At 42.4% G+C, this 61210-nt stretch overlaps 1 protein-coding gene across 1 annotated transcript; it reads right to left on the bottom strand.

Moving 5' to 3' along the window:
- Nucleotides 1-1405: 1405 nt before the first annotated feature.
- On the bottom strand, nt 1406-58072 carry LOC308307544 (rho GTPase-activating protein 6; the record flags this gene model as incomplete). Its single annotated transcript, XM_080752810.1, has 14 exons — nt 1406-1539; nt 4424-4942; nt 5028-5099; nt 5902-6164; nt 8122-8219; nt 10517-10696; nt 12007-12155; nt 15322-15472; nt 18182-18237; nt 18603-18798; nt 20459-20715; nt 21755-21826; nt 25985-26144; nt 57929-58072. The coding sequence occupies 14 exons, from the start codon at nt 58070-58072 to the stop codon at nt 1406-1408; spliced, it is 2451 nt and encodes an 816-aa protein (XP_080608936.1).
- Between the last annotated feature and the right edge of the window lie 3138 nt (nt 58073-61210).

The raw sequence follows: 61210 nt of genomic DNA on the forward strand, positions 1-61210 counted from the left end.
TTGTACTTGGCCAGCTCCTTTTCCACTTTTTTTTACAAAAAATCTGCTGAAAATACCCATTCTACAAGCTTGTAGATCTACTTTTTTCACCAAATGTTTACCTATTTTTGCAGAATGTGTACGTATTATGGGTCATGTGGTTAAAACAGTCAGTATATTGGTTCAACCCTACTGATCTGTCATTTATTGGAGCATTTGGCAGGGATCTGAGCTGTGGTTATAACTGCAGGAGGTAGAATGAGGTCGACTACTAGGAAGTCAGACAGATACACATCCTGCATTTCATTAAGCTTTGAAACCACAGAGAGAAGTCTAAAAGCTTAACCATGTAAATCCTCTAGAGGGTTAGTACATATACATATACGTACATATATGCTCTCAACGCACCATGTGCATCCAAAACTAATATTGATTTGGAGGACTTTAATACATTTATGTTTCTCGAATTAGAAATATAGGGAGATTGTGCAAAATATCCTACAATTACTTGATTGCTTCCCCTCTTTTCTTTTAAAACAAAGCCAAAGCTTAACAAATAAATGCTGGTGTCACTGAGCTAAAGGAAATAAGATATCACAGAGTAATGTAATGATTATATTAAATATTCAAACAGTCTGTATCTGTGGAGGGCATCAAAGGCCCATATCATTGTTTATGAATAGCTTAAAAGCCACAGTCTGCCTCTGGAAGAAAATATGGCAGGAAATGATTACCGTCTTTGAAAAACCGTAACCATTCCTGCATGGCAAGCATACAAAGCAAATTAGGGGAATTCAAGCACAAAATGGGTGCCAAGGTAAAATAGTTGAGCCAATTTGGTCCCAATCATCGTTACATCTGGATGCAGTGTATTACACTGAATGTTGTGTACGGTAATTCATAACACTCAAGATGTATCTTCCAGTTTGCACTTTGAAAATGTTAACCAGCTATATTCTTGGTCATACAAAGTATAGCTATACTATAGCAGTGGTTCTCAGCCTTTTCAGACCGGGGCCCCCCAAAAATTATCATATTCGAACTGGGGACCCCCCACCCTGACAAGCACTTGCATTGTAGAGTTGAGGCATTCAATTTAGTTTGACTCGGTTCCACAGATAGCTATTGTGAAAATAGCAGATCTACAAGCTATATCTTTCTTGTATTATTGACAAGTTATAATAGCATCTTTTGTTGATTGCCTTTGATGCAATAATGGTCTTTTTCTTTTCTTTTGGAGGTATTAAAAAGGCCCTTAAATTGTCACTTCACTGTCATATGGGGACCCCACAGATTGAGAAAGACTATATATAGCACCGTGTTGCTCCGCGACACGTGAGCTTGTAGATCTGTTATTTCCTGTTGAAAGTGGTTAAAATGGCACAATGGACTCTGTTGAGGAGCCTACGTACTGAGACCAGCTGCTTCAAATCGTCTTCAAAAAGAAGTGGGGGCTTCGCAGACAGCGCATGGTGATCCTGAGCAGACTTCCGGACACACCAATCTCCACCTGTAACTCTTCCAAGTCGAGACCAGAGACGAGGGCGTGGCAGCGCGACCCTGAGTTGGACATGTGAGGGCGATGCACGAAAAAATAAGGTGGAAACATGGAGGGCAGCAATTGGAGCAGTGAGAAGGCAGAGAAGTCACATCCAGCTGCAATCTGAACCTCTCCCTCTGCTATGTAGCTCCGAGATGAGGTTCCACATGCTGTGCCATGTTTTCCCAATGCAACCTTAAGGATTATTGAATGCTTTAACCAGTGAAAAACAGCAGATATACAAGCTCACAGCGCGGCACCGAGTGCCGTGCTGCGAGCTTGTAGATCTGCTATTTTTGAAAAAGTCGTGAAAATGTGTGCAAATCTTTGAATATATGTATTTTCAAAGCGAACGTTTTTAACTCAAATATTGCTTCTGGGTGGTCCCTGGAACTAAATATTTTGAGATGGGGGTCCGTGGCCAAATCCATATCATTTTGGGGGTCCTTGACATGAAATAGTTTGAGAACCACTGACATAGTAGTCTCTCAAGAACAGACTAACTGAGCCCAGTTCAAGTGAAAAGGACCTTTTCTTTGACGATGGCTGGCCAGATTGCCGACATAGAAACAGAGGTTTTTCAAAAAACCTTAGAAGGATTCAAAAGACACTTATAGAATCGTGTCAAAATGCTAATTCTCACGATAAAAAAAAATAGCAGATCTACAAGCTCGCAGTGCTGCACTCGGTGCCGCGCTGTGAGCTTGTATATCTGCTATTTTTCAATAGTTAAAGCATAAAATAATGATACACAATAATGTGTACCCGTTCTAAATGGGTTAACGTGAGCAGTACAGCGCATGTGGACGGGGGTTGACTGGCCACAGGCTGACTAAAAAAGCGATTTAAAGGCTTGTTTCAACCCGTATGTAAAATGTTTTTCAGCGCTAAAATATAAAACATCTGAGAGCAGGGGGGCCTGCCTTTACGTTTTGGATACAATGTGCGGAAAAAGGTAAGAATCAAGCATATTGGCCAATGTTCCCCCGGTGTCATCAGCTGCCAGCACCCGAGAATGTGGAACCTCATCTCGAAGCTAAATAGCGAAGGGAGAGGTTCCAAAATGGTCTATGATGAAGTTTGTTAAATAGGTACGATAAGCCACTGCACCAAAATGCAACAAGATGTACTCTTTTGGCAATAGCTCGATCGAGGCTTCAAATTACACCATAAGTCTGATTATAATGTTTTATGTCTTTTGATCATCCAACATTACTTTCGGGGTACAGTATACAGTATATACAGTGAATAAGGGACAACATGAGGTTTTGTACCAATAACCTCTGTGTATACATTCAATTGTTCAACAAACCATAGACATTCAGTATGAAGCTTAAGGTATAAAATTACATATATATATATTCTAATGAAGGCTTATTGTTCCATCTTCTTTTGGGTACACAGTATGCAGTCCATAAAGTTAAATATATTTAACATTCAATGCAACATCATACTTTTTCTTATATACCTGGCTGTTGTTATGAAAGGTTGCTGTTATTCAGGAAACAGTAGGAGTAAAGTCCCATGGATAAGCTGTTGTACATGAACGAGATATAAACATTACCTGCATGAATACAGACAAAAAGGTAGCATCATGAATGGTACTGTAACTTGACAAGAGACATTCCCTTCTGTTGGCATATTTCGGATGCAGTTAAAATACCTGGTGGACTGGTATATTTAGCCCATTGACAATAAACCCATGGCATACTTGCCATTCTTTTCAAAGCATAATGTAGTTCATTTGATTTCCGAGGAAGCCAATGGATTCTATTCATCTCAATATGGTATCAAAAGTGAACCTGCCTGATGGGGTTGGCGATAGGGCCTTTCTGTGTGGAGTTTGCATGTTCTCCCCGTGTCTCCTAGGGTAGATACCCTCACAAAAACATGCAGTAATCCTGGTCTCTATAATGCCTCCCCCTGGCCAGCCGGGGTGCCTGATGGAGGGGAAAGGAAATGGTTGGAATAACGTGTTCCTTCCACGTGCTACGTCCAAACTGGGGAAATCCCCACTGTCAGGTGAAAAGAAGCAACTTGGACTACTCATGCATAGAAAGAAGCATGAGGTCAGTCCGTTGTCTCCCCAGGCACGGCAGAGTGAGAGCAGAGCCCAGGATTACATAGGCAATTGGCACTGGGTGAAAAGGGGTTACAAAATCGTGGGATAAACATTATATATATAAAAGAAAGGGAAAATGAACCTGCCCAGAAACCTGCTTATACACTCAATTGACTGTACTGTAGTTCCCCTCCCTGTAACATTTTCAGCACCTCTGCACAGGAAAAACAGGAGATCTACAGGCTCATAACACTTCAAAATGACTGGAAAATGTAAATTGGTTTGAGAATTTGTGTAACTGAAAATAGGCCATGGTGAAAGGATTGCTTTAGAAACCAAATTCAAACCACCGTGACTTCTTAACGGCCCTCCGGGGAAGCAGATTGCTTCAAGCTTAGTTTAAAACACAAGATGGGGTCTAAAAACGGTGTGGCTTTCCTGTGAATCACTGATGTCATATTGATGACGTTAGGCGACGGGACGGTAAATCTGAGATTATGAATTTAAAAAAAAAGTGAAACATATTCACACAAAAAGGAAATAAATTCACAATATGTGAAAAATATTCAGGGATTGACTTCCTTGGCCTACTGGCAGCACGCACAAGAAACTTTGACAAATACACAAACACAAAGACATTCTACACCATAAAAACCCTGGTAATTATTCCAAAATCTAACAAACTGCAGTTTGCTTTGGGAAAATGATCGGCAGTAACGTCAAAGCATACTGTTTAGTTGTGGTCGACAAGCCACACATGGTGCCGCGGGTAAGTCACACCAGAGTTTCCAGGGTATCTGCATTATCTCTTGATCTCAGTTGCCATATGTGCCATCTCTCACTCTGGCACTGATCAGTGTCAAGGCCATTCCTTTCTCCTGCTCCAGACACAGGGTCCACAGTGTAGGGAGCTGCGGGACTGCTCCTCTGAGGAGGTGGCCGCCCGGGGGCTTGTGGGGGCACACCTCCGGGCTGTTGGTGCGCGACAAGGGACGGGGTAGAGTTAGACATACGTCTCTCCCCGAGAGGCTCGGCGTGCTGAGGGTCCGTCCCGCCCTTGAGGGAGGCGCTGCCCGGGTGTCTCTCCCTCCCCGCTATGTCCTCCGAGCTGAAGGCTCCCCACAGGCTGTGCAGCCGCTGGAGCAGCGAGGAATCCGCCTTGCGCTGCCCTCCTCGCCGTTCCTGAGGGCTGCTGCTGCTGCGCGTCACCGGGGGGTGGGTCCGGCGCTCTGGCTCCACCGACGGCGACGTCCGGGTTCGCCGGAGAGACAGCTTGCCGTGAATTGGGTGACTGTTGTTGTTGTTGTTGAGCCCCTCTGACCGTCCATAGCACTGACTTTCCGACACATTGCCGTGGGAACCTGAGCGAGACCATTGGTTTTACTGTTCTACACACTGTATCTCTACATCACCATCTACAACAACATGAAAGGAGGGTTCTATTACCGGTGAAGCTGTGGTGGTCCACAAAGTCTTGGCTGACACGCCAGGACCCCCAGACACTGTCATTCAGGTCCTCTAACAGAGACAAGAGGGAAGAGGAGACGGAACAAGTGGTGCGTCAAAAACATATTTAGCAATATACATGTTTCAATACATTGTATCTTCTGTTTAAAGCAGGGGTCTTCAACAGGGGGTCCGGGACCCCTAGGGGGTCATTAGAGCTACTACTGGGTGGCCGCCAAATCCTTGTGTAATAGGATAATTATTTTAAATTAACAACTTGAACCCTCACATCCCTATTCCGAGGAGAACTTTAGCCAAAAATAGCAGATCTAAGCGAGGCGTTGAGAGCTTGTAGATCGGCTATTTTCAGCAAATAGGTTTGGCATAGAGGTAAAAAAAGAGCAGACCAAGTACATAGTACTAGGTCAAGTTTACAAAATATCGACGATTTAAGTGGTTAAATGTCTGAAAATACACATTAACATGAATCCAACATAGACTGATGATAGTGCTGTCAAACAAGTCTATGAATCTATCTATGAAATCGCTGAAAATCTGCATCACGCATTTATACCGTACAATATGTAGAGGGGTCCCTGCTTCATCTCTCTCTCAGCTAAGGGGTCCTTGGCCTGAAAACGTTGAAGACCCCTGGTTTAAAGGGATAGTTCACCCCCCAAAAATTATATCAATTACACACCCCATGGAGCCTAGAATGAATGGAGAGTTTTTTTTAAATGTTCTAGTTTTTGTCTCATTCCCGGGCTAATAATTTGATGACGAGCAGAGACTCCGATAGGAGACTAAATGGAGACTATTTTAGTTTTTTGGGGGTGAACTACCCCTTTAATGCAAAACCTGAGCTTACCCTTACCAATGGACGGTGAAGGGCACGTGTCTCCAGGTGTGTCTTTGGCGTGGCCGCTGTGTTTGTACTGCGCACGCAGTTTGAAGAGCCTGTCTGAGCTACTGTCAGGGCTACTGTCTCCTTGACTCTTGTACAGCAGGCGGTCTGACAGGACAGGAGAGTTGTTGTCATAGGGAGATACCTCTCCGCTCGAGACTTTGTTGGAGTCACTCGATAAGCGTCTGTCACTGAGAGAAAAGGACTCTTCTGTTTTCAGAGAGCCAGGGCTTCTGTAAAAGACAGACACACACGAAGGGTTTGCCACTCACTGTCACCTTCGATGATTGCGTATGCAGTGGTGTAAAATAACTAATACACAAGTACTGTTGGAAATACTAGTAGTACAATTACTAGTACAATTATGAGGTATTTGTACTTTACTTGAGTATTTACAATTTCCAATACTTTTACTTCTACTCCACTACATCTCGGTGACAAATATTGTACTTTTACTCCACTACAATTATTTGAAAATGTTAGTTAACAACTTACTTTCTAGATACGAAATATGATGAATTATAATATTGTAAAACATACACAAACCACTTTAGCCCTATTTTATACCTAGGCTGTTTGAAAATAGACGATCTACAAGCTCACAAACGCATCGCATCGTAGATCTGCTATTTTCAAACATTTTGTACTTTTACTTTTGGTACTTTAATTACATTTTGATGTCAAAACTTTTGTACGTTTACTCAAGTACATTTTGAATTCTGTACTTTTAAATACATAACATAATATTTCTATATTGCAGTATTGATATTTTTACTGAAGTAAGACATGTTAGTACTTGTTCCACCTCTGGGTGTACAGCATGTACAGCCAGACTAGCACAGCCAGACAATCCACCCATGTTAAAACAAGGTGGGGATATATACTGCAGTTAGATAGCTGCATTAGTATATAGTCTGGCCAAGCCAGGCTAGTATGTACTCCTATGGTTAGGGGGTTTGGAGCTGGTATTCTGTCTTACAAAAGCCTACCACAAGGGGGCAGTCACAAGGTATAAATAACATAACCACTGACTTCTTTTAGACCAGTGGTTCTCAAAGTGGGGGGCTCAAGGGGGTTGCCAGCAAAATGTGCTAATATAGCATGAGAATAACTTTAAGCACTTTAACCTTATTAACACTGGCTATTTGAAAATAGCAGCTCTATAAGCTCACAACAGGTCAAAATGCAAGGAGTTGTGATCTTGTAGATCTACTTTTTTGTATTATTATCATCTTGAAATATAGAATTTCCTATTTGAAACATTTTAACACAAATCTCGTGTGGGTGCTATCTAAGAAAACACAAAATTAAACTTATAGAGGTGGCACTTCCGAGTCTGTTCATTGCAAGATGGTTCTCAGAAATGAACAGTCCTCTTGACAAGATTACTTATCTTCTGAGAAATGGGTTTGACCCTTTTTTTGAAGCTTTGGCAACCTTATTTAGATTATATGGAAACACTGTCCCTACCTGTATACGAAAGGTTGTTACCTCCACTGATACGGTTAGGGACATAATGTTTTTCTACAGCCATCTCAGTCTAGAATCTGTTATTTCTTCAAACTACTTAACGTTTATAGTACAGCAGGGTTCCCCAATAGGCGGCCCGCGGGCCATTTGCGGCCCCGCGGGGGGCTACTGTCTGGCCCCCACCAACCCCAGTAATAATGGTGGTATAAGAGCAGCAACAACACTAGTATATCGTTGTTGTCGGGTGGAAACCTCGTATCTCCAAATTTGTATGTTCTTTCGCAAAGTAAAGCCCTGCTTCATCATACAAGGCCGTCGCACAAAAGTAGTGAAAACAGCAGATCTACAAGCACACAACGCCTCGCATGTGTGCTTGTAGATCGGCTGTTTTCAAGTTTAAATAATTTTTAAAATGATAAATGCAAAACAAACTGTTTTGGACATACAAGATTTTCACCCGACAACGACGATATCTGAACTGTCGCTGGAGTAGCGGGAACGCCACCGTCGCCCCCTGCAATGTTGTGGCCCTCGGCTTGGTACCCTAGACATAATTCGGCCCTTGGGGAAAACTAATTGGGGAACCCTGTACGGCCTGTAGTACAGTATACCTGTCTCTTCTTGTTGTTCCTTTTCTTTTCTATTTTGTACCACAGACGGACAGACAGACAGACAGACAGACAGACAGACAGACAGACAGACAGACAGAGCAAAACTCACGAGTACTGAGAGTCTTTCCTCCTCAGTAAGTAATCCACCACGTCAGGATCAGTCCCCAGCAAACTCATCAGAACCTCATTCTGCAGGTCAGCGGGCACCTGGGGAGGCCAAGAAGAGAAACACGTCCTTTCTACTGAACCTCGTAACAAGGACAGGCAGCGGGGAAGTTTGATTCTGTGCCTTAACCCATTTAAGGCGGGTACACATTATAGTGTATCATTAATTTATGCTTTAACTATTAAAAAATAGCCACGGACCCCCATCTCAAAATATTTAGTTCCAGGGACCCCCCAGAAGCAAAATCTGAGGTACAAACGTTCGCATTAAAAATACATATATTCAAAGATTTGCACACATGTTCACGACTTAAAAAAAAAATAGCAGATCTACAAGCTTGCAGCGCGGCACTCGGTGCCGCGCTGTGAGCTTGTAGATCTAATGTCTTGTACACCTAATGTCTTGTACACAGTGGTGCAGTATCAAGTACCAATACTGCAATGTAGATCTGTTACAAGTAAAAGTCTGGAATTGAAACCTTTACTAGAGTAGAAGTACAAAAGCATTGGTCTGAAAATGTACCTAAAGTAACAAAAGTAGAATGTACTCATTGTGCAGAATGTCCCATTCCAGGCCAAACATTTTCAAATGTATAAAAATCCATTGAAAATAGCAGATCTCCAAGCTTGTGAGCTTGCAGATCTTCTATTTTCAAATGGCTGAAATGTATGTTAGGGTTTGTCAAAGGGTCAAAATTCTAATTTTCACGATTTTTCTAAAATAGCAGATCTACAAGCTCGCAGCGCGGCACTCGGTGCCGCGCTGTGAGCTTGTATATCTGCTATTTTTCAATGGTTAAAGCATAAAATAATTACCCACAATACTGTGTACTGTGCATGTTTTGTAATAATAATCTAAATCTATTAAGTAAGTAGTAATTAAAGTTTTCAAATAATTGTAGTGGAATAAAAGTACAATATTGAAGAGGAGTAGAAGTATACTCCAATACTCCAGAAAAGTAAAAATAGCTCAAGAATTGTACTTATATGTACAGTACTTGAGTAAATGTACTTAGTTACTTTACACCACTGCTCAGTGCTCATACAAGTACAGTACCTCCGTATTGCAACAGAGGCAAAAGGGTAAATTATTGCTCTGTGCCAATGCTGAGTGTCACGAAGCACATCATGATCTCTGTAAGTCATTTTTGGCAACAACAATTTCTACCTCAGCAACTGCTCTGGATTTTCTGGCGAAGAACAGAAAACACGTTTAGGGTAGTGGTTCTCAACCTTTTCAGGCCGCGACCCCCAAAATAATCATATTTTAACTGGGGACCCCCACCCTGACGAGCACTAAGAGTTGAGGCATTACATTTTTTATAACACGGTTCTATTGTGAAAATAGCAGGTCTACATGCTCACAACGCTGTTTTTACTCTTATCTATTTTTTCCTACTTCTCTGTAACTTTGTAAATAACTGTATACTGCTGTGCTACAACTGGACAACTAAATTTCCCCCTTGGGATAATAAAGGTATCTATCTATCTATCTATCTATCTATCTATCTATCTATCTAACGCCTCGCAACGCAATTTTTGCCTCTAATATTTGACAATTGTTTGCCAGTTCTCAATTTGTCATTTTAGAGGTATTAAATTGTCACTTTTGAAATATGCAGATACCTTCTATACAATTAAAACTGTATGTTGGTTTGTTTACTGTTGAGTGAGAAAACAATGTTGCAATGCACATTAAATTAATCATCTTGGGACCCCCCAAAATAATTTGGGGACCCCCAGGTTGAGAACCACTGGTTTAGGGCACGGTCACCTATGAGGGCGCATTCTGCCAATGCATTTCAATGGTAATGGAGTGTTTTTTTGGAAGAAATCCGAAAATGGCAGCAAACTGCTCCATTCTCATTGAAATGCATTAGCAGAATCCACACTCATGGGTAGAATAAGAGTGCAGTGTGACTGTGCCCATAGAGCCCTAGCTAGGGTCATAGACAGAAATGTCTCAGACAGAAAAGAAAGTGACTCACTATTCATCTGCCATTGGCCTGGAAGGCAGCGAGGCACATTCACTGAGCTCAACCTCGCACGGCTCAGCAGTGAAAAACAAATTGTGGGGATTTATTAGCTTTACTGTAATGGAGCTTTGCATTACGGGAGACTATCTGAATGAGCTTAGTCCTTCTCGAAACGTATAAAGCCAATGTTGACATTTCATTAGGTGGCTCCACTCCATTAAGCTCGAGAATTCCCCATAAACGCTTTGTGAGGATTTTACGCGGGGAGAGGAGCAATGGCTATGGAATGCCCGTGTTCTTCTGTGATGTTAATTCAGACGCAATTCGTTTGGCACACCACAGCGCTCATTAAAGATAGCTTACCATAAAGAGTGTCTCGTGGGTGGATATCATCCTTTGGACGACGCTGATAATGGCTGTGCTCTCCTCCGCGCGGGCAAAACTCTGGACCACAAACTCTTTGTCTGAGTTCTTTTGCTTGCGTAAAAGGTTGGGCCCAAAGATGGTGGCCAGGTTGAGAGACGTCATCTTGTTTCCGGAGTTCTAAACACGACAGGGGGAAGAATTTGAAGATGTTTGCTATGCCCATGTTCACACAAACGTTCACAAACGGAGGCACAAACATTTTTCCTGGATGTTTTGATATGGAAGAACGATGGCATGAAAATGCCACACTATGCAGTTTGTGTGTTGTGATAGAATGTCATAAAGGCACCCCAGGTCTTATAAAATGTCTACTCTGAACCGGCAATCGAGAACCTCAGCATAGATATGTGAGCCCTGAGAACTACCGGTACTTTGAACTGTATTAAACAATGTCGGGCACAGAGAGAAGATTTATGTATAGAGGAAAGAATTGAGTCCCATTTTTCTTCCGACATTGCAAGCCCCAAATCCCGTTCCCAGTCAGACTTTAGTTTATCCAAGGGTGCGGATTTCAAATTGGAAATGATGTTGTAAAGTATTGATATAGCCCCCTTGGTCGGTAGCATGTGTTTTGTATTGTTTGTCACCAAATACTTTTTCTATCAATTACTCACGCCACAAAGCATTACATTCATGGATATTTGTTTTGTTTTCGTCACAAGCCAATCATTTAATGATAATAATAAAGACTCGTGGGAGACACAAAGAGTCTCCTTTTTGTCTCCTACCGAATCCATGCGGGTCTTTATTATTATCATCATCAAATAATTGGCTTAGGAATGCGACAAAAACATTGTTAGGAAATCAAATAAGTAATTTTTTGGGTGAACTACTCCTTTAAATCAGGCTCATGCACAGCATCTAGAAACTAAGCTAACAGCCATTTAATGGTCATTATTACGCTTGAATTTAGATTAGAGTAAACATTTCTGTGGTTACCCTCAAACTAAGTTGCAGGACAATAAATAGGAAGCTTACTAAAGGTGGCTTTGGACAAAAGATAATAAAGGATGCTCTATTCGTCCTTCATTTTGAACAAATAGCATAAACACTGAAATGCTACACAAAAAAAAAACTCCACAGGTATAGAGTAATAGCGGTATTAACCAATAAACATTATATTCTTAAATGTCACATACTGAAAATATCTATCTCATCTACAAGCCCACATAAATCTGCCAGATCTACTTTGGTAAGAGTCTGTGAGCGATCAAAGAGTCATTGACACTAGGGCTGCAACGATATCTTCTTAGCGAATATTCTATTGATTACTTTATCAATGCATCTAATAATGGGGAAGTGCGTTTAGTTGGATAATTTCAAAAGATGAATATCAACTAATCAACACTAACAAATTCAAATTGATCCAATTAACCGCTTTTATGCTTCGTGTTACAGCGGTGTGTTTTTGAAAAACGCTTGCACACCTCTTGCCCGTCGTCGTCAAAGCTGTCCTCGGCGTGCGCGGCCACGGTGGACAGGAAGTGCATGAGACGCTGCAGCGTGTCGCTGTTGCACGGGGGAAGCAGGTACATCAGCAGCTGGAGCGCCGTCTCCTGATCGGTCCAATCTAACACTGCAGAGGAGGAAGACAATCGATACCGAGCCAATGTCAGTTCATATTATGTGTGTGTTTCTTTGTTTGTTCGTTTGTGTTTGAGAGTGTGTGCAATGTAAAGAAACATTTTTAAACAAATTAAAAAACATATATATTAAACTGCAATATATATATATGTCACGGTTTGTTAGAGAAACAGAACGGTCGAGAAACGGAGCACTCGTCGTGCAGCACGGGGCGGAACGGAGCCGCTCGATTGTCCACGACATTGCAAGCGGCGCGCAGGCCAGCGGACCTTGGTCCTGCTCTTCGCCCCCGAGCACCGCAGGTGCGAGTGGCCGCGAAGAGCGGGCCAGGGCCGCGCGGCCGGCGGAGCGCCGCGCGAGTTACGAAGCCGTGGTGAATGCAATCGTTATATTTATGCCCAGGCCGTAAGGCCTGGGCAAGCCCACGATAAACGCCCTGTCCAAGTGACTACAATGGAGCTAATGGCTAAGCTAGGCTAGGCTAGTAAATAAAGTCGCAAATAGAGTCGCAAACGAGTGACGTCAGGCCTTCACTAGTGAATGGCTGTCGTCGCCACCTGGTGGTGATTGGTGTGTGGTGAACGACAAAACAAGCGCTCTTACATAGAACGTCCTGAGTTACCCAAACATCCGGTAACATATATATATATACATATATATATATATATTTTTTTTTAAAATTTTTTTTTTTTACTTTAAATCATATCAGCGCAAAATCGATAAGAGAAGATATAGTTGGTTATCATTTTTAATTTGGAGGAAGTCACAGAAAACGAGGTGACAAACATTGTCAGATCACTGAAAGCATCCAAAGCTAAAGATGCACATGGGCTTGACACAAACTTTCTTAAAACAAATATTGACTCTCTGGTGGCACCAATCACACATCTGGTAAATCTGTCCATAAGAAAATGCACTGTCCCAACTCAGTGGAAAGTTGCTGTTATAACACCTATATTCAAATCTGGCTCAAAAACGGACATATCAAACTATAGACCCATAAGCATCTTACCTGTTATATCAAAAGTGGCTGAAAAGTGGATTGTAAAGTCTATTGTTAAACATCTAGACAAAGGCTACACCCCTCTGCATCCTATGCAGTTTGGGTTTCGAGCCTTCCACTCCACTGAGTCAGCAAATTGCTTATTCATTGAAAAGTTAAAGTGTGCTTTGAACAAGGCCCCATGCGCAATGGCAGTATTTTTGGATTTCAAGAAAGCATTTGACTCTGTCAGCCATCAGGTCCTCTTGTCCAAACTAACACATTTCAACTTGTCCCCAGAGGCCATCAAATGGTTTACATCATACCTATCAAATAGAGAACAGTGTGTAAGTATAAATGGCATCAAGTCTCCTTATCACACTTGCTCGGTTGGTGTCCCCCCAGGGATCAATAGTAGGACCAATTCTGTTTTCTCTGTTTATAAACGATCTACCTGATGTATGTAAAGATGTACATATTCAGATGTACGCAGATGATGCTGTTATACTGACTCATGGAAAGAGCTATGCAGAGGTGTCAACGGTTTTAACTTCTGTTCTGACCAGCGTTCAGGACTGGCTTACAGACTCATGCCTGCTCCTGAATGCAAAAAAGACGGTCTGCATGGCTTTTTCCAAAAGACCAGTTGTGATGGAATCATCAAATGTGTTTCTGGGTGGAGAGGAACTTGAACTTGTGTCAGAGTTCAAGTACCTCGGGGTCATGTTAGACTCAACCCTAACCTTTAAAAAACATGTAAAAAAGGTTACAAACACAATCAAGTTCAACCTTCAGAACTTTAAACAAATCAGACCTTTTTTGGCAGTTAGTGCTGCTAAATCGTATCTCCAATGCATGATCCTATCACACATTGAGTACTGTTTCACAAACTGGTCTTGCACAGGTATAACGACTCTCAAACCCATTGAACAGCTATATAAGAGTGCGCTTAAGGTATTCGATAGGAAACCCCACTCATATCACCATTGTAATATTCTTCAGAGGTACCGTTTTTTGAGTTTCGCTAATTTTAAGGTATTTAAACAGGTCAGTATCATATATAAGACCCTAAATGGTCTATGCCCACCTCCCCTAAAGGAATTCATAAAAAGGAAGCCTGATAGAGGACTCAATACTAGAGCAATCACTAGAGGGGATTGCGAAGTACCGTACCGGGTAACCGCTTTTGGAAAAAACACCCTTTCAGTGCAGGGATGTTCAATCTGGAATGACCTACCTCTAACAATAAGAGACTGTTTGTCATTTCCATCCTTCAAGTTCAATCTAAAAAAATGGTTAGTTGACAATCAAACCTGTGACCATGTATAGTTCTAAGAGTACAGCTCATGCCATGTACGTATATTTTTAACTATCCTTTTTTAATGTAGGGTACTGTTAGTAATATGTGTTGTTTTGTTTTTGTTTTTTTCTTGGTTCAGGAAAAATAGTATTTGTATGTATGTTCTTAGGCGCCCTCTCCTAATGTAGGGTTACTGTTTGTTGGTATGTATTGTTTTGTCTTCATGTGGGGACTACGGATGAAATTTAGCATTCTTGCTAATTCCGGCTTATTTACATTGCATTCATGTAGTGTTCATTAATATGCATTGTCCCGTCTAAATAAACAAATAAAGTAAAGTAAAGTAAAGTTAAAATTATCGCAATATTTTATTTGGTCTTATTACACGGCTTGGTTGAATGCTTGATTCTGATTGGTCAATCACTGAATTCAGCGGTGTGTTATTTCTGCATAATGACCGGTGTCTAATCAAAGACTCAGAGCACCTGGCTGCACTGCTTGATTTTGTGCCGTATTCAACATGACAGCCATGTTTTGGAAAACATTTGAAATAAGAAATTGACAATGCACTAACCAAAAATGGATTCTGGTTGATCAACACTTCCTTGTTTTCCGAGGCGAACATTTCCACCCAGCACAACGCTTATGGAATTACCATAACGTAAGCAAGGAAATACATTGTTTTATTGTTACTTATTTCTCAACAACGTCCGGCGCGCGCCGTAAATTATTTCTTGCGTATCACCCAGCCTTGTGTGTGTGTGTGTGTGTGTGTGTGTGTGTGTGTGTGTGTGTGTGTGTGTGTGTGTGTGTGTGTGTGTGTGTGTGTGTGTGTGTGAATGTGTGCGTGCGAGTGTGTCTGCACGAGCTGCTCACACATGGTGTTGATGAAGGGTGTATACAGCTCTCTAGTCAGCAGTGGCTCTGGCATGTCCCTGAGGAACTCTTTGAGTAGCGCGGCCACATCGTGGACACTGTGCTCCTCGTCCAGATGGACATCCAATCCCTGGTCAAACTCGTCACGAAGCTGTGATGAACACAATCACAAAATGGTTAAATACACAACTGGTATGATCCCTTTAAATACTGTATACAGTTTACCTACTGAATGCAACACAGGGGAGGACAACCTTACAATAAGCAATGCATTTAAAGTGAATAACATGACAAATCTGTAATGCAAAAGAACATTTTTAAATGCTGATGACAGCATTTGATCCTGTTACATATAGGGTAAACACATACATAATAATGTTGTATTGTCTCATCTTGTTAACTGTGGTTGAAAAGTAGTAGTAGCCTAGTACAGTGCTTCTCAAAGTGGGTACTGTGGCACCCTTGGGTGCCGTGACCCACGTCCAGGGGTTCCACCGAATACCTTGTTAATATTTGTAATTTATCAATATCACTTCAGTTTAACCGATCTACTGTACAAGCTCACAACGCGTCACGTTTAGACGCCTTGTGAGCTTATAAATCTGGTATTTTTGGTGAATGTTCTCCAAGAATAGGGATGCTGGGTTCAAGCGGTTAAATGTCAATTTTGAAGTTATTTTCTATCTGTCGTAATTGAAACTATTTTCTCTCGTCTTCCTCATCATGACACATACTTTCGTAATTGAAACTATTTTCTCTCGTCTTCCTCATCATGACACATACTGTCGTAATTGAAACTATTTTCTCTCGTCTTCCTCATCATGACACATACTGTCGTAATTGAAACTATTTTCTCTTGTCTTCCTCATGACACATACTGTATCTTGGGGGAAAGATTTACAGTACATATGTACGTACCTTAACATGACATAAATGTAAGGTTCTATAAAGTAACAATGTAATTCAGCTGTGCCTGTGGATTAAAAAGCTATTAACAGAGGTGACCTGAGACAAAAAGGTTTGAGAACCACTGCTCTAGTGCTATACAGGTAATGCACCTGGATCATTGATATGATGCCATGGTCATTGATTCCTGTTAATTCATGCTGCTCCGCTTCCACTGATCATTCATTGGGGTTCACTTTCAAGTCAGCAAACCCTGGGCAGACAGCAGATTCAAATTGCAACGCGATCAACCAAAAAGCCCCTCGCTATCGACCAACTGATCTTAACGCCTGGTTGCCCATCACTGGAGTGGCCAACCAGAAAATTAATCAGTTCATTCAGAAAAGTAATCAGAAAAGTCAACCAAAGAACATGTTTTCTATTCAGGATCTCCTCGTGGTCAGTAGGAACACACTGAGGAAACTAGCTGGAGCACTCATCCAATGGCATTTCAACTATGCATGCACCTTGTGGTACTTTAGCATCTCAAAGGCAGTGTAAAGTAACAAAGTACATTTACTTAAGTACGGTACTTAAGCACAATGTTGAGGTATTTGTAAGTTACTTGGGTATTTCCAATATTTTTACTTCTACTCCACTACATCTCAGAGGCAGATATTGTACTTTTACTCCACTACATTTATTTGAAAACTTTAGTTAATAGTTACTTTGAAGATTTTAATTATTATAAGAAAACATACTTCAGCCCTATATACATGTCGGCCATTTGAAAATAGCAGACCTACAAGCTCACAATGCGTCGCAGTGCGACACATTGAGAGCTTGTAGATCTGCTATTTTCAATCGATCTTTATATTTGAAATGGGATATTATGCATAATGAGTACTTTTACTTTTGGTACTTTAAGTACATTTTGATGCCAATACTTTTGTACTTTTACTCAAGCACACTTTGAATTACGGTCTTTTACTTGTAACTGAGTAATTCTACATTGCACTACTGATACTTTTACTTAAGTAAAACATGCGAGTCCTTTTTCCACCACTGCTCAAAGGCATTCAAAACTAAACTGCAGACCTCTCAAAACAAACTGGTCAGGTTACTACTAGGCCTTGCACCCAGAACTCACCACTAACCCCTGCTCATTATTCTAGGGTGGGGTAGCTCAGGGTAGAGCGGACAGAGTAAAGCAACTCGCAATGGGCCTGGTCTTCATGATACGCGAGTAAACAGAGATACCCATGTACCTGTCCCACTACTTCAATGGCCTAAAAGACACTCACACACAGGCACAACACCTGAAGGAGCCCCATTGATTTCACTGAACCCAGTTTCGGCACAAAAATGGGGTCAAATTTGTTCTACTGCTATGCCCCTAGAATGTGGAATGCCCTGCCAACATTCATAAAAAGGCGTGACTCCTTACCCTGCTTCAAAACCACTCTAAAAGAGCACCTACAGGTGGCTGCAAATTTTAACTGGCCCCAGTAAAAAGTCTAAGCGTATCACCGGAAATGACCTCCCTCAACTGTTTGCTGTGTATATTATCTTTCTTTTTGTATTACTACTTGAATTTATGATGTTTTTGCATATTACTGCATATTATTGTCAGTCTTTAAATGTCTTGATGAACTGAATACACAGGACCTCCATGGAAACAAACAAGCCCAGAGGGCTTATTTGGGTTAAGCACAAAGGGTTTCCACCGTGCCTCAAGCTAAGTTTAGGCTGGTCCGGTGCATCTCAGGAACGGGACTGGAATATGCAGAAGGAAGGCAACTGGAGCAAACTCGGACTGTTAAAAAACCTTTACAGGGTGCAGGCAAATAAAGTGACAACATTTCGATGTCAATACGTCAGGTCAGGTTAGCTCAGGATTAGCACCCTCACTCTGCCTTTTTTTTTGCAGTTAAATAAGGTATTCAATACAAATCAAAAGGTAAGGGTGACCTACCTGTCGCACTCTCTTCTTAGAACTCCCAACACGGAAAATGCCAACCGTCTGCAGGCCTAAGGACAGTGTACAGTATACAGTTTACTTTCAAGATGCTTATGATGTACAACACCACACCCATTCACATTTGGCACGTCATTATAGGCAAAATTCAAGAATGTTCAGTTTTTAAGCAAAATAGCACATCTACTGGGAGCATTTTAAAAATGAGTTGGTAGATTGTCAGTTCAACACCATCGTACAACAAAGTCCTAATCAGGCTTTAAGTGTTACACTTTTAACATACAAACTACACATTTGCTATTGAATTATATGTTGTTTTGCTACAGCAGCAATGGAAGGTAGGCCAGACATCATAAACGGGTACTTCTTAGTGTTCTCACAGACTGTTAGTCACTTTCCACACTTTGATGATGCGTACCGTATTTCTCCAGGTGCTGACAGCAGTTGTCCAGCGCGCGGGGCACCTGCCTATAAATGGGGTTGAGGCTGAGCTTCTTGTCGCTGCGCTTGCTCCGGTTGCTGGGCGTCTCGACGGGCAGCGACAGCTGGAGGGCTTCCAGGAGCCGAGACTGGTTATCATCCAGGTCGGTGATGCAATCCACAGACACTCCACCCTGCCAGGGAACAGACGGGCCAAGGCGGTACAGTCACGCAGGCCTGGTAAACAGTCATGCAGGCTGATACCAGGCTGCATGTGATAACACATTGCCGCGACGGTTGTGTGTGTGTGAGACGGCTGAGTGAGCTTCCAGTAACAGGCTGAATATGGTGTGTGCCAACGTCACAAAATGATCCCAGGGAAGCCAGCAATGTTGTTTTTGACGGCAAATTTTGATTTAGTTTTAGTCATAGTCTTTTGAATAAAATGTCATTTAGTTTTAGTCATAATTTAGTCACCTGAAAAGTTTTAGTTTTAGTCTAATTTTAGTCGACTAAATAGGCCTATCATACGTTTTTAGGCGACTAAATCTTCAGTTGATTTAGTCAACTGAAATGTATTTTGGCAGGCCTTGATGGCATCGTAATGACTGCTTTTAAACTTGGTTGCGTGCTGCTGCGACGCGTTGTGAGCTTGTAGATCGGCTATTTTCAGCACACAACACCTGAGAGCAACCAAACAAAAATGACTCTTTTCTCCACTAGTCCCTCCCTAACGTTTTAGTCTAGTTTTTATTTTGTTGACGAAATTGTCAATATATTTAGTCTTAGTTTTAGTTATCACAGCTTAGTTTTTATTTCGTTTACTTTTTATTTTGTTTTTGTCAGTGAAAAAAACGCAGTCGACAAACATTTTTCGTCATAGTTTTAGTCGATGAAAACAACACTGGAAGCCAGTAGCCTCTTTCTCACCTGGATCCCTGGAGCTGCTTTTGCAGCTCAATCCAGAAAGCATCCGTGTCGCTTTCGATTTTAACCTCTTTAACCATTATTTTATAGTTCAGCTATTCAAAAATAGCAGATATACAAGCTTGTAGATCTGCTACTTTTGAATAATCATGAAAATGTGTGCAAATCTTTGAATATATTTTTTAAAGCGAACCTTTGTAACTGAAATCTTTGCTTCTGGGGGTCCCTGGCTGGCACAACATATTTTGGTCCGCGGCCAAATACATGTAGTTTTGGGGGTCCTTGACAACCACAAGGATTTAGAATTTAGGTCTAAACGAGGTAAGTCTAATTTAACCCATTAACCCAATAGCAGATATACAAGCTCACAGCGCGGCACCGAGTGCCGCGCTGCGAGCTTGTAGATCTGCTATTTTTTTTAAATCGTGAAAATTTGAATTTTTACCCGATTCTATAAGTGTCATTTGAATCCTTCTAAAGTTTTTTGAAAAACCTATGTTTCTATGTCAGCAATCTGGCTAGCCATCGTCAAAGATAAGGTCCTTTTCACATAACTGGAGCTCAGTTAGTCTGTTCTTGAGAGACTACTATTTCAGTGGTTCTCAAATCTTTTCATGTGAAGGACCCCCAAAATGATATGTATTTGGCCACGGACCCCCATCTCAAAATATTTATTTCCAGGGACCCCGCAGAAGCAAAATTTGAGTTAGAAACGTTTGCTTTAAAAATACATACAGTATGTTCAAAGATTTGCACACATTTTCACGACTTTTTCAAAAATAGCAGTCTACAATCTACAAGCTTGCAGCGCGGCACTCGGTGCCGTGCTGCGAGCTTGTATATCTGCTATTTTTCACTGGTTAAAGCATTCAATAATTCTAGGCCTAAATGGGTTAAGTCTAATTTAAAAGGCCCACAGTACGTTACCCTTCTGCGGGTCCTTGGCGCTGCCTCCGGCGTGCTGGGCAGAGGCGACCCGTTGGGGGTCTCGGAGGTGGAGCTGAGGGAGGAGTTGCTGCTGGAGAGGTCCTTGTTGGCCCTCTTGGAGGTGAGGTGGAGGAAGGACAGCATCAGGTCGCTGGGGTCCCGGTGGCCCTCCCGCTGCGGGTCGTGGCGCTGCTTGTGCGCGCGGTCATTGGATATGACCTGCGAGAGCGGTATTCCAAACGCCTGAGGCAGAGTCTCTGTGGGAGCGTGCAGGGGAGACAAGAGTTCACATCACCACATCTACTGGCCGCGTTCACGCTGTGAATGTGGTCGATGCCAACTTAGATTAATAAAAATATGTTTTGCTGGTTGCGGGTGCTTGTGCTATTATAGGTGTTATTTACGTGTTCTCCAATGCTTGTGCTGTTGGCTTGGGAGAACCCTAATGTGCAACGAATGCAACGATATGCCCTTGGAACGTCGCCGGCGACAACTGCACAGCCGAACAAAAACAATATGCTCCGACCAGCGCAGATCCAATTTCCAGCGTTCAGGGAACACACATACTTTCTGATGTGTCTCTGTAAACACAAGGAGAAGAGGAAGGGGGCTGGCCATGCCTTGAGGACAGGACTGTGACGACTGGGCCACCTCTCAAGACTGTTTTTGTTATTCCCTTGACCGCCCCCGCTGACAGAGAAGCCCACATTCCTGCCAGCAGCATTGCATTGTTGCAAGGGGGGGGGGGGGGGGGGGGGGGGGGAGCAGCGCGGTAGCTCCAGCAGGCTAGCTAGGCCTCGTTTTCTGGAGGATACTCGACTGTATATTTTCACTCTGTAGGGTATAAACAGCAGAGTGCGTCTGCTGCAGTTGAGCGCCACACACAGTTCCGGCCAGACGGATCAAAGAGCGCCTTTTCCACTGTCAACGGGCTGACCAGGCGGAGTGTGTGAGAAAACAAGACCCAGCTGGACGGGGGACAAGGGGGGGGGGGGGATGAGGGGGGGGGGGGATGAGGGGGGGGACAAGGGTCCGGCAGGACCATGCGTATAGCTATCCCACAATCCTAAAAGCGGCTGTGTTTATCTTCACTGGGTTGGAAAGACTAACAATAATATTATCAGGGTCTGCGTGCAGGCCCGCAGTCTTATCGTTTTTTGCAGGGAAAAGAGCACAAAAGATTTCTCATCGCTGCCATTACATCATGGCGTAGACATGACGATGATGAATGTCATATTGAGACGCACTGTGGCGGGCATTACTGTACAGAAGGAGTCACACCCAGATTCCCCGTACCTTTGTCCTTGCTCTTCTCTTTGGATAACGAGTCCAGCTTTCTCCGGAGGGACTTCTTGCGCTTGTGGCAATCTGAAAAGAGGCCGAACAGCGTTAATAAAACATACACACAGCTGTAGACCAGTGGTTCTCAACCTGTGGGTCAGGACCCCCAGGGGGGTCCCCAAATTATTTTGGGGGGGTCCCCAGATGATTAACTTAATGTGCAACATTGTTTTCTCACTCAACAGTAAACAAACCAACATAAAGTTTAAGTGTCTAGAGGGTATCTGTACATTTCTAAAGTGTCAATTTATTGACTTTTTAATACCTCTAAAATGGCAAATTAAACATTGGCCAAATGGACAAATTTAGCAGATCTACATGCTCACAACGCCTCGCGTTGCGAGGCATTGTGAGCATGTAGATCTGCTATTTTCACAATAGAACCGTATTATACAAAATGTAATGCCTCAACTCTTAGTGCTCGTCAAGGTGGGGGGTCCCCAGTTAAAATATGATAATTTTTCAGATCGCGGCTGCTGTAGACAACTACACCAGGGGTCTTTCAACGTTTTTCACGCCAGGGACCACCTAGCTGAGAGAGAGATGAAGCAGAGACCCCCCACCCCCACTACATATTGTATAAAATTGCGTTGCAGATTATACTTTTTCATAGATTTCATAGACTTGTTTGACACCACGATCATCAGTTGGATTCATGTTAATGTGTATTATTAATCAATAATTAATAAACCTGACCTTTAACTCCACACCAAACTTCTTTACCGAAAACAGCCATAGGCTAAAAATTCCCCTCAGAATACGGATGCTAGGGTTCAAGTGGTTAATGTAAAGGAAAACTCTGAGGACCCCCTAGGGGTCCTGGACCCCATGTTGAAGACCCCTGAACTACACTATATTCTTGTCCTACTTTCCCAAACACAATAACATAATTCAAGAAAGCAAGGCAAAAAGTAGGCAACGCCTCCCCAATGTAATTTATGTCAAGAGATGAAGACCTGGAATGTGAATGCTAATTTATAGTCTATACAATGTTAGTACCTGAATAAAGGCATGCCCGTGCATACCTTGACCTAGATAGATATCTAGATATTCATGGTAAGTGGTTACGTTATGAAACCTACAACTGCTGTTTCAAAAGACACTGGAAGGGAAACTACACCCCACACCCCTACCCACCAACCCAGACACACCCACCCTCCCAGACCACACAAGCACACACATACACGCAAAAGTGGCTTGCTCGATAATCACTTGCGGTGTCGCATGCCCAAAAAGCTTGCAACGAGCTCATAGATTGGCTAGTTTGGGCACGCAACGCCATCGTACGACGAATAGCGGACCAGGCTTAACCCATTTAGACTTGAGGCCGATTCTAAAAACGCCTTCTAAATCCTGAAAAATAACTAATGGAATATTTAATCAAAGAGTTAAAAAAAATGTTATGTTGGGTTAGACGGGGTTTGGTGCATCATGGGAGCAGCAGAAAGCCAGGCTCTCGTCGACCAGATGAGGAAACGTGATGTATGACACAGGAAAAAGGGCTGACGTGAAACAGATCAGAGGGGGTGAAGAGAGACAACCTCACTCCATGAAAACAAGGCTTCACCGCTAGCAATCTATCGTCTATCGCCCTGCTGCATATCAAAAGCAAACGTTGTGTCTTTCAAGTTGGGAAAAAAAAGAAAAGAAAAAAGAAAATGGAAAATGGAAAATCCTTTTGCAAATTTCACAATAAAACCAGCAGGACTGGAAGAGTTTCACTCAGGGTTTGTCAAGGCGTGCTGTGACAAGCTCGTGAAACACTGACATGCACTAAATGGAGAACGGTTGGATAGGGAAGGGGACAAGTGACAAGTGCTTTGTTTGTATGTGTTAGCATGTGTGTGTGTGTGTGTGTGTGTGTGTGTGTGTGTGTGTGTGTGTGTGTGTGTGTGTGTGTGTGTGTGTGTGTGTGTGTGTGTGTGTGTGTAAGAATGGGCCCAAATGGGTCTATTGCAGTGGTTCCCAAACTCTTTAGCTTGAGACTCAAAAGAGAAATTAGACGTTTGCCCACTTTGCCTGGGACCCAAACTAGAGAAAAGTAAGCCATTTACCATGAGAGGGAGTGGGTTGTTGGCTGATTTACCACTGTTTCAGGGTTGTGGCCCGAGGCAAAGTACGCAAAGTGCTCCCATCCCATAGAAAACAATGGATTTTCAGATCTTAAGAGTTTTTAGAGAAAAAGAAAATACTTTTGATGCCAAGGATGGCATGGCGTTCTCGCTAAACTAGCACAACCATGATAACATAGATCCTCCTTCCTTGTTTACCATCTGAACCGGAACTAACGGTGGGTCAATCGTGAAGGTCGTCAATTGGGAATTGTGAGCTCGATCTACTTCCAGCCTTCAAAATAAGAGAGTGGCCGCGAATGGAGAAACTGGCCGGCACTTTTTGGGAGGCGCAGGGTAAAAGCAGAAATCCTATTACGTCCTACCAGGATATCCAACCGAGGTCTCCCGAATAACAGAACACATTTCTACCCCTCAGCCAAGACACAGTCCCTGCTTGGCCAGAGGCAGTGCTGCTTAGGGCATTCACGAATAGTTTTTAGTATTCGAATTATTCAACCTCAAAGTATTTGAATAGTCGAATATTCGACAGGACTGGCCAAACTGTCAAATATTAAGTAAGCAAGAGGCGAACATTGTGAAAATAGCTTACAATACCTACAATTCCAAGTGCTTGTCAGGGTGGGAGTCCCCAGTTCAAATATGTTTATTTTGGGGGTCACGGCCTAAAAAGGTTTGAGTACCCCTGGTATAGAGCATTATAAACTATATATTTTTTAAAGAGAAAACAATAATAAATATAAAAAATAAGCGAATATTCGACTTCGGTGAACAACGTCAAATAGTGACTTTGCTATTCGAATATTAGTGCTGCCTAGTGCTGCTTGAAAATCAGTAGGTATCCTATCCGTCAGCAGGGTCTAAAGATTTCAATTGGAAGAGTAAGGAGACCACCTCCAACCACTGCAGATGTGCTAGTTGTATTAACATACTCTACTGTACAGATTGCTTAAAATAAGAGTTTAATCATCAAGATAAGCTCTAAAAATGATCGAAAATAACAAGAATAACAGATCTGCAAGCTGTTCATGTTATGTATTGTGGTGATGCAATGTATTGTGAACTTGTGGATTTGCTATTTGTGACAGCTTTTGAAAAATACATGAAAGTTTTTTACAGTTGGCTACAGCAGGGGTCTTCAACGTTTTCAGGCCAAGGACCCCTCAGAGAGAGATGAAGCAGGGACCCCCAGATTCCATATACTGTAGTTTCATCGTTTGACAGCACAATCATCAGTGTATTTTGGATTCATGTCAATATGTAACAACTTGAACCGTCAATACTTAATAAACTTGACCTTTCACTCTGTACTTAGTGTGCTCTTTTTTCCCCTCTACACCGAATCTCTTTGACGAAAATATCCGGCTCTGAGCTTGTAGATCTGCTATTTTTGGCTATAAGTTCTCAGAATATGGACGTTAGGGTTCAAGTGGTTAATATAAAAAAGAGAAAAAAGGTTTCTATCACACAAAGATTTGAAGGACCCCCTGTAGTAACTCTGAGGACCCCCTAGGGGTCCCAGACCCCCTGTTGAAGACCCCTGGGCTACAGAATATGTGAATGTTTGTGCGCGCACACTAGAGCAGGAATTTCATGAAGGCCATGGCTGCCGTTGCCCCTCAGTTTGGCCTTGTGCCCCTCAAACCATGACCTGAGGCCACAGTGGCCTTAATACCCCAGCTGACTATACCACTTTCTCCTCTGTCTCCTTCTTTTCAATATGTAGACAGTAGACGCCAGTGTCTCTTTCTTGTCATGTAGACACCAGTGTCCTTTGTTGAGATTCTGAAATCTTAACTCCCCTGTGACTCCCCAGGATTGGTTTAAAGATGGTTTAAACCAATCCAGTGACTTTGATTGGTGCAGGGCTGAGCATGGATCAGATTGTAAATACCATAATTTATCTATTTCACTGCAGATAAGATCATCATTCCTAACCCTTAAATTCAATCAAATTCTTTCAATGGACTAAAATCTTGTTTTATTTGATGGCCTTCGTGCCCTGGCATTTGGCCGTTGTGCCCTCAAAAAATGGACAACACCAAAGGCCAAGTGGCCTTGCCCCTAAAATGACGAGATTCCAGGCCTGGCACACACACACACACACACACACCTTTAGGAAAGGTGATCTGGCAGCCCAGGTCACAGTCCTGGAGCAGGCGGCTGAAGGCGACGTCCTGGAGGCGAACTCGTTCCAGCTCTGAGAGGCTCTGCAGAGGCACCGGCTTCAGGCCCACGGTACGTCCTGATACACTGTTCCATGTGAAATCACCCTGAGGACAACATCACATACATGCGCACACACACACACGAGCACGAGCACGCACGCGTACACACGCACACACACACACACACACACACACACACACACACACACATGTACGTTAATTTTGCATTCTGGGGGCAATGCAGTGGCTTACATACTCCCTTCTACATAACCAGTCTAGCTCTAACCCTTACCCTATCTTAATCCTTGCAGGTATAAATGCCTTTTAAAGGATCACTGAAAAAAAGAAGAAGGGAAAAAAAATATATATATATATATATATATATATATATATATATATATATATACACACTGTATGTATGCCTGAATGCCTGAATACAAAATAGAAAATGTAAAACACCTTAGAAACAGGTCATCTTTTACTCAAAGGGGGACAATGCCCTTCACACGTTGATGATGTCATTTGTCTATTTCTAAAATAAATACAATATTTAAGGTGTTCTTAATTTTACATTTTAGTTGTAGAGGACAATTATAATGTATTAAAGCATATTTAGCTTATTAGCCAGGGATCCTTTTAGCCCTATAAAACGGGAATAAAAATCTAATTGCGACGAACAATTTTGGCACCACCCAAAAATGGTGCAAGAGCCGTAAACGGCTGCGTCCTCTCCAAAAATGTGGCACACGTTAGGTGGAACAGACACGTGTGCACGCACAAGTATGCGCACACACACACACAAACTTTGAAGACTTCAGCGACTTTCAGACGGACGGTGGAGACTCGCTCTGCGAGTTAACACAGGGCGATATTTACAAAGATGACCACAATCCAGCTCTTTCCACCCGAATTTCACAGGGCCGTGCCCGCTGCCCTCTCCACCCCTCAACCTTGCGCGTCCCAAATAATCACCCGCCTCTCATTGAAAATTAATGACCAGGGCGCGTCACCCCTCCCCCCGTCTGAAAAAGGCGCTATACAGTAAGCACTGACAAAGCATGGGAGAACACAGATACACAGATCCCAAGACAAGGACTATGAAGTATGAACGGACAAGGTAGTTGGTTTGAGGCTGTTTGCTGTCTAGATTAAGGAAAAGCAGAAATAGTTTCTAACTCTTGGGGCCTAATCTTCCACCCGGTACAAGATTGTGCAAAATGGGCAGCACAGTTATCATTGTTATCTTCCCACCGACGCAGTTGTCATTTTTACACAGCGCCTACGTTGTCTAAATACCAAATAATCTTGCACCCATTTAGCACCAAAGGGCGTGCTGGTCTTGAACTCAGGTGTGGTCTGGGGCTATTAGGGCACACTGCTATCTTAAGCACAGATTTAGCGCTTGGCGTTTACACTAGCTTTTAGTTAATCTTAACTCTGGCGCAGTGACAGTGCATACATTTCCTTACAGACAGCGCATTATTGGGATTAAAAGATGCGCCGCCTACGTGGTTCACAATGCGCGTGCATATTGGTTTAATTAATGTGAAGTCCAAAACACACCCGCCATGACTAATTCAGAGGCTTTAATCCATTTAGAACAGGTGCACATATTGTGTATCATTATTTTGTGCTTTAACTATTGAAAAATAGCAGATATACAAGCTCACAGCGCGGCACAGAGTGCCGCGCTGCGTGCTCGTAGATCTGCTATTTTTTTTAAATCGTGAAAATTAGAATTTTGACCCGATTTTAAAAGTGTCTTTTGAATCCTTCTAAGGTTTTTTGAAAAACCTATGTTTCTATGTCCGCAATCTGGCCAGCCATCGTCAAAGAAAAGGTCCTTTTCACTTAACTGGAGCTCAGTTAGTCTGTTCTTGAGAGACTACAATGTCAGTGGTTCTCAAACTTTTTCATGTGAAGGACCCCCAAAATGACATGTATTTGGCTACGGACCCCCATCTCAAAATATTTAGTTCCAGGGACCCCCCAGAAGCAAAATTTTAGATACAAACGTTCGCTTTAAAAATACATATGTTCAAAGATTTGCACACATTTTCACAACTTTTTCAAAAAATAGCAGATCTACAAGCTCGCAGCGCGCTTGTATATCTGCTATTTTTCACTGGTTAAAGCATTCAATAAATCTTAATTAATGTGAAGTCCAAAACACACCCATGACTAATTCAGAGGCTTTAATACCACCTGTTAGCGCCGTTCGCTGGTGATAACATGCCGCATAACAGCAGTGGTCTATCTGGACACACCCCAGACGCAGTTTGCGCCTTGCGTTCTGCTCCGATCACCATAGATGGTCTAACTCAGTGGTTCTCAACCTGTGGGCCGGGGACCCCTGGGGGGTCACCAGATGAAGTGATAATTTAACTTTTATTTTTTTTTTGGGGGGGGGAACTATCTTGTTTTTTTTTTTATACCTAAAAACTGAAAAAGGAGAGTAAAAAATACCATTATTCATCAAACATAACCAACAAACTATACTATAAAAACTGGTCAAACATTGGCCAAATTATCATTGAATATAAGAAAGAGGCAAACATTTTGACAATAGCAGAAAATAGCAATACAAGAGACATTGTGAGCTTGTAGATCTACTATTAAACAATATGTATCTGTGGAACCAAGTCAAACAGAATTGAAAGCCTTAACTCCAACAATTTCAAGTGCTCGTCAGGGTGGGGGGTTCCCAGTTCAAATATGATTATTTAGGGGGGTCCCCAGTTCAAATATGATTATTTTGGGGAGTCACAGCCTGAAGAGGTAGAAAACCACCGATCTAAATAGATCCCCTTGATGTTAGCCTGCCACCTTTAGTTTATATGACATCTTGTTTATGTAATATAACAAATGTTTTGTGTTTCTGAAAGTGTAAAACGTGTATTATTGGTTTGAATGATTTTCCATGGCATTGTTTCTTGTGTGTGGAAGTTATACAGTAACGCAACCGAAATGCAGAATCTGTCCAGATTGTTTGTGGGAGAACTGAGCTCATATCGCCATTCTTCCAATGTAGCAAACAGATGGATGCAATATGCAACAAATGGAATACACCATTGCAAAGAGAGCAACAAAAAAAAAACAGAAAAAGCCGAATGAGTAATGTATTTACTTATTATTATCTGAAATAAATCTTTTAGCTAAAGTTCTTTGGCAGAACTGGATACAAAAATGTCAGATTGTGTTGCCATCTTAAGTACCAATCTGTTTCAATGTCCCTTTTTCAGTCACAGGGTATTTTTCCAAAACACCACCAATAAAAACCCAGTTGTTGGCAACTCTGTCACTGTGGAGGAACTTGGAGAAATTCACAGCTGGATAAACTTATCTCCCACTGTTCAAGCTGAAGCACCAACCACGCTGAATGAAGCTCACAACACGTCGCAGCACAAGCTTGTAGATCAGCTATTTTCGGAGCATGCATGCGTTTTACAGGATCTCTTCTCCACTAGTCCCTCCCAAACATTTCTGTCTAATTTCTATTTGTCATCAATATATTTAGTTGTAGTTTTAGTCATCTTTGCTTAGTTTTTATTTAGTTAGGTAGTCGACAAACTTTTTTCGCAATAGCTTCAGTCGACAAGATATACCAGCAATCAGATGGATTTGTAATTTTTTTGAGAAAAAAAATTTCTTTGAGAAAAAAAAAGTTTTTTGAAAAAAAAAGTTTTTTGAATAAAAAAAGTTTTTTGAAAAAAAAAAAAGTTTTGGCCTAATTGTGTTATTATTATTACTATAATAGGCCTGCCAATGTTTTATTTTCATTATTTCAATGTTTTCATTTTAGCAACACACACACACACACACACACCCCTACACACACACACACACACACACACACACACACACACACACACACACACACACACACACACACACACACACACACACACACACACACACACACACAGACAGTATGTTGCTGTGAAGAGGTGAGTGGGCCGAACTCTAGATGTGAGTGGCCCGAAGGGCCGCCAACTTCTTGGGCTCTCGGCGCGGCCGTCACTGCAGAAGCAAACTGTAACCTGATACTTTGCTGACGAAAATTGCGTAGGAGACACTCTGGGGAAAGATTTGCATAGCAAACCCACACATTACTTTTCTACAAAGTGTACATCGTGCGAATACAATAGCTTCAGGAGAAGCTGCTAGGAACATTGGGGTAAAAATGCGCGATTTTTGTGCAAAAGGTGGAGTCTTTAGATGCAGTGTAAATGTGATTCTATCGCGGAGTTGCCTAAAAGTAATCGAAAAATAATCGCTGTCAATTAGTTGTAGGGATAAAACATATATTGACTTACTCATTACTGTTACTATATTCAATTGCACACAGAATATCCAACAAATTGTGGTTGCAAAATGCTGCGGCTAAAAAAGGTTAATTCTCTGTTTGAACTCTATTGTCTCTTGAATGATTGATCCCTCTGGCTAATTGGAGAAGTTAAGAGTCAAGACAAACAAACCTTCGAGGTAGACTAGAGTGCAAACATCTTAGGAACAAGTTCTGCAGCATTACTAAGGATGATTCAATCAGAGGGGTGGGGGGGTCAGGATCAGTGGTTCTTAAAAGTGGGGTCCAAGGACCCCCAGAGGTCCAAATACAAATAGGCCTAGAATTATTGAATGCTTTAACCAGTGAAAAATAGCAGATATACAAGCTCACAGCGCGGCACCGAGTGCCGCGCTGCGAGCTTGTAGATCTGCTATTTTTGAAAAAGTCGTGAAAATGTGAGCAGTTTTGAAAAAGTTGTGAAAATGTGTGCAAATCTTTGAATATATCTATTTTCAAAGCGAACGTTTGTATCTCAAATTTTGCTTCTGGGTGGTCCCTGGAACTAGATATTTTGAGATGCGGGTCCGTGGCCAAATAGATATCATTTTGGGGGTCCTTCACATGAAAATGTTTGAGAACCACTGACATAGTAGTCTCTCAAGAACAGACTAACTGAGCTCCAGTTAAGTGACGATGGCTAACCAGATTGCTGACAGAGGTCCAAATAGAAATGAATTTGGTCGTCCTGGACATGAAAAAAGATTGAGAAACACTGGTCTCTAGAGGCAACAGAATCTGATCTGAGATCCTTGAACTATGAGCATCTCCCTTTAAAATACACGCAAGAGATTAAAGGGCCTTTGATCCAGCATAGTCATGCCAATCATTTGAGCCACGCAAAGAGGCTTACTGTACCAGATCAGTAACTGGATATGTCTTAGCGTAAGGTCACTTTACCCATTAAGAAAGTATTAGGCCTGTTGCTACAGTAGCAAAACTTCTGTATGGAACGAATATGTGCACATATTTTACAGGACTATTTGACCATTTCGACCTAGAAAGTAAAAAGTACTGTATTTCTGTGTCACTTTAGATTTGAACCACTTTAACCATTATTTTATACTTTAGCTATTCAAAAATAGCAGATCATATCTAAGAAGCTCATGGCATGAGCTTGTAGATCTATTTTTGAAAAATCATGAAAATGTTTGCGAATCTTTATCCACAACTTTCCAACATCCCATCGTGCATTGCGCAGAATGTGCAGGCAGCTTCCGGTGCCGCAGCCGAGAGTGATCTACAAGCTCACAACGGTTGCATCTGTGACGCGACGTGAGCTTGTATGTCTGCTGTTAACCGGAGGTGTCCTGCAAATAATGCTACAGTAAATTCTCGCGGAAACAGGTGAATAAATATATATTTTGTATAATTATGAATCGCATTCGCCCTTCAACAGCACCACCAGTGAACCGCCCTTGAACAGGGCAATAATCTGTTACGTATCTGCCCAGTGGTAAAAAAAAAAGCTGTGATGTACTGTGTGCCAATATACAGTAATCTTCTTTCACACACAATTACTCCCACAGTGTACGCACTTGGCTGATTTTCCCAGATTAAAGAAATAATATCTTCATTAATTAGTATCCAAAAGCGCCATCGAGATAATCCAGCTCAGGGCCTGCCTAGGTCCAGTAATGACCTCGTACACAGAGCAAAATCCACAGTGTTGGTTTAACTCTGCACAGCAAATGGCACCTTTCATCATTCAAAACCCAGTAGTTCCATTTGGTTCCATTTGTACACTCCCAGAGTTAAATGAACACAGAGGATTTCACAGTGTAGGAGGATTAGTAGTAATGATGACCTAATAGTATTAGTTATTGTAGTGCAGAACATGGTAGAACACTGATGATTTTACTGCATAGGTTCCACAGTCACACACTGAGCCAACACACCAATTCATCAATTAATATATTGCAAAAGGGCATATTAAAACAAAATGATTAAAGCTCCAATCCAGAACTTATTTTATATAATTTGATATAAAATATAATCTAAATGGAATCAAATGCACCCGCAAGGGCCCATCAAATGCACCACTGGTTCCATTTGTAGTACTCACAGACTTACATATCAATAAGGGTCCATTTAGTTCCTAAATGTCAATCATTTATGTGAGGATCCCCAGGAACTCCTTGAAGGACCCCTCTGGGTCTCCGGACCCCATGTTGAGAATCGGTGTGGTAATATATCAATGCAATATTACTAGTACATCTGTTGTAGTTGGAGGTGGTCTCCCTAATTTTACATTGAGAAATATTGACCACGGGGGTCGACTCGCCACCTGATGGTTGACAAGTAGTACTGCCTCAAGCTCATAAAAGCAATATCTCCCTTGGCCATGCGAGCAGGGATAACATCTTGGATGATGTTTGGTTTGATGTGAGACCTGGGTTTTAAAAGATAATATACACAATCATACCAGAAAACATACAGTATAACTATAACCAATGCGTAAAAGGGTAAAGGAGTGAGCATGAGTCTGGATGGGTCTGGTCGAGCTTTACATCCCGTTTACGCATCAACATCCATTGTGATAGGTTCTCTTCCAGTTCACTACTTCATGTTCACATGAGCCATAACGCTTCAACATCCAATATGCTACTGGTTCTCTTCCAATTCCCTTCACTTCCAGTGGAGCCCAGTCCTCCTCTGCAGCTGAAAAATGTACTGTTAATCTCCTTGCATGCCAGCCAATAAAGGCCAAATAACACCAGCTTGGGTGTTGTCCACGTGTGCAGCTGTGAGCCATCAACACTGGACAACCTCAAGGAGCTTTATAAAAGTAAATTTTTAAAACACAGAAATGATGGAAACTATCAAACATATGTAGTAGGCATTCAGCAAACAGTGCCGATCAATCTCGTTATCTTGTGTGTGTGTGTGTGTGTGTGTGTGTGTGTGTGTGTGTGTGTGTGTGTGTGTGTGTGTGTGTGCCCAGGTGAAGAAGTTTAAAACTATGGCTACACAGTAAAACGCAATGTTAATGCAATCAAGCCACAATGTGGATAAGAAAAAAAAAAGAAGATTAAGGAATGGATCAGGGAAGAAAGTGTGGCCACTGGCCAACCACAACCAGTCCCAAGAGACAACATAATGGATGTTTTGGGGCCAAATGTGTACACAGAAGTACAGCATTTATCATATCAGCTCATCAACATGAAAAAGAAAGTCACACTGAAATAACCAATGGAAGCAGTCTGTCATACTGGTTAGTTTTTCATTATGCTGAGACAAGCAAGTGGAGGAAAGGAGGTGAGGTGGTTTCTGCTTTGCCTTCTATTTATTTCTGCTTAAGAGCCAAAGGAAAAGCTTCAGGAAAGATGCCAAATCCTTTAAATTAACTTAATGCTACCAGCAGTATACACTGTACTCTCACTAGCATGAATATAGATAAACAATACAGTTTAGCTGCTTTTGAGATGTATTGATTGCCATATTGGCTAATCTGTAACTTAAGTCACAGCCACTTAAAACAGTTCATTACAGATGTGTGCTTATTGGGGACCTGCTTTAAATTAAGCCAATTGGAAGTTAATTTACACTCAATACTTTTTGACATACAGCTATGAAGTTTATCAGACTGCTGCCTCTTGTGTCAAAGCCGGGATGCCATTTCAAACAGAATCAGACTTGCCATTTGTAGCCATATGTGATGTCAAAATAATATATATATTATCCAGTGAATGAAGACAATTAATCAACAATGTGATTTCCCTTGTACACAGTTATTAGGTGAAATGAAAAGTGGCTGTTATAATAAGCCATTTAGTAAATCTATTCAGACATTCCACTTGTGTGAGTACATATGGGAGTGGAGAGTTTCATCATATCAGATATGATATCCACCAGGGTCTCCTTCAGTTGATGAAGTGGGATCCACTGAATAAGACCTTAGCTTGTAGTAAATACACTACACTATTATAGTACAATGTAAGTGATTTTCTGTTTGTTTTGTATTCCATTTTAGTAGTGGCACAGTTCAGGCCACTACCGGTAATTGTTAATAAATAGCTTAAATTAAAAAAAAAAAGTTTCATTTGGATACAAGCTCATGTTGTGAGATATGGTATTTTTGGCAGAGAGATTCGGTGTGGGTTGGGGGGGGAAAGTGTGACTCAGGTCCATTTTACTAAGCATTTACTACTAACCATTACAAGTCATAATCACGATGTGCACCGTCTACTCAGGTTGGTAATGGTTGGTGACCTCATGTGTGAAGTAATGATGAACATGTCATGTGTCATATCACTCACCCAGAAAGTTTATTGGGTAGGCCTATGGCACTTCTGTTGAGCCTAAACATGTCTGATAAATCTCCGCCAGTGTTACTTTGTCGACTAAAATCTGGGCGAATGATCAATCAATTGATTGTGTTACGGATTGGATCAACAGAACCAACAGCTATCAACAGACTTAAGCCACCATCTCATTTTCTTGATTTCGTTTAATATGGCTTCTACAACATCATATAATTGGTCACATTCATTCACAAACTTGCAAATAATGCCAAATTTTAGACACAAACACAGCACAAGGAATGTTGAGACCAACCACTGTAGAAATTGTTGACATTTGATGTAAGAAGATCAAGTGAGGATGTATAATGAAAGATTGACCCACTTTTATTCTGCTGTTGTAAGTGCAATTTCAGTTGCACTTTAGAAATATTTTTAAGCTGTTGCAACTTGCAGCACAGCTTTAGCAGAAGAAAATGTTACCACTGGAATAAATTATGTCTCATTTAAAGACCCAAAGTGGAATGGAATACAATATACATGGTGAGCACAACTGATATACCAGTTGTTACACTTTCTTCCTTTGCTTATTGGATTGAAGCTTCAAGGGGAACTTGATGATGCAATCTATTTAGAGTTGCTCATCTACAGTATGTCATGAAATGTCTATGACATATCTATAATTTAATATATATAATAATAATATAATTTAACTCCTATTGTTGGGCAATGTTTCAGCCTGATCACAGCCTCATTGACATAAATATCTTAAATCGTATATGTGGGGAAAAGGAGTGAAGGCACAGCGGTTTGAGATTAGCTCCAGACAGACAAACAGACTCTCTCATAAATATTGCAGTCACACAAAAACATGTAATAATCACACCTAGTGTAAAGTAAGCGGTGCTATTCGTGAGTTAATTTTATTTAGCGTCCCGCGAAGCTTGGCCAATGTGACCTTGGGCGTACAACATTTTGAGTTCTTTGTGCCAAGATGTAGGCCTTAGGCCAAGCTTCAGAGACCGGACTCTGGGCGTACAACAAACTTTGAGCGATTTGTGTCAAGATGTAGGCCAGAAGTAGGCCACACTTCAGAGCCCCTACAAAGCCATTTGTTGGAGCTTAGCTCCTTCCAGGAACACCGCTCACAAATCTACACTGATTATCTATTAATATAACTACGCAAAACAAACATGCAGTATTCCGCCAATGCACTATTCACCCACTGGAACTGCTAATCCACACCTTCAAGTGGTAGTAGCCTACCTTACTTTGATTCATCGAGGTCTGACATGCAACACTCTGGCTGTCATTCAGTGAACCACAATGAGCGGAAAGGTGAAAGGTACTTTATAGAATATAGTGAGATAGACAGCCCAGATTACGGTGATCAACCACACTTGTCTCTGCAAAGGAAGCTATTGAGTGGAATGTTTTGGGGGAGAATTTTCCAATGGAGAACGATGTAAACACTTTGACTGCATAATGTATTATGATTTTGTCATTCCTTCCTTGTACTAACCAAGCCCAACAACAGCAGATGAAATAATGCTCTCCCCCTCTGTTCTGCAACATGTTCAATTCCAGACATAAGACTTCACTTATAGGCTATTAAGGAGGTCACCTGGAAGGTTATGTCAACACTGAATCTTGACAACGTCCTGATAACCCAGATTCTTTACTTTAAGTCAAGGAATACATCACTGGTGGATAATTTGTTGACAGGTTCACATTAGCTCAGTTAAGTCATCAATCTCAAAGTCAAACATTCAAGAAAAGGACAAAAGTGACACTGTGGCCGTGCACATTATTATGGTAACATCACATTTTGTCATTTCCAAGAAATAATGCCAGCACTGAAAAAAGTTGGCCTTCAATGACTCATATCCTTTCACCCTGCTACAGTATATACAAATGCATTATTGTCTAAACTTCAGTCCATTTCACTTCCTGACAAGGCCTGGCGGCAAAGTGTTTACCATTGTTTTATTTGCCTTCAAGGTGCTTCTGGGCCACTGAGTAGGAAGTCACAAACACAAGCAATAACAAAGCCAGGGTCCCAAGAAAACTTGTAAAGTGAGTGGTGGTCAAACAGGTCTAAAATGAGGAGGTGCTAAGTGAGAGGTAGCCTAATTACAGTGGTGTCCATAAAAGAATATAGCTACTAATTACAGGAAGCTCGAGGGCAGGCTAGCTCTGGTCCATAGAAGGAGAACTTCTAACGCCATGGACCAGAGCTAAGTAAAGGGCAGGCCAGGCATGTATCTGACTGACATTATTGAAAACCAGTAGCCTTTGAAACAATGATTTCCCCATTCCCTAAGCTACATAAAGGGTCCAGTGGTTATAGGCTACTTATTAAGTTCTCTGACTACCTGTACCACCATACAAAGCTACCAGAAGCAAGGATAATGTCTTAAATCCATTCCTCATGCGCTCCCAAAGCGCGCCCGATGGCCCGCGACACCGTCGTACGATGGACGGAGTATAAAATAAATCAGGCTACTTTAGAACGAGAAAGAAAATTCCCCTGGTGACTGCGCGAGGTTTACGCACAAAGTTACACTTAAACTCATGACACCAGTCAGAAATACAATTTAGTGGGTCCTACTCACAAGATAAGCGATGCGCCTGTCAAGATCATGGGGGTCCCCCATGGCCAGATGACATCGATAGGTTCACCCAACGGACGCGCACTTTAAATAAATGAAGACAAACGCGCTCTCGCTCTCTCTTCTCTGCAAAGTGCAAAGACCACGATCCGAACGGCGGGTTTTCTGAAGAGATGTCAAAGCCTGGCGCTACATGCTTTTACAAAATGTTGTCTGTGTCATCAACATCCTAATGTGCCCAGGAGGAGGACTGACTGAGGAGTCGTACACACGTTCCTTCACCACCACAGATCTGCTAAAGAGTAGACGAAATGCAATCACCACCATGGGATGGGCGGGGCGCATGTCATGGGAGATAGAGTAGATGATTCCAGTCTGTTTAGTCACATCGTCGATAAATATCTAAATAAAACAGTCAGACCAAAAGTCTGGGAAACGGTTAATAAAACTATTTATGCTATAGTATTACAATACTGCCATAAACCATTAATTGCTGACCACGTTTTTATCCTCTTAGGTTACTTATTGACTATGTGTCTTAAGACAAGTGATTTGGCACTGTAATAAAATGTAGCTGAATTGAATTGACTGGGCTGTTAATTGTTAAAAGGACAGAACAGGTTGATGATTTGGCTATGATGAATCAAGAAGGTTCCATACATTACACATGATGATGTTTTCCATTCACAAATCAAACCTAATGTATTCAAACAGTTCCCAAATTTGACTTTAAATACAATAATTGTGTTAATTACTGTAACTAAATGTACAGAACAAATCACGATGGCACATGTGGCTGATTGAATAATTGATTTATTGAAAAAGGAAAGTACAGTTAAATACAAGGTCTGCTACAAGCATTGTAAACCCAAGAAAGCCTATGGCTTGTTTCCATTGCGGTCCTTTGTACTCTTTTCATCAAATTATGATAATTATGCACTGTAGGCCTATACTGTACATCCTATTGCTTTCAACTGAAGCAGGGTCCATCTCAGGATGAACAAGCTGCAAGTACATTTCATGCAGTTTTATTATGTACTATAGCAATTGCTATGGCGTATGCTATAAAACAGTGGTTCTCAAAGTGGACTCCAGGGACTCTGTGGATTCTTTCAGGGGGGGTCTAAATTGACCCATATACGTCTGTAACTCTGACAGTACAAATGACACCAAATGAACCCGTTGAACATGTTGGGTTCATTTGGTTCCATTTGTACACTGTCAGAGTTAAGGGGAGACCTTGAAATCTGAACGTTTGAGAAACTGCTATAAAACATGTTGAGTATTATAATGTTCACCCAAGTCAAAATCTATAGCTCCACTGGGAGCAGTGTGTGGGATGCATTTTTGCCTCCTGGAGTGCTGGAATGAGCTAGTTTGTTATCACAGTGCAGTGTGCTGATATATTCAGCAAGCCCTTGCCTTATAAACAGGAAGCAATCTGTTAGACAATAACAAACCAACTGGAAGGCGATGTCAGGTATAGAGGAATCATGACCCCGTTTTTGCAGTCTTACTGCACTGTTCATTTAACCACTGGAACCCCAGCATCCTGTGTGCAACATCATCCTCGCTCATCTCAGCAATCATTGCAGGGTCTAGATTACTTGAGCAATAGTTTAAACTCTGGTCTTAACTAATAGTTCAATAAATTCAAATACATAAATTGACAAACACTTCACCACTTTCACCCTGGCTTCCCTATGTTTGGCAGGTCATAATAGGAATATATATATATATATATATATATATATATATATATATATCTACAAGCTCATGGTCACGATGAGACAAGTTGTGAGCTTGTAGATCGTCTATTTCTAATACACTTTGAAGAGGCAAGAAATGGGCACACTTCAATTTGTCTGAAAGATTGCTATGTAAAGTATAAAATAACATGAAGCATACTGTTAACTGCATAAATAAATCCAAACCCAAAGAGATTAGGAACCATCCGTGTATTTTCATTGACCACTGCGGGCAAATTCCATGAACACCAGAGAAAGCCGGGTGTTGCAAATAGTGGTCAGGGCAGGTGTTGCCCTGATCCCCCTGCACAAGCCTAGCTAATCTAAGTAGTTTAACAACAGCTGGAGTTGAACAGCTGCTGCAGCAGCCAGGAAAGCAACCCTTTTCATATCAAGGTCCATTATTTATTCGGCATTTGAGCCACGGACCACCATTTGATGAGATTTGGCCTCTCAGATCCAAAATAAACGAACATAACAAATATTTTGTTGTCTTTGGATAAGATTTTGGCTAAATTACCACTCCTGAATAGAGAGCCTCTCTCATTTTTGAATGGCTCTCAGAGCATTTCAGCTGCAGTACCACCTTTGGCCTGAACTGCGCCACCCCCCTCAAAATCTTTTTTTTTGAGCGGTGGTCACACCGTCTCCTATACGTGGCCGTGTGTGTATGCGTCCGTCCGGCCGTCCGTCCAGCCGTCCGTCCGTGTATGTAGCCTCAAGCCTGCAGTACCTTTTCTGACCACACATGTTAAGGGAGGGGCGCTGTTGTTCTCTCTCTCACACACACACACACACACACACACACACACACACACACACACACACACACACACACACACACACACACACACACACACACACACACACACACACACACAGGGGGGAAGGGTGGGTCAGCATGTGTGGTCAAGTTATTATTATTATTAACAAACTGAATGTTTTAGGGTCAAATAAATTAGAGTGTGTGAAGAAACTACAGCATTGTAAAGCAACTGCACACTAACCCCGCTGCACCCACCCAGTAGTGCTGTTGCACAGCCTCCACGACCACCGCTCAGTTCACACGGGTGTGATTTTTTTTAAATTCTTTTAGATTTTTTTTGATGATGACGTCACAATCGGCAGATGACGTCACAATCGGCAGCAAATCTGGATAGCCTGTTTTGAGAACCCGTGGGATAGGCCTACTTTTAACCTTCGCCTTCAGTCAGAAATGGGACTTTGTGAGGATAGAAGGTGCTAGTGGGACCCCAAAAAAAGGTTTTAAAATAGGAAAAGTGAAATATCATGGTGTGTCACCTTTAATGCATTTTGCCTTTGTAAGAGCTTAGCTGCCATGAACAGAGAGCAGCTTGCAGTTTCTGCAAGCTAACCCTCCTCCAGGCCGTCTCTCTCTATCTCTCTCTCTCTCTCTCTCTCTCTCCCTTGCTCACTCTTTACTCTCCTCCTAGAGCTCTGAGGAATGCAGATGACATTCCATCCTAACACTCCAGGAGTTACACACAGTCCTAAAAAGAAAACCTCCTCTATCTCTATATCAGTGGTTCTCAAACCTTTTTGGCTGTAAATAACCTTTTCATCAACGGCACTCCTGAATTACTTTGTTACTTTATAGCACATAACATTGATTTATTGTGGTAATTGTGTAGAGAGAACTTGTGTAGAAATTGTGTAAATATTTCCGCCTAAGATACAGTATATCCGAGGGAAAACTTGACAGAACATCACGTTCCGGAGGCACGGTGGCGCAGTCGGTAGCGCTGTCACCTCACAGCTAGAAGGTCCTGGGTTCGATTCCCGCTGGGGACGCTGTGGGCGATGGGTGCGTGTTCTCTCCTCCGCGTCATCAGTGCCCGCCTAAGTGGGGTTGGCAAAAGAGCCTTTCTGTGTGGAGTTTGCATGTTTTCCCTGTGTCTCCTAGGGTAGGTACCCCAACAAAAAACATGCAGTAATCCTGGTCTCTATACTGGCCAGCTGGGGCACCTGATGGAGGGGAAAGGAACTGGTTGGAACAACGTGCTACGTCCAGCCAGGGAATCTCTCCCCTGTCAGGTGAAAAGAAGCGGCTTGGACTACTCATGCATAGAAGGAAGCAGATAGAGATCAGCTATTTTGGGTGAATTCTGGTGAGATATTGGGTGTAGAATAGATCGAAAAAGAACACACCAAGAGCAGTGCAACTCAGTTCTGTTGTATTAAGTATAGAGGGACTGAGTTATCTGCGGCACCCCAAAACTTGTGTCGGGAACACATTTGAGAAACCCTGCTCTATATCATGAAAAGGTGCCTGCGTTTCATGAAAGGGCAGTACACTCATTACCAGAGAAGGGTCTATCTACCATTATGTGTAACAACTGTTGTAGCAATTGCAAAAACAAATCGTTTTCAGACACATTTGGAGTGTCTCTAGCCTTGCTTAGTGCCTCTAATACATCTTGTGACCTACATTTCATTGTGAATGATGTAGAACCAGCAGAATGAGACAGATAGATATTCAGTGGGTTAAGCAAGTTTCTGAGCCCCAAATGCCCCAGAGATATGAACTAAAGGTCAGAAAGATACCGTATAGTGACCCAGAATTGTAATTCATTTCAGCTGCCTATAAGGGGGCCACTATATTTCCACCTTCACTCCAGAAGGCCACATTGCATATTGCTACGTCCTACTTTGTCATTGTACTATCTCATACAAAAGAAGCAAACATAGCAGATCTACAAGCTCAAAACGCAATGCGCTGCGATGCGTTTTGAGCTTGTAGATCAGCAATTATTTCTTCTTTTGAATTGGAATCCTGAATTATTTTTTGTTATTTTTTAATTGGAATCCTGAAATGTAACATTTTGATTTAATTTCAAACGCATTTAGTTATATACTCATGTTAACTTTATGAACTTAAATACAAATACTACTATACTAGTCATTAAGCTAATTAGGCGCAGGAAGAATGACGTAGCCAGTTCAGGGGGGAGATCTAAGAGGTTGGCGGCGCGCCCCCAGGTGGGCGGAGTATTATATTCCGCCCCCCACTCAGAGTATATCTAGGGTACTAACCCTACAGTGCTTCAGTTGCTAAACTCAGCGCTGCAGGACACACACAGGTGCCACACCTGTTGCTGCTGGAAGCGTACTGCTGCCCATGCACCGCTCCGAGAGGGTGCCTAACTTGGCTGAGTATTTCTGGCTGTTTCTGCTATCTACTATTGCTTATTTCATGTTCTTAGCTGCCAAACTAACCTAGTTAAGAAGCTGTGTTCTGGCCAGGTTGTATGGGAAGGTTGAGGTTGTTATTCTGGTAATCACTGAATGCTAGAAGTTGTGTTCTTGGCCAAGTCGCATGGGTAGTTTTGAGATTGTTATTCGGGTAATCGCTGATTCTAAAGTTTCAAGGTCCATATTGTCTTGCTAAAGTTGCTGGTGCCCCAGCTGAATTCTGTACTTCAGTCATGTTGCTAAAGCTAATCTAAAGGTGCTACGGGCTTGCTAACATGGCTAAATGTATACTAAGGAGGATCATAGAAAGTGGGCTGTGGCTACGGGCTAAATGCTAACTTATTGTGCCCCGGTGGGCCTTTACTGGGCTACCATGAGTTAAGGTAATCTCAGTCGTTGGGTTTGTCGATGATAGCCACAGTGGTTTTGCGACTGCGCGGGCCGTATCGGCTAGCATGGAGCAACAGGTTCAATGTATAGTCAGCCAGGAGCTAGCCGGTGGCTATTGCTAGCCGGCTACTCCGGTAAAGATGCTGTTAGCTGGTAAAACAACGTGCTAGCCATGTCAATGCATAGAGCATTCACCTAGCATCCGAGCTAGCCGAGTTCATGTCAAGCGGTGGTTTACGGCATGACGTCGTCAGCGCATACTAAACGCTGGGGATGGGATATGTAGTTCGCTAGCATGTCAAGCCCAGCCGGATTCCGTGCTACAGTCTAATGTGGCAGTCGTTTGTTGCTAATGCTAATTTAAGGTGCTTATGGGTTTCGCTAACGTTGCTAAAGATTAGCGGCTGTCCAGGCTGGGTTCAAGGCAAGGATTATGGCATAAAGGTTGGGTTAGCTGTTGTGGTAAACACGGCCGAGGTCTACTTCTAACTACTGCTTCATCAAGGTAATGGTGCTCTTTCCAGCTGAGTTTGCATACTACAGATCGAGACGGGAGCAGTTGCGGCTCCTGGCTAACGCTAAAATAACTTCTTTGTGCTTGGCTTGCTTGCGACCGTTCGCTAGGTTAACTCAGTTGCTTGTGCTTATCGGGAACAGTGGTGTATTTGTCGGGATCAGTGGCGTATTGGTGTATTTTGTCAGCCGTATATGCTACTGTTGAGCGTTCCTTCCTTGCAGTCAGCCAGGGGCTAGCTTTGCTTGTTAGCCGGCTAGCTTTAACTAATGTAAGGATAGCTGCTAGTTGGTAAAACAGCTTGCTAGCCATGTTCTAGGCGCAAGTATGGCCCCGTCTGAAAACGTTGCTCTATAAACAGCTGCTGCTTATGAGGTGCTAGTTGCTATCAGAGCAGTATAATCAGAGAGTGGTGTCACCGCGGGGTCAGAAACAGCGCTGGTCACGTGGTTCATTGTCACTTTACACCTCATAGACTTCAATGCATTTTGTAAACTTCCGGTTCGCCGTTTGTCACTATACGCCAATAGATGTGTGCGTAGAAGACCTGGCCCATGAAGTGAACGGGAGTGACGCAACTCTCTATTCTAGGGCTCCGGTTGCTATACCTTAGCAGCTTCTAAATGGTTCCTGTCGCTTGTATGTTTGCGCGGGCTCCTGGAAGGAGGAAAACCCGCAAGCTCATGGGTGCCACAGTTTACGTGCAAACAATGTTTTGCGTCCGCTAACGCTAGGCGTGCTGTCTGTCTTGACGTCACCAGTTGACTCGCTAATGCATGCAGGGAATCGTAGTCTTCTCTAAATGCTTGGTAGCTCCACTCAACCTGCGGCGGCGTGCTAGCATAACTGCTAATAATTACAGCTAAGGCTGATGCTTGTAAAAATGCTGTATCATGTTTTCTTTCAGCTCATGCTAAAGCTAATACTTGTTGGTTGCTAACATTCTGTCTATTATTTCAGCAAGTTATTGTTTCTACTGCATGTCAAGCTGTTACCAGGGTGTTGAGTGTTTCTGCTAACATGTTGTCATTACTGCTCCAGTATGGCAGCTCCAGGCTAAAGTGGCACAGGCTCAGCTAAATCACTTTTCTTAACAGCGTCTCGCTGCGGCGGCTATAAGGGCGCGGCTAACACCAGGTCTACGTTGTATTTTTCAGGTTCCTAACCCTAACATTATGTTTATTTTTCAGGTTTCCTAAACATGAGGTTTATCTTTCAGCTTCGGGCTAAAGCCGACGCATAGCGACAGCTACAGCAGGTCGTCATTGCAGCGTCGCACGGCAGCTGCGGGGTGTTTCAACTGCTTGTTAAGCTGCTACCAGTGCTTCAGAAGTTAAAGGGATTTAACTCAAATATTTGTTTCAAACTAAGGCTATAGTACCGGGTCACACAGCACACCGTATGTCCTAGCAGTGTTTCCGTGGCCGCTGCACTGGCTACAGTTCTGTTTTCCTTCAGCTCATGCTAAGCTAATACATACTGGTTGCTATTCATCCTGTTTATTTCAGTTTCAGGCCGGAGCGGCTGCAGGCCCACGGCTATGACAGCAGGTTATCATGGCAGCTTTGGCTGCGGGTCCCACTAATCATGTCATGAAGGTTATGTTCCTAGCTTAGTCGACTGCTGTGTGCGGCTGGGAGTCCGTCGGCACCGCGGAGGCTATTGTTGCGACGGCGCAGCTGCTTCCGCTGCTGCCTTGGGCCAGCCGGCCCTCCAGCCTTCCTGACTTCCCGGCGACCCGCGAGCCCACGACGGAGGCGTGTAGGGCTCAGGCTCAGCTTCCGGGGGAGCGGCACACCGACACCGCCGTCATGCCGCGAAGGAGCAAAGGAACGCCAGTTCTAGCGCCAGCGGCGGGAGCCAGTTCTCTCGCCAGCGACGGCTGCCCCGGAAGCACAGCGGAGCCAGACTCTAGCAGGTAAATAGCAGCGCATTTGCTTGTTCGGTTCCGTCAGGGCGCAGTCGCTCTAAGCTGGGGACTTTACGCATATCGGTTGGGCCATGTTTTGGCATTGCTTGACTTCAAAAGTCAAGAGCTGGGTTGTAGAGTTTCTTATATGTGCGTCAGCAGACTCTGCAGCAGAACTAACGCACTTTTCCATTCTGTGTCTCCATGCCGAAACACCTGGCTGCCCGCCCGATGTCTGCCCCAACGACCCTCTGTTCCATGACGCACGCTGGTTCGCCGCGAGACTGAGGGAGCAGGGCCAGAGTGAAGGCGTCGCGCCATCCCTCTACACGCCACATTCCCTGCGGCGCGGAGTAGTTTCGGCAGTGGCGCCCCTGGCGCGGAGCAGCTCGGCGGCAGCACTCCTGGCGCGGAGCAACTCGGCGGCAGCACTCCTGGCGCGGAGCAGCTTCGGCGGCGGCTCTCTGGCGAGGAGCACCTTCAGCGGCGGCGCCCCCGGCGCGGAGCAGCTTCGGCGACGGCGTTCCTGGCATGGAGCAGCGGCGGCGCTCCGGGCGCCCTCGGGCCTCAGCTGGTCGTCAGCAGCAGGCGTCCGCTGCATCGGATGCAGCAGGCTGGGTTCCTCCGTATGCAGCGGCGGAGGAGCAGTCAAGCGGCGTGGGAACGATGTGAAGCAGCCCGTGGTTAATGGACTGATGGGGCCGAGGCACGCAATCAGTCACGCGTCCCGTGGAGGACGCTCAGGTTCAGAAGGCCGCATTATGAGGTTCTGTTTCGGCTGTGTGTTTATTGCTGCCCCTCACATGTATTTATATACAAGGCAGGGTGTCTTTAAGGTTATAACAGTATAGTTACTGTTATGTGCAGCGTATACCTTATATTTGTGGGTTTTTACGTGCTGCCTCTGCTGCACTTCACAGGTCTTTAATTAGTGTTATATCTAGTTGCTCATGCCCACTACAGCATTGCCAAAAGTACACTAGAGCTACCTTTCTTATCATTGGTTGGCTTTAGGCAAGCTGCTAATATCTAATACTTTGGTACTAACGAGTATTCCTTGCCTGCTCATTCTAGTATTCAATAGCGCTCTAGAGTTCTGGAGTTAGCAGTAGATATTTTAATTGCTTCAGCTCAGCAGTAACCGCTAAAAGAAAGAACGTCACGCGGAGGGACGGAGCCCTTCGTATAATGGTGTTCTCTTCTGCAAAAGCAAGGTGTGTTGGGAAGGGGGAGAGTTTAATAAAATGTATAGGTTGCTGCATAATTCAGGTAATTAAAGGAGTATGGGGGCATAGTAAATGTACGCTATAGTGTCAGTTTAGTTATTTCGCGCTTCTGGTCACAGCAGTGTCCAAGCTGTTAGGTCCGCGGAAACAAATCATCCTCACCGGTGATTAGGAGTCTATGGATTCTAAGCGTTGCGTGTGTTGGGGGGGGACCCGCGTGGGTCCTTCCTTTTAGAATCCATAAGCCACTCTTAGGTTCCGCTTGTAGTATAGATTATGCTGCATTTATCCATGCGTGCTGCTCATTTTATTATGCTGCCTGCGGCTCATGTCCTATGCTGCTGTAATTGTTTAGGATTGATCATGGATTCGGAAGCATTGCGTGTTTTGGGGGGTTAGGACGCCGTCCTGGCAGGACGCCGTCCTTCCTTCTTTGGGGGTCTCGGATCATGTGACGCGGAGAGCTTCAGTCACGTATAGATGATTATAGCTTAATCATTTATCGTGGACGCGGCACATGATCCGTTAGCCGAATCCATCGCCAATCCATCCGCATGTAGTCTGGTTACGCTACATATTCATGCTGCTGCTTAGGCTATAGGATGCTGCTGCTTAGGCTATAGGATGCTACCGTATTGCTATATATATATTGCTCATATGTCTCTGCTGCCTGCTATATTGTATGCTTCCATTCTTGTCAATAAAGTCCATTCAACCTTAATGATTTGCCCCCTGAAATTAGGCGCAGGAAGAATGACGTAGCCAGTTCAGGGGGGAGATCTAAGAGGTTGGCGGCGCGCCCCCAGGTGGGCGGAGTATTATATTCCGCCCCCCACTCAGAGTATATCTAGGGTACTAACCCTACAGTGCTTCAGTTGCTAAACTCAGCGCCCCACCTCCTTCCCCAACTCCACCTCAGGATTAGGCTATCCCCTTGCTGGGGGTCTCGGATCATGTGACGCGGAGAGCTTCAGTCACGTATAGATGATTATAGCTTAATCATTTATCGTGGACGCGGCACATGATCCGTTAGCCGAATCCATCGCCAATCCATCCGCATGTAGTCTGGTTACGCTACATATTCATGCTGCTGCTTAGGCTATAGGATGCTGCTGCTTAGGCTATAGGATGCTACCGTATTGCTATATATATATTGCTCATATGTCTCTGCTGCCTGCTATATTGTATGCTTCCATTCTTGTCAATAAAGTCCATTCAACCTTAATGATTTGCCCCCTGAACTAATATAGTCTGACGGAATTAAACCAGGACATGTTAGGAATTGTAACAGCTGAAATGAATAATATATCAGTGTTCCGGTATTAACCTGCGGGCCGCATTAAGCGAAGGTGGGGGCCGCATGTGGCCCCCGGGCCGCCTGTAGCCCATGTATGCTATAAGGGATAGAGATTCACCTTCCATCAATATAACAAAAAAGGTGAAATAATACAGTTTAATCCAACATTTGGATACAATACATTTATCTGGGTTTTCCCAAAGCCAGAATGAGTGTTTCAGCAGATGACCTAACTTTATAAAGTGTATAGGTATTTGGCTGAGACTACATCAGTATTCATATTAAGATATATTAGCAATTGGATAAATGTATAGCTACATTTGACAAATTGTTCAAATCATATTTAGCTGATCTATTGCAGTTTAGCTAATTAACATGAACTCTAATGCAAATGATTGTCTCAGAATGTACAATAATATGATAAATGGCTCCCTCTAAAGGTTGTATAATAACTTGCAGACACTGCTTAACTATCTGTGCAAATTGAGGAAGAAAGAAAAGTCCACATTTGTGGGATTTAAGGAAGGGAATCAAAGCAACCTGTTAATGTATATTTCTAAATGCATTTCACATCAAATAATATTAAACTGGTTAAACTAGACATAGATCACAATGATCATATAATGTTACATAGATCATAAGGATCATGTTCAAGGCAGAAACATCAAACCAAAACACCGTGGCAGATGATAACTGGGGGTTTGAAGAACAAAGTAGTGATAAATGCTATATTTAGCAAAATATCTCACTGTCATCCATGTTTTATACCCACAGGCTTGTCCAATAATAACATCTCAAAAGAAAGAAAGAAAAAATGATTAAATCGGCTTAAATTAATGCAAATAATCACAATTAACAGATTCTACAAAGGCGTCTGGATCAGAACAAAATGAACCACAGCCATACGACCCAGTAACTCACTTTATAGTAACCATAACATTACACAATAGCTGAGGGTATTTAAAATATTGCTAAATCAGCTCCAGTATAACGTTGAAGAAATATTGATTGAAAAAACCTCACACATACCGTAAGCAATGCTTCAACAACGGTTTCCCTTCAATTTTGCACAGCTATACTGCGGTTTAATTGCCCCACGTAAGATTATTTTTATTCAATTGTTCAGAGGGATGCTTGTTTGTCAAGGGAGTGGAATAATCTGGAGAGGACTGATCATTATCCCCACAGCAAGTCACAGCAGCACACACTATCCTGTAGTGATGAGCCACTTGCTTCCCAAGCAACATGAATTCTTAACGCAAATGTATACTTTGTTGCATATGAGACATTTTCAGATCAAAATCACTATTTCTATTGAGCGACCTGGCGAGTGAGTGATATGACTGATGATGCTCTCTCGCTCTCTCTCTCTCTCGCGCTCTCTCTCTCTCTCTCTCTCTCGCTCTCTCTCCCCCCATCTTCCACATTCAGTGCATCCAGGAAGCCTCTGTGGAATATATACGGTATTTAGAAGTCGTTTAAGGCCAAAACCAACATTAATCCTGAGCAGTGAACAATCATGCAGCACTGTTTCTTTCCCTCCTATATATACATCTTGTGGCAATAAGGCTGAACGTGGAAGATCAATGTCAGACATTCCATTTTTAAGGATGAAAATACCCCTGGATTTGCTCAGGGATGCATCTGTTTCGAAGCCTACATATATGTAATGTACAATGAGATTTGGCAAAGTCTTTTGGGTCAGGCTGACACTGTGCAAACACAGTAATTCTATCACAGTGAAAGAACCAACAAATCTGATCACATCAATCCTTTTGAAACCCAAGTCTCGTTGTCCACCCCACTGTGTTGTTTTTCTCTTATCGGAGGCAGAAGGAAATGAATGTCATGGTACTTATAGTACTATAGTGTGTGTGTGTGCAAGCAAGCAGGTTTAGTTCCATGCCATACATACGGAGAGTCTCCTGTGGGAAGAAATATGTGCCTGGGGGAACGTAGCCAAGCTGATCCTTGGCTACGTTCATTCTGCTCTGCTGTGAGAAACAAGAGTTGAGGCTTACTTCATGTAAACCAGATGTCTCTTTGCTTTACATTTCGGCTTTAGTCCACTCAGACCCTGAGTCAGTAGACCCCGTACAGGGCACAGCGATACTCACCGTAAGGACATAAATGAAAGAATACAGAACATGAGCTCATTGCCTTTGCAGTGTGGGAAACCACTCTGACACTCTACTGTTCTCTCTGACTCTGAGCAAAGGAAAAGGAAACAATAATGGATAATCTGAAAAACTAGGCAAGCCTATTCAGCCGACTGACTTCCCTCTTATTTGTGATCTAATCTCTGTTCTATTCTGGTGTCAGGACTGGTGAACTGGATATTGAGCCATTCTTTCATAAAATGAATGGTAAATGGTCTTGTATTTATATAGTGCTTTTATATAGTCTTCCAACCAATGAAAGCACTTTACAATGTAGGCTGTGCCTCATATTCACTAGGGGTGTGAAAGAATATTCTTTATTCGAATATTCGTTCGAATGTTAACAATAAAAGAATATTCGAAAGTAAAAAATTGAGCTTCAAATTAATTTATATTTAATTAAAACAAATCTACCGCACTTCTCGCGAGATTCTGGGCGCATGGAACGTTAAAAGGTGGCTGGTCTCGCAAGGCAGAAGTCTCCATTCGCTGCTGCAAAAGTGGGCTGATCTACAGGTCCACAATGCGTTGCTGATCCAATACGTTGTGGGCTTGTACATTAAGGGTGCCTATTTAGCAACACCGTCATACGGCGAAGAATAAACCTCCAGCTGCTTTTAACTTTCCCTTCACACTGTCACTGGCCGTCGTCCGCTCCGCAGGGAAGGCTCTCTCCTTTCCGACGGAGTGGAGAGATGCACTCGCCTCGCAGTTCACTGCACACTCAGTGCTTTTAAACATATTATGTTGATTCAGAATGATTAACGAGTCAAGCTGAAACGTGCGACTCATTTGGTAGTGACGGGAAGCCGGACAACGAGACTTCTCCACCGAAAAACACAAAGCATGGATTTCTTCTCTCACGAGTCATTCTCCCCGCACGCAGCCACGGTAACGGTAAAACTCCGTCACACTCTTGTAGACTACCTAATTTGGTTCAAACCAAAACATACTCCATTGGTGTGATTATAATTGCTCGTTTCATGTCGTGGCTGTTCCAACTCCATCACAGGCTGCTGCTGTGACGCTTCGCAACGACGATGCGATGCTGCCAGGCACGTGCACACAGACATCAAACGGGGCTTGAGCCCCTGCCCTTTTAAGAGAGAATTGTCCACCAAAATGCCCTTTTAGAAATGTCAGCCCCTGCCTCTCTTAGCATTCTTTGCACGTCCCTGACCAACGCGGACCTGGCTGCACGACCGCGACTGTCTACAGTTTACAGTTTAGGCATTTAGCAGATGCTTTTAATCCAAAGCGACTTACAATAAGCAGATAACACAAATTATAATATAAATATCACAATAATAAACAAGTTAATATGTCAGTACACCAACAGCAATATAACAATGCAAATGAAATAAATAATTAAAGAAAAAGGTTTCTTAAAAAAAAAAAAAAAAAAAAAAGATTAGAATAAACAGCTTCGAATTGCGAATGCTTCGAATTATTCAATATTTTCGAATATTCGAATTTATTCGAATCAACGGTGGATTTTCGGGCGAATATTCGAATGCTATTTTTGGCAAATTTTCACAGCCCTAATATTCACACACCAACGGTGAAAATAATCATGCACCAACCTGCTTGTCTGGAGCAGTGAGGAGTTAAGTGTCTTGCTCAAGGACACTTCGATATGATGGCATGAGAAGCTGGGGAATGAACCAGGAACCTTCCAGTTCCAGATGGCCGCTCTACCTCCTGAGTCCAGATGCATCAAAGGAATCAATGAATGAAATATTGTTTAGAATTATCTTGTTTATTTTCCCAAAGCCAACTATAACTTAACAAAGGCCACGTGCAGTTATGAAGCTGAATTTACACGCCTTCTAAATGAGAAAAGAGAGCTAGAGTGAAGCTCGAAAGTCCAATACATCCGGCTTCTGATGGCCAACTCCTTTTCCATTGGGAAAACGGGACCAAATAACCATATTCATGTAGTAAGAGTTACCTATGTCCTGTCCAGTTTGCCATTTGAATATAAGAACTTGCCCAATATAAAATAAAAAGCTTGCACAATGACTTTACCATTATAGGTAATGGAAATGCATCATGGATCGGGAAAGCAGAACCTATGATAAAAAGAAGCAGATATGTCACAGCATACTGTACATATATTCAGTAATCATGGGCTATAGTATTGACACATGTGCAGTAATACATGGCAGGGTATTGTAATCTCCTCTATATTTATTTCTATGAACAAAATAACTGGTGGATTTGATTTCATTAAAGTTGTCGGGAGTGATCAGTAGGTAGCGCCGAACAGATGATTACCTTTTTAGTCAAATAACCATCACAGAAAAACATATCCCAGGAATAGATAGGATAGGACAGATGTAGAACAAGATAATGATGCTGGACGGTGTAGGCCTATTGACATGATTGATTATTCTATCCAGCCCTTCCGGCAATAAATGGAGTTGGGACAACTAAAGTTCAGGAGCAGGGCCACACCTACAATCAGGCTATCTCCAATCAGGTTGCATCTGCTCACCTATAAAAGCTCACCTAACCCACTTCCCCCAATCATTATCGCATTCTGCAACCCTCCCAACCACCCCACTACTTTCCTCTCTTCTCTCTACTCTTTCCTTCTGTAGGGGGATTCATCGTGCCCGGGAGCTACGGCGGGCCCCCTTCGAAGCTTCCCCAATTCTGTAAGTTCGGTATCAGAGACTCGGCCTCTGATACTCGTCATCGACTCTGCATCGAAGACTATGCATCATCGACAATCCGGCATCGGCCACTCTGCATCATCGACTCAAGTCCCTCGCATTTCTATTCGTTTCGCTCCATTCGTTTCACCGTTCTCTTCAATAAATTCTTAAACTATCAATTTGTAGTGGTCCTTGCTAGTGAAGTTACAATTTGCTGACATGTAAAAAAGGAAGGAACCCCCCCACACACACACACACACACACACGCACACGCAGTAGATTACATAAACAAATTAATTAGGAAGCATTGACTCTGGCAATACAGTACTTCTGAATTGAATTAATAATGGACAAATCATCAGTAAAGCTAATCTTGGCTTAAGGGGCATCCAGTACTCTTTATACAAACGCTGCGGTTGCCTGCCCTGAGGAAGTACATTTCCTATTGAGTGAAAAAACACAGGTATGCCAAGTGGTCCCTGCCATGCCATAAACAATACATACAGACAATTCTGCTCTTATGAGTCCTGGCTGGGCAGCCATGAGACGCAGGACATACTGACATCTCATAAAAGGAGAGTTAGAGAGAGCTGGAGCTCTGAGTGGGGGGTGGAGCTGCAGTGTTTCATGCAAAGGGCAAAACAATGTCAACCTGACTTCACTATTGTTATTGCAACGGTCGCTTAGATACAGTCGCCCCCTGACCAGATGACTGGTCGGGAATATTTATACACCCAACCCAACACATGTGACTTTAATTACTGAACTGAAGTAAGGTGTGCATCTGGTTCGCCACTCTTGTCAGTGTAAGTAGCCATCGTGGTCATGTGAGTAGTGGGAGGAAGAAGCTCACACCCTTCGCCCTCAACTGTCCGCTGAGGGGATGGCCTTCATGATGTAAAGTGCAATTAGCCGCTTTGTGAATATGGTGAATGGAATAAAACTAGAATTGATTAGTAAGCAACATGTAGACCCCAATGGTTTATCAACTAGTATCTGTGCGTCATCTGTAGCAATGCAAAAGAATGTGGACATCGAGCTTGCTTCTCTAAGCGTCATAAGGAAGATTCCAAGCTGCCCAGGCATAAGTCATATTAAATATCATTGCCGTCAGACTGCTCTCTCCACTATTCATCAGCTTCAATCGGATTTATAGTGATTACATTTCTAAGGGTTCTGGCAGAAAGATCTGGGTTCTTGTAGACAACTGTTGTAGGAGAGACCAGATACCTGGTATTCATTACAAGCCTATTATAATGTCACTTCCATAAATACGTCTCCATTACACTAAACAAATACTGTAACCATGGGCTTGACATTAACTTTTTGAGGCACTTGTCTTCTGGACAAGTACATTTCCCATTCACTTGTCCAGGCACAAAAGTCATTGTCTGGATATAATTTGCTATTTCACAGTAATTTATTTTTCTGTTTTTTAAAAAATTTTATTTGATAAATAAATAAGACCCCCCTTCACCCACTCCACCCCACAGTCCATAGTCTGCGTCACAGAAAAAGTGAAACCAAGAGCCACTTGTCCAACGAACAAGTACATTTGTATCTAGAACTGCACTCTGTCGAGGTGCCAACTTGCGCACATGCCATGAATGGCCTACTTGTGCGCCAGCAGAGCCCGCTATGAGGTGCGCTCACCACTGGCATCACCAGGAATGCTGGTCCCTCATTGGCTGTTAATGATGACGTTGCTGGAAATGCTGGTCCCTGATTGGGCTACGGTTTTAAACATGGGCAGATACCGACATACATACAGTACATATGTACAACTGTACATCTTATGTACATACGCAGCCGAACGCAGTACTTGCACGCTATGTTGGTGCAAGTAATGAACTTACATCCATAAAGATGTATTAGTTGTCCCGGACAACAGGACAAGCCTTAATGTCATGCCCTGAAGACCTAGAGCAGGGCTCTGAGAGGCTTTCAGATTTCAGGAAGTAACCTGGGGGTCTATTAGGATTTAGTCCACTTGCCAGAATCTGAACCCTGGCATATTGAGTACACCAAGGTTTTATGTTAGAAATGTTGAGTATGGGTCCCCAGCATGTAGAAACTGCCGGATGCTAACTTGCATATGTTGAGCAATTTTAATAATAATTTGCATAATTCGATTTATTTAGCATAATCCCCCATAATAATGGATAATATGTCAAAAACTGATTGGCCGATTTGAACAATACTGGAGTGGTTTTCGGGGTTATTGAGGATGCTGAATCCATTTCTGTCATTTTCTAAATTCAAAATGGCCGTTTTAAACCGGAAATGGCCATATACCAACTGGAAAATCAACAAAAAAGTATCAAAATCACCCCACTTTAAGTTGGTATAATAAGGCCATTTCCGGTTTAAAACGGCCATTTTGAATTTAGAAAATGGATTCAGCATCCTCAATAACCCCCAAAACCACTCTAATATTGTTCAAATCGGCCAATCAGTTTTTGACATATTATCCATTATTATGGGGGATTATGCTAAATAAATCGAATTATGCAAATTATGAAAATTGCTCAACATATGCAAGTTAGCATCCGGCAGTTTCTACATGCTGGGGACCCATACTCAACATTTCTAACATAAAACCTTACTGTACTCAATATGTCCGGGTTCACAATGGGGCTCTATGGGCTGGCAAGTAGACTAATTAAGAGTACAAAACAGAAAAAGTACAAAACTATGGCACCACCTCTTTAAAATTCGCCGCAAACAAATGCTACCAAGGAGCAAGAAATGTCCACATAATGCTACTTACTGTATGCAATATGTATACTAGTATTCGTACTTTCGTGTTTGAGATTTTGTGTTAACGTACAGTATAGGTTACAGCTGCCCTACATGCCTGGTCTTGGTTATAGAGGATCTCTACACTACAAGTATAGAACATCGAAAGCAGGTTCAAGAGACCCCTGACATTCTGGAGAAAGAAAACATTCAACTTTGGCTGCCTCAGTCAGTTAAAGTGCATGAAGAGTGTCTCTACATCTTGTTTTAAAAGAAGCCAATTAAAAGCCTGGCCTGAAGTGGAATCTCTGTCTGCAGGAAACAATGCCTTGTTGCTGAGGCATAACGTTTCACAAGGACTTGGCTTTTCTGGCTCATCAGCAACAAGTTATTTTAACCTTTTATGTGCTCAGAATCGGCCCCGTTTTGGAAGACCACCATATGTTCAAAGTAATGCTCCATACAGTGCTTAGATAATATGAATAATGTAATCAAACCCACATAATCAGTCACAATAATATTTTTTCCAAATAAGTTTCCAAATTATCACGTGACCAGGGGTCATAAATATGCCCATACATGAAAAAATGTGCAAATGTGTCCCTGGTAAAGACTTGGCCTTGTCTGTGGTACATTCTAGATTTAGCTTTTAAACACAGTTATAATGTTCCTTCCTATTTTGATCATATAAGAATGTCAAGTTTCCAGATTTTATTCAGAATATGACACTGATTTACTATGGCACTAGGACAGCTGTTCTCAAATGTTTTATTTTCAAGGACCCCCATAACTAAGGGCTCATGGGTCCATTTGGATCATACATAGAATTTGACATAAATGGTAAAACTTGTTGTAAACGCCTGGCTCATTTTCAAATAGGCAAAAATGAATACAAAGACTCTTACATTAGTTACGCTGTGCCATTTGAGTTGAACTGTGCATTTGAGAACAGCTACACAAGTGAGCTAGTTTCAACTTGTAATATGTTTTAAAGAGGCTATGAAAAAAACATAAAGACCCCTGTATAGCAAGCAACCCAGCGTTACATCATGCTTGAGGGAATTCCAAACATTTCCTGAATTTAGGGCTTTCAGGGAGCTATGAGTAAAAGGAAGCTCCAGAGAAAGTTCTCTTCCCATGATAAATGCTGTGTGTGTAAATGAAAACAACCATTTTACAACATGCATGACAATAAAAAAATAACATACAGTCGATCCCTTCAGTGAGATATTGTCACGGTGGGGCAGAAACCTTTTATCTCCATATTTAATCTCTTTATGATTTTTCATAAAAATGGCCCATTAATATAGGCTATATTTTGTTGTACAGTTATAGACAGCATCGCAACAAAAGTAGAGAAAAAAATAGAGAATTTTCAAGCTCACATGTTGCTATGTGAGCTTGTAGATTTGTTATTTTTGCTAACAAAATAATAGCCTATATGCCAATCCATGATGACATGCTCAAAATAGGGATGGCAGGTTTAAAGTGGTTAAGTCTGTCTGTGTGGGTTTTATAAAAGTGTATATGGATGGAAATTACTGTATTATTAACAAGCTTGTCACTTATTAACACGCTTGTCACTAAATAATATCTACATCCATTGGAACACATTTGGACATACAGTGCAGTACAAGGTTTGAGGCAGACATTGGCGTTGTGCAGTGCAGTGGGATATAGTCTCAAGTAGGCTAATCCATCTTTTTAGTCTTCTGTAGGACTATGATTCAAATGGCACTGTTGGCCTAAAATTAGTTTTCTACACTTTGTTTATCAAATATCACAATATACTGTACACAAGCACAGGATGTTCTTCTTTAACATGGCTGCCATAGCACAGCAATCAGTGATAATGTATCTGGTCCAAGTCCAAATGAAATACAATCTTTGTTTGTGATCAAAAATAATTGTTTACAAACACACATCCTGTCTCTCTCTCTCTCTTTCTCACTCACTCACATGCAGGCATGCATGCGCACGCACGCACGCACACACACACACACACACACACACAAAGTCACACACAAACGTTTTTTATTACCGCTATTCTTAAAAGCTCTAATTGTGTCTTTTAAAAAATAACAGTAAAAGTCTCAACTCATTGATGCCTGACATTGCCTCTACAGCACTGCATTCCCACCAAAATACTTAGGGCAGCAGTGATTTATGGCTGCTCTAAAACTATTTTGGTAGCCTACTTCTGACTGTACACATTATTTGTTAGTGACAGGCAGGCTACTTCATGGTTGCATACCACAAGAAATGAAAATAAAAATATACAAACCCTAATGAATTAAAGTAGATAGGTAGGCCTACTAGGTTATTAAAGTATAATTCTGCATCCCACAACCACCACATTGCATAACATAGGGCTTTCTCTTCGTCAACTTGCAGAAGCTTTAGCATCATCATCATCGTCGTCATCAGCTGCTCCAGCTTCAGGTGAGCCTGAGATGTCATCATCAACAGTCACAGTCACAGTCTACTCTGGATCATCCCATCATCAACAACAAACAAGGCTACAACAAAATCAAGTCAACGCCGTCGGAAGTAGGTCACTATAATTTACAATTACGCGATTGATTGATTGATTGATTGATTGATTGGTTACGTAACGTTTCATACCACTATTTCGCTGGCAAAATGACCAGGCTAGCTATAAATGATCAGTCAGGGACGGCCGGGTGTCCTCAGAAATCACTGGTGAGCGACTGCGACTCCTCTTGGCCATGAGTTGCGCATCCATTTGGTACTTGCCTTTGCAAACAAATTGACATGATGATGATGACAACATCGCAGGTGGAAATGAAATCTCAGGTCACTGATCTTATCTTACCTTATTATCTGGTGTCTCTTCGACTTCGGTGCCAATGTGTCGCATCAGTGCCGGGTCCAAACTCCTAGTCTGCCTGAGTTTCTGTTTGGAAACCATTCTTGGAGAGCACGGGAAAACACTGCTGAACAAACCTTGCGCGTGCATTATTCCTTTCGCTCGTTGAGTTTGAAACAAAACGCGAGTTGAGATGTACAGCTCTGCGGGAGAGAGGCCCAGAAGGACCCTCCGTTTGAAGTGAAAGTTGTAGTAACAAAAAGAAGGGACCGTTCCACGAATGGTCCTCCGTGCGTCAGCATGCTGCGCCCTTAGTACGTGCGTGTCGTGGAGGTTCTGCTCTCACTCACAGAGTGAGGGAGTCCCTGTAGGAAACCAAACGCACCCCCACGCCCCTCCAGCAGCACTTAGACCTTTTTTAGGGGTCTTCAACGTTTTCAGGCCAAGGACCCCTTAGTTGAGAAATAGATGAAGCAGGGACCCCCACAACCTGTTCATAGATTCTCATTCCATATAGTTTCATTGTTTGACAGCACAATTATCAGTGTAGCTTATGTTGGATTCTATTTAACCACTTGAACCGTCAATACTTAAAAAAAACTTGACATTTCATTCTGTTCTTATTCTTATTCTGCTGCTCTTTTTCCCCTCTTCACCAAACCTCTTTGCTGAAAATAGCCGATCTACAAGCTCACAACGCCTCACAGCGTGAGGCGTTGTAAGCTTATAGATCTGCTATCTTTGGCTACAGTTCTCAGAATATGGACACTGGGGTTCAAGTTGTTAATATAAAAAGGATTGGAAGATTTGGAGGACCCCCTGTAGTAACTCTGAGGACCACATGTTGAAGACATTTTAGAAATTCCCTTTGTGATTACGAGAAATTCATAATACAAACATGTTTGTGACCATGAAAACAGTGTAATTACTGTATATTGTACTTTCTCATGTCATGGCCACAGCGAACTGCACAGTTAGCCAAACATTGTGACTCATTTTAAAATGTGCAAATTAGAATTAGAATTTACAAGCAGAGATCAGAGTAATTGGCATTCAGCACACACCATTAACACACAGTAGGCCTACCTATCCTATACCATGTGACTGTGTGGATTGAGTTGAGCTATAACGTCCTAAACTCTGTTTTGTCATATTATTAGAGATATGTAGATTTGATTATTTTGCGATTGTATCTAACTTGTGTCTGAAATTATCGCCTAATGAAAGATAGTCTAGTGAGAAATATGTGTCTTGAGAAAGGTGGAACGATTGGTTCGCCAGCATCGCCACAGCTTCAGAGATGTGTGTTCTTCATAGTAAGTGAGATACTCGCCATGTAGTGCCATGGGATCATGGCTCTTCCTGTGGGAGCCCCGGGGAAGGGACCTGTCTGATAACATGACATGTGAACCAGCAGTGCATGGTCACGATAAGCCTTCATCAGATACCCGAGTCCGCCAAACAGACAGGGGAAGTGGTGATAAGAGAGCTGCTTTGCGGCTTTGATCCACTTTTTTCGTGGCAGGGTTTGGAGCAAAAGACTCCTCGCAAGATTCTCATCACACTTCCCCTCGTGTCATTTTTCTCCGCATGAATCAGGATAACTACTTCCTCAGGAGTGGACATCCACTGAACATGCAAAGCATGCAGGGACGTGCTGGGCCCCTGATTCAGCCCGGGAAAAAGAGTTGGAGAGGCCCTCATTTTTTTTTATTTTTTTTTTATAATGCGTCGTTGTCGGGTGGAAACCTTGTCCAAAACCGTTTGTTTTGTATTTATCATTTAAAAATGATTTAAACTAGTGAAAACAGCCGATCTACAAGCACACAACGCCTCGCGGTGCGAGGCGTTGTGCTTGTAGATCTGCTGTTTTCACTACTTTTGTGCAACGGCCTTGTATGATGAAGCAAGGCTTTGCTTTGCGAAAAAATTATACATTTGAAACTTGGAGATACGAGGTTTCTGCCCGACAATGACGATTTACTTTGTTGGCTGCACAGCCCCCAAAATGGAACGAAGGCCGACATTTTATTTTACATTTTTTCCTAATGGCCTGGACCGGCCGTTTGGGAGTTGTCCCGCTTTTCCCAATGGCCAGCACGTCCCTGAAAGCATGCAACAGGAGACAGTCGGAACCTAGAAGTATGTGTTCAAATATCCCACCTACGTAAGCAAAGTTCCAAATTAGGTCATTTAGGTTTGGGATTTAGATGTGCATAATAAGCTTTTTTTTCCAGAAGAGGACAGTTGTTTCTCTACAGTAGGGGTCTTCAGTGTTTTCAGGCCAAGGTAGTTGAAAGAGAGATCTCCCCAGAATAGGGATGCTAGGGTTCAAGTGGTTAATGTAAAAAAAGAATATCCTCACAAAGATTTGGTGCCCCTGTATAGTAACTCTGAGGACCCCCTAGGGAAACACCCTGTTCTACAGTATCACTGATCAATCCTCACTTGAAACGGGCATAGCAGTGGGCGTGGTTTACTGGTGCCATTCATTTTTCACATACAGTGTAGACTTTTACAAAGATATTTATATAAATTATTTTAAGCCTAGTTTCAAGCCATCCAGGATCCTGGTGAAATCATGAAAAAGAAAACCTACAACCATACATAAAACCTTTGATTCTGTGAAGAAAAAATGTTCTTTCTTTTTTCTTTTTTTTTCTTTTTCTTTCTTTTTTCTTTCTTCTTCCACAGGATCAAAGATGTTATGGTCATGATTCACCAGGATCCTGGATGGGCTTTAACATCATTGTTGTAAAGATCCATGGGAAAATGAATGGGAGATGTTATTTGTGGCACCAGTAAATCACTCCCACTGCTACAATTGAGACAGCGGCGCCCACTTCGGGTAAGGGAGAACGGTGTACTGCAAGCCAGCCCATAGAATGTCATTGCAATTCAACTGTGGTTAGCTGAAGACAATATTGATTTAAATAAATATATGTTAAACAAATATATGGACTGACTCTGCCAACATATCTTCTTGTTTTCTAAATAAATGATGTGTCACATAAATTTGCCACTTGAATGGATTACCCATAATGTTAACAGAGCAGAGGGGAAACGGCAGACAGAGAACCTGTCGCTTTTCAGTGACATCGCTGTCATTACTGCAATGCATTTACGAGCGCCGACTTTGAAGTTCCCGACTTTTTCCAACTACTGAGTGAATTCTCCAGGTTAGTATTAATCAAAAAATAACTTGCAAGACTCCATTTGGAGAAGCAAGATGCGACAATTTCCCAAAAATAAATAGCCTAATTATACATGAGAGACAATCGTATCTGG

This window comes from Nannobrachium achirus, assembly GCF_963921795.1.
Source record: "Nannobrachium achirus genome assembly, chromosome: 22".
NCBI classification, from domain to species: domain Eukaryota; kingdom Metazoa; phylum Chordata; class Actinopteri; order Myctophiformes; family Myctophidae; genus Nannobrachium; species Nannobrachium achirus.